At 43.6% G+C, this 71,706-nt stretch overlaps 3 protein-coding genes across 4 annotated transcripts; 1 reads left to right on the top strand and 2 right to left on the bottom strand.

Annotated features, from left to right (window-relative positions):
* Nucleotides 1–18,274: 18,274 nt before the first annotated feature.
* On the bottom strand, nt 18,275–24,237 carry INHBB (inhibin subunit beta B). The gene is made up of 2 exons (XM_036386955.2): nt 23,732–24,237; nt 18,275–21,069 (listed from the first exon to the last, which is right to left on the bottom strand). Exons 1-2 carry the CDS (start codon nt 24,132–24,134, stop codon nt 20,294–20,296), a joined length of 1,179 nt encoding a protein of 392 aa, XP_036242848.1. The 5' UTR covers nt 24,135–24,237; the 3' UTR covers nt 18,275–20,293.
* Nucleotides 24,238–24,528: 291 nt separating this feature from the next.
* LOC129046735 (circumsporozoite protein-like) lies at nt 24,529–26,880 on the top strand. 2 transcript variants are annotated; one of them, XM_054515459.1, is made up of 3 exons: nt 24,529–24,630; nt 25,002–25,145; nt 25,580–26,880. In XM_054515459.1, the coding sequence occupies exon 3, from the start codon at nt 26,264–26,266 to the stop codon at nt 26,855–26,857; it is 594 nt and encodes a 197-aa protein (XP_054371434.1). In that variant the 5' UTR covers nt 24,529–24,630; nt 25,002–25,145; nt 25,580–26,263; the 3' UTR covers nt 26,858–26,880. The 2 variants fall into 2 exon arrangements, with proteins under 2 accessions (XP_054371434.1, XP_054371433.1); XM_054515458.1 differs by having other exon boundaries at nt 24,544–25,145.
* Nucleotides 26,881–41,128: 14,248 nt separating this feature from the next.
* On the bottom strand, nt 41,129–67,885 carry RALB (RAS like proto-oncogene B). Its single transcript, XM_036386628.2, has 5 exons — nt 67,723–67,885; nt 51,930–52,086; nt 50,626–50,834; nt 47,712–47,889; nt 41,129–45,581 (listed from the first exon to the last, which is right to left on the bottom strand). The coding sequence occupies exons 2-5, from the start codon at nt 52,041–52,043 to the stop codon at nt 45,462–45,464; spliced, it is 621 nt and encodes a 206-aa protein (XP_036242521.1). The 5' UTR covers nt 52,044–52,086; nt 67,723–67,885; the 3' UTR covers nt 41,129–45,461.
* Between the last annotated feature and the right edge of the window lie 3,821 nt (nt 67,886–71,706).

The raw sequence follows: 71,706 nt of genomic DNA, 5'->3' as shown, positions 1-71,706 counted from the left end.
GTAATCCCCACCTAGAGAACAACATGAAAATATCAGCTTTTCTCAAAATGTGTAGCAGGAGTTGTTGACCAGATGATAAAGATTTTAATATTCATAAAACTAGAATGTCAAAGAAGAACATCTTGTATGAGAATTAATGTTTCCAAGTCATAATCGTCATTCTCCAAATGCATGCAATGCTGCTAGGAAAAGTCTTGCTCTCTCTCCTTCTGAAATGTGGAAGTTTAGGCACCCACTAAAGACTGGGAATTACCTGTTAGAATTGTTCACCCTTTTTTTTTTATTCTTGTCTATGTTGGCCAGCAAGCCAAACCAGTTTTGATTTCCCTATCTTTTATTTGTACATTGTTCAATGAGGCATGGGCCGATTCTGCATTAAATATATATAGATATACTTTGTCACCATCACAGAGTGCACTGGCCAAAACCATAGCATTCTGCTGATTAAGGCTGTGCAAATACAGCATCCCCTAAAGCAAGAAGAATGGGCACCTGTGCTCATGGGAACACAGGGAGCAGCCAAAGTCTGACAACTCAGCAGCTCTGATGACCCTGCAGAGGATTATCAGCTCTTCCCTTTGCCGTCGAAAGTTCTGAGCCTCCACAGCCTGCACGGGAGGGGGAAAAAGCATTTCACACATGCAGGTGATGTTTCTAGCCATGGTTTTCCACACTGTGGGGAGAGGAAAGGAAAGAATGACAGGGAAATTTATCAATTTGTAGACTAACAGTCTCTGAGGGGAGGTGACAGAGGATGGATCCAAACTCTTCTTGGAGCCAAGCAATAGGACAAGGGGCAGTGGGTGGAAACTGATGCACACAGGAAGTTCCACCTGAATAAAAGGAAGAGCTTTTTTACTGCACAGCGACCGAGCACTGGAACAGGTTGCCCAGAGAGGCTTTGGAGTTCCCCTCACTGGAGATATTCTGGAACTGTCTGGACCCAGTCCTGTGCCATGTGTTCTGGGATGGTCCAGGTGACCCACTGAGCTCCCTTCCACCCTCCCCCATTCTGTGAAACCTCAGTTCCCCAACACTACAATATAAATACTTCACCCTGACCTTCTGCTCTCCAAGGGCTACAGAGAGCCCTCTCTTGGCTCCCCTCATCTGCAGTTCTTACAGAAGGATATTGCATGACAAAGACCAAAACATTACCATCCTGTGCTGCTGTGCTCTGCATCTTCCCCTCTTGCTCTGATTTTCATACCATAAGCAGTGGGCTTGTGGTGTATGTGCTGAATTAGAAGAGCAGAAATCAGAGTTCAGTTTCCACTCTAACATGCATATTTTGTTTATAACTAAAAGCTGCACTAATTTAAGTTGAAATTATTTTTTTAAACTCTGGCAAGAGGTTTTGTACAGATTCGTATTTCTATTTAGGCTAAGCTTTTTCAGGTGCAGATCAAGCTTGGGATAAAAACTTGAAATAAACCCTATTTACACTGCAGTAGATTGCATTTGCAGATTTCACATCTGAATCTATTTGATTCATATTGAATCTATTTAATCTGCATTTTTATGCCTTCTTTCTGTGCCTCTAAGTGTTAAGCTCTGTCCTATTCATACAAACAATTTCACATATCCACGCTAAAACAAGAAATGCAGGTTGAGGATTTACAACTCTTTCCCAAATTCTACCATAAAACAAATAGTTAAAATCATCATCAAATACATTGATATTGAAATTACTACTTTTTCCAACAACACATTTCAAAATACTTCACAGTCCTTACAAAAGCTGTGTGTAAAATCTGGGGGAGAAAAAAAAAAGCAAGATACAAAATATTTGTTTTAATTTAGTCACAAGCTGTGCTTTCTACTTTAACTCAATTTCTTTTGTCTGGTTATACCTCCATTGCATTCCTTTCCTTAGGTGCTGGCCACCTGCACCACATGTTCTCCAAAGGCCTCCTGTTCACATTATTGTGACTTGGATTTTCATTTTTGTCCCCGTACTTGCTCTCTTGCTTTGCCATTTTTTCAAGCTTTGCTCCTCCAAGGCAAATGAACCTTACTTCCTGCACTTTCATTGCTTTTCCATTAGTTTTTGATACTTCTTCAACCTTGCCTCCATGAATTTCTTTCCATGCCATTGCATCTTTTCCCCTCAAAAAAAGCAAGCAAAGATGCAGTATGGTTTCATCATCTTGCAACACTCTCCTACACTCTGCTAGGTCTAAAAGGTAGAAGTTTGAGGCTTGGAGTACCTTCCCTAGGGAAACATGAGTTTAAGTCTTTCCATCCTCAGCCTTGAGCATTCATCATCACCTGCACAACAGCAGATCTGTGTTTTCTTCTGAAAGCCTTGTCCTCCCACCTCTTTAACAACCTCAAATTCATTATCCCCTTCTTTCCACCCTGCCTCTCCATAGTACCAGTTTTTAAGCAGCTTTGCCTGGGCCTTCAGTGTCTCTCTTCATGTGCCACAGGGTGATGGCACAACAGGTACACCCAGACCTACCAAGGCAACCTCTCCAGCAGCCTCTGCCTGGTTCAACAGAGAAGTGTCAGCCTCTGGCTGGCTTGTCTTTGTGTGTAAAGAACCTTAGCATGGGTGGGAATATGCGTCTAGCCTTCTCTGAAGGGATTCTTGCAAACTCCCATTTTCAGCCATCCCTTCTGTCTGATCCATTGGCCTTTAGCTAGGCCTTACTTCATCATTCTAACTCCTCCTACTCACACGAAGTAGTGCTTGCAGGTTCTTCCCAAGGAATCTGGCATACAGCCTGCCCTGAGCCTCTGCACAAGCGTAGCATGTCAGTCAGACAAACATGCCATTGTGTGTGTGTCACTGCTTTATGCAGCTTTCATCCACTGGGGTTCTACAGGGTTCTGCTGCGAAGATCAATTGATCATTAACCACATTTTGTTCATAAGCTCTTTGGGGAGGCACCATATTTTGTTGTCTGTCTGTGTAATGCCAGGAGCATTAAGGTCCCTTCACACCACAGCAATGTCGATAATATATACTCCCAACTGTGCTAGGTGCTATACATAAATAGTGACACCTCATAGATTGGCACTACCATTTTTTTCTTTGTTGTCTGCTAGTCTAGGTAACAGATGATCACAAGACAGAAGAAAAAATGACCCTGCATTTCATAGTTTCATGTCCTAAACACAGTTAAAATCAAGGAGAAAGGACAAGGCACTACTAAAGGAGGTAATCTGAATCACAATAGAAAGTACAGTCATGATATCAGCAAATTAATATCTACAGTAATTTTAAATATTTCCCAATAAAACAAAGAACTAGTTAACCTATAGACTCTAGGCATCAAGATATGGTAAGACCCAAGATACAGGGTCAAAATAAATGCTTTTCATTAGGGCATATAGGAGCAACAGTAGCAGTTATGCAATATGAAAAAAATTGACCTTCAGTCTAGCATCACTGGGAGATCACTCATCAGGGTTGGAGTATCTACTCCTACCTAGTTTCTCTTCTTGGGCCTCTCCACAATGGACTAAGAAAATAATGTAGATACATCTCTTTGCCTTATTACAGGACAGTGGTTCAGCTGCTTTGGGTTTTGCTGTGGAATAAACATTAATGAAGTGTGCAACCTGAGGTGCCATCTGAGCAGCACACAGGGGTACCCACAAATTAATATTACCTTCTTAGCAATACCATAATGTTTAGGGGTCAAACACAATCAAACCTCAGCCCTATTTCAGGTTCCTCTAGCACAGCCCATGCAGACCAGGCTGCAGGGAGGCTCAGAGCTGTGCTCACTGCTGCACACACAGCCTGAGAGAGACCAAGAGCACTCCCAGTGTGCCCAGCATCACCTGCTGGAGGAACTGGCCAGCCGTGTCTGAAGCACAGCCAAATGGCATGTAATAGCTGTTCCCAAGCTCCTCCCAAGCATGAGATCAACTTTTTAGTCTTACCCAATGAATAGATGTTTGCCAGAGGTTAAAATAAACATTTGCTGGGGTTTCTGTTAGCATCAGATCAGGAGAATTGTCAGGGGCTACTGGCAAGTGTGGAAGCCCCTCTGCAGGGATACCTTTCTTCCCATCTAATCCTCATTTCAGGGTATTCTTCTTAGGGCCCTTCCTATTTTTGCACTGCTTTATTCTTTCATGGTGCCTCTCACCCAAAAGCATTACACAGCAGATACCAAAACCCCCCTCAATTCCATAGTTCCTGTACCTCGGGGCAGAGGTTAAAAGCAAACTCTCCTGGTACCCAGCCTTTCTTAGCTGGCTGCATGGCACCTCCCAAGCTGTGCAGCAGACACAGACCTGGGATTAACTGTGTCACCAGAGCTACCACAGGTTTATTACACCAGCCCCCCCCTATCTGGGCAGCAGGTACATGACAGGTCTCACACACCAGCAAATCCAGCTGCCCATCTCCAGCAGCCTGAGGCAGAGGGTGTGACAGCACACTTCTGCCTTGGGAGCATCCCCATGAGAAAGGCACCCGAGAAAATGCAATTCTCTATTTGATATCCTGATCACAGAAACAAAGCTTTCCTTCTTCTGCACACCACACTGGCCTTTCACTGTATGAGGGGGGAAAAAAAACCAACTTATCTGAACTGAAGCAAATGCCAATTCCAGGATGCTGCTTTCCTCAAAATACCCTCATAACACACCTCTTTTAGGCAGGCAAAGATGTTTCACAAACATACAGAGGTCTTCTTCTAAACATATTACATCATTAAAGAGGAATTACTCCAGCAGAGGGAAAACCAATGTAAAACAAGCAGAAGTGGAATAAGAATCACACCCTTCATTTTATTCTGTGTAGCTTTTTCCCCCCTTACATAAGCTTCAACACTCCAAGTTCAAGGCAAATGCTTGCAATATTTCTACATTATCCTCAGTAATGTGACAAGAGCAATTACAGAGTCCAGGGAAGCTAAGTAACACTGCTAAAACAGTGGGTGGTCTGAAGGCTTGAATAGCTCCTGTGCACTAACACTGCAGTGGAGTCCCCCAGACCTCCACTTTGTACCCTGGGCAATTCAACCATGCTCAGCAACACTGGCCTTTTTGTCCAGGACATTCTGGCACCAGCATTGCTTAGCTGACTCGAGACATACCCAAGTTCTTTCAGGTGGTCTGCAAAGTTAACTCACCCTTAAAAAGTTTGTCCTTGGTACCCACCACACCTCCTTCATTCTCCATTTCTGTTGAAAGCTCTAGGCAGAAGCAGGCTGAACATTTTGCAAGGAAAATCTGCTCAGAGACAGCTATTCCAGGTGCACAGGCCTTTGCTGAGTACAGCATTATTTGGGGTGTTCTCTAAAAAAAATTAAAATCTACTTTTACCGTAAAAGAGCCATTTGCCATGTGCAATGTGCTGAAATACTTTGCCACAGCAAAGTCTGGTCTAAACATGTTGTTGGCCAATAAAAGGGGGGAAACATGCTGCCAGTAAACATTTGCGTGGTATGTCTTTGAAGGCTTCAAGGCAGACTAAGTGGAATAATTGTGAAGATGTATTATTTATAATACAACAAATCTTCCCCACAAGATATAGGTCTCCATTAACCTAGTACCCAACTGCTTTTAAGTGCATTTTTTAATGTGTTTACCCTGCTAAGGGAGTTATGTTTTATTATCTCCATTTTGCATTTGGGGAATTGAGGTACTGGGAGATTAATAGATTTGCTCGAGGTTACATAGCAAATCTCCAGCAAAGCACAAATGCAGACCAAGTGTCCCAAATTGTTCTTCTCCACTGGATGTATCCATCGATATGCCAGGACACATTAAAACATCAAAGGTCTCTTGTGAGGTGACTTTTTCCATTGTAATAAAAAAGACCGATGTCATGCAAGCAAGCAACATTGTATTGGAGTCAACAGAAGTTCATCTATTTACAGAAAAACTGAAGCAAGGTCTGGAGCTGTTGTTGGAATATTCTCATTTTTCTAGCTATCCACTGCATTCAACTCAAATTCACAAATACTTTTCACTGCTGAAACCTACTGCATCTGAAAAACTACCTATTCACTCCTCAAGGTTCACTGATAGCCTTTACATTTCACATACTACCATTTAAAGTCAGACACTGCTTCTTGTCTCCCTCAAGCCAAGTGGAGCTGCAAAGGGGTTCAGCTTTTTCAAATCTGCTCACACAGTGAAGATACTGAATGCAGATATGGGACCCTTGCTGTGGTACAATGGTGTTATGGATTGTTAGGTTTGATTTTCATCTTCACTTATGGGAGGAAGTGGTGGAAGACAGAACCTTAATCTTCTACAGTACCTTACACCAGCAAGCCTTTGGGGGAATGGTCTTATGGGGTTCAGTAAAAGACCACCTTTCTCCCTACATCCTCTCCACTATGTCAGCCTCCCTGAAGATGAAACCTGTGCTGGTCTCCAGCCGTGGTAGAGTTTGTGGAACTGGGAATCTCACAGAATCACAGAGTGTTCTGACTTGGATCCTGCAGCCCCCTCTCTCCTTCTCCCCAAACACCAGCTTAATACCCTCTCCCAATCCTCCTTGGGAAGAAAAGACCCCAATGAGTGTAACAACAACGTTTTATCTTTCAAGCGGATGATATCTTCATTAATTTCAAAGCTCCTGTTTAAATATAAATCTAAATAGAATTTGAATGAATAACAGGGCTGCTAACAATGCAAGCAGAATACTTTGTGCCACATGTGCCCTTGTCAGCACACAGATGTCATAAAGCATCCTGGTCCTACCATAAAAAGGTAAAAGAACCAAGGGCTTTGCCTAAAATATCTTGGCTAGGGAAGGCAGTTATAGGAGCTTAATCACTTCTAAGACTTAAAAAAAATCCCTTTGGTGCAGCAAAGTGAGTTGCACAAAAAGAGTTCTACAGAGAACATGTGAGACTGATGACCTGTTTCTCATCAGCATGGAGAGTGGGCCCACTTTAGCTCACAAAATAGCAGCAGAGCCCAGTAAGTTTTCTCCACAAGACATCACATCTAAGTCAGCCTCATGACTGGAGTAAATGAGATTGAGCCCTCACTGCAAAGCTGCCACCAAAAAGCCTGCAAGCCAGTTTCATTTAGTGAATGGGCAGTACCTTCTCCCAGCAGGGACACATTTTATTTTCTAGTTAGGATCAGGGACACACACAGGTAAACAGCAGTAATGCACCTCCAGGCTGCTCCATGCCTCAGCTCACTTTAAATAAAGCTACCCCAGGGAGGCGAGGTGGTTTTGAGGTGAAATACAAAATTGAGGAACTGGGATATCTTTATCCTTCTTCATGAAGGTAAGCGCGACATGCAGAACATGATACTCTGCCTCCAGCACAGTCTGGGCTGCTCAAGACACGTTTGACATCCCCTGACAAAGATTTAAAGATTATTCAGTATCAAATGTTCACCACTGTTTTGAACAGCTAAACAATGAATTTTCCCAGTGCCTCTCCTGCTAATGATGAGCGAATAAAGAATCCCCTAGGGAATTTCCCTTCATCTGCTCACGAGTGCCACTTCGCTAGTCACATTTATCTGACAAATCTTACAGATGGCTTGGCACGAGCTCGCAACAAGCACACCATCTTTGGAGCTGGGATTGGCCGCCCGAGCCACGCGACGCTTTCTGTGGCAAACTGGGCGAGCCCACGGCAGAGCCCCATACCAGCTACTGGAGAAACATCCCGAGGAAATTTACAGCTTCACCCAGCACTGCTCCAGCAGAAGACACTGATGATGGCGTTTTCGACGCTGCAGCTGCCCCGTGAGGAGTGGAAGCTCTTGGCACAGAAGAATTTATTCTCTGACCCAGACAGAAAGATATCCTGGAAAATGACTCCCATTGAGCCCTTTTCCTGCTGTTTTTGTGCTGAGTGCCTTTCTGTTAAAGATGAATTTTCCCTGTTAAAATAATGGGGAAGAGAATATAAAGACCCATCTGCAGACCACATTTTCAGAGAGGTTTTTGTTTGTTTTCCAACATTGTCTGTGAAACATTGGTTGAGTCTTTCGAGCTCTTTCCAGATGTGTACTCTCCTCGTGCTATGTACCCAACTCTAATTCTAGTTGGAAAGCTGTTTGACTCAGGCAAATGAATAGCAGGATTTTAAAACAGATACAAATAGTAAAACTAGGGCTTTGTACAATCCCATAGGTACTATAGATGGGACTGTCCAAACACAGATCCTTCTAATCCACCAAGAAAATGCCCTTAAGACCTGTTCAGAGTCAGACTTAAACCCATAAAATCCAGGAAATTCAGAGATAAGCCTGGATATCTGGACTGATATTCTGTCCTCAGTTCACCTTACTGGGTAAATGTTAATGAATGCATTTGTTTATTCCCTACAGTTCTATGCAGGGAATATCAACAATCTGATATTATGGGAGGAGGTGAAATTTTTTCTTCCGTATGTGTGTGTAGGAGTTGCTCAATATAATTTATTCTCTTTCACAATAAAACTATATAGCTCCTCGATCCTTTCAGAACTACACAGGGTCTGTCTTGTAAAGTTTTGGAGAAGAAGCCTCAAAGGAAAATCAGTTATTACAGGAAACAGGACTGATTTTCAGTACTCCACAATCTTGCCATTCCATTCACACTAAGCAGGTATTCCAGCATAAAACATCATCCAGGTGCATTTCACAGAGGTTCTGAACACAGACTTTCACAGACATGATGGGACCAAGTTTACCAATGACAAATTGAGAACTGGAGCACACAACACCTCTAAGAGCACTGACCCACATGTGCCTGCTGCAACAACCTGCAGGGCAGAACTGTCACATCAAGTACAAACAGAAGAATGGCCATACCGGTCCATCTTGCCCAGCATCAAGTCTCCTATAGCTGCCTCCTGGAGCAAGCCAGAAAGCAGCAGAAGCCAGGGAACCACTTATGCTATTTCCCTCACATTTCTGCTAGCCTCCAGCTATTTTCAGATCAAGGTATTTCCTAAGCCAGATGTGGTTTCTAGCTACTTAGTAATCCTCTGTGCATTTCTTTACACAAACTTGTCCAGTCATCCTTTGAACTCTAATAAGCTTTTAGCCTCCACAACCACCTTTGGCAGTGAATTCCTTGTGTCCACTACCACTTGCATAGAGAACATCTCTTTTTGTTTGCTTTGAGCCTGGCTGCTTCTAGTTTCATTTAATGACTTTAATTGATACACTGCCACAGAACAAACAATCCCTACCCACCTGACTTGAAGGATTCACTCCTACCCCACCAACATCTCATCTTCAAGCTGACGAGTTTCAGCCTAATCAAATTTTCCTCACATGGAAGGTTGTGGCAAATACAACTGAAGTATAAGCCAACTGTTTTACTTTGCTTCTGAGCTCCCAATGCTCCCTTTTTACTTCATACTCAGGAAACACTGTCTTTCCCATGTTAGAAGGAAGTAGGTGGCAGGTTTGTCATTACTTTTATACATAATCTGCAAAGTGGCAGAGAAGTAGACCAAAATCTCCAGGGCCTATTCTGACACTGGGGAATGCAGAGCATTGAGCCTTATTCCCAGTGACTTCACCAAGTATTGGACAAAGTTCACTTAGGATTTTTTTAAATTGTATGTAGCAGTCACTTTGTCAGTGATGGGTACCATGACCAATACATAATTCAGGTCCTGCTACAGGATGTTTGAGTTCTAGGGTTGCTCTGAGCAACACAAGTCCCAAAGTCTTGATATTCTCAATCCAGAAACTACAACTGCGAATTCAGCTTCCAGCAGAAACATTGAATGAAACTCACTGTCGCATTACCCACCAAAAGAGCATTGTACATCTTCACTACTATCAGCTGTTCTTCTCTCCCAGTCTCCAAAAGACAAAAAATATGAGCGTTTAGCCCAAGAAAAGATTTCTGCAGGATAAGAAGGCAGATGTGGCAGAGACTTTGTGAAGTCTGCTAAAGGTTTTGCTACTGCCAGCCAATTTGATGTAAAACATATGCAGATACTATTGTGATGGGCAGCCCTAGAAGCCCCTAAGATAAAACTCCCATTTATAACAAAATTCATCCCTGGTAAAAATGGCACTATTCCATTGAAATCAATAAGGTTGCACCTGTGAATGCCAGCTGGTTCATGGTTCTCAAATGATGTAAAGTGCTTCAGGAGGAAAGATGCTATATTTAGGTGCCATATTATTGCTATGTAGACATTTTCATAACCCCTAATTATGGGGCTTTTTTTGCAAGCTCTGTAGTATTAACTGGATTGGATAAATATATAATTAGAGAGTGTTTCAACATGCACACTCTTGATGCTAGAAGCTTTATCAGCTCTTTCTTTTCTTCATGATCTGTTTTGCTTTTCTTTTAAAGCTGTTTCTATCAATTATGGCAAGATTTACTCAGAGCCCCAATAAAGGGTCACTGCAGACATCCCAGCAGAATAGAACTACATTTATGTTCCAGAAAGACACCTCTGACTTGTCATTGTATGACAACATCGCCAGAAGCCAAGCCAATCAGAAGAATAAACCAACCAAAACAACAACAGAACAACAGCAACAAAGAACTTTTCAGAAGTTCCCTGACCCCAAACTGTTTATAGGCTAAGCATTTCTACTCCAACAGCTCCAACAGAAGAGCTGCTGCCCAAATATTTGCTGGATCTCACTCCACTCTTTTGCCAGTAGACAGAAAGGAAGGACCCAAGGAGGTTCTTCACATTCTGCACAGTGCCAGGGATGCACAAACAGCTTCAAAGATCTATAGATGGGATGTAGATACTGTCTAAAAAAGTCACCACCCTAACAAATTAGTAACTTGCCCAACTGGAAAGAGGTAAGCTACCTTTTTTACAGCATCTGCTTTGTCAAATTAAAAGATACCATTAAAATCCAACTAGTCCCATGGGAGCAAAAAAACCAAAACCAACAAAAAAGCAGCACCTGCATTTTACTTTCTAGGTGCTGAAGAAACCTGCATTACCATTTATTGCAAACCAAAAAGAGGCCTAAACAAATACACTTCTTAGTTTTCTGATCAGGTATGGCCAATAAAGTGTCAGATTCTTTTAGATGTGTTTATGAAAATTTTCCTCTTGCACCAGCTTAGATCCAGTGAGAATTTGAAAAGCTAAATTACAAGAATAAACACTTCAAAACAGATGTTAATAATAGAAAGAATTAAGAACATTGCTGGAGTGACACAACACGGATGCTGTATTATTAAACAAATGGCTCACAATGGTGTTATGACATGAGTCATAATGCCTGATGCTGTGAACATACTGCAGAAAAGAACAATAGCTATCACCAGCTACAGAAGTGCACAGAGCACCAGAAGCCTGACTGCTGACTGATCTAAAGCAAGGGATTTGTCCTCAAGCCAACAGGATAAACTCACACCTGGTGCAAATGGGTGCAACTGAACAGAAGCTCATGGAGTAATAGCACCTTCAGCTGAGGCTCTGATATTGCACCAAAAGTACTACAGGCTTTGCTCTGTACAGTCTTGCAGTCTGCTTTTGACTGTAATTGACTGGGGAATTCCAATTTGGTAGAATTTTGAACCTGCTTTCCACAGGTGTGAATAACTGAATCTAGCCCTACATTAACATCAACAGATTTTTAAACCCAGCAAATCACAGAGCACATCTGAATGTTGTTTTAACATTCAATATCACCTCAAGAACGTCTACCAGAGGCAGCAAACTGGTGACCATCAGCACAACGATTGATTTGCCATTCCTTTTGTTGCTTTATCTGCTAACTATGGATTACAACTGGTGATGCTGAAAAAAAAAAGAGGTTACTCTAAGAGCTGGCACATCCACAGGCTTAACAGACAAAGGATGGAATCAAATCCTGGAGTGCACTTACAGCATGTGCTCCCCATAATTAAAAGTCTATTTGTGGCATGCAAAGTAGAAAAAGCTTTCATTTAGGGTAGAACTTAAACACAGCATTACTTTCCCTGCTTGATGCAGTAACCCCATTCAAGGGGATACAGTCTGGAAGCAATGTTCTCCAAGATGCACATGTCTAAATTGTCAAAAGGAGGGGAGGAGAAAATGAGAACAAAGTGGAACCCACCCATAAAATGAAATATAGGCCTTGATTCATTGTCACGCACTGGTAACATAGTGATTCAACCACTGTGGTGCACAGCTAAGAGGAACAGAGCTGGTTTAAATCCTGCATCTCTGTGCCTATCATGTACTTAATAAGAAACATTCAGCATAGAGACTTAGATGGGTTCCACTCCATCCAAGTGCCACCCAAAAGCTCCCAGTACAGGAAGCATGGCCAAATACAAGGCTTGTTGTCAGGGCACTGGGGTATTCCAGCCCCTGCTCAGCTTTTACACTGGGGACCCCTGACAGCTGTCCTAAAGGCAGCCTCAAGGTTGCTCCAAACTGTGCTAAAGACCAAACCAGTTTCTGAACAATTTCAAAACATGAGTTGAGCAAAAGTGGTTTGCTGCACTCTCTTGGATGTGGAGCAGGCTGGAGCAGAGCCACATCTGAGAACAGAGTGCCTCTCTCCAGCCAGCACAAGGGCACCTACATACCACACACTGAATGTTAACCAAGGATGGGGCACACAAGAGACAAGAAATCTACTCAAAATAGTCAGTAGCTACACTGCATTACTCCAATCTCTCATCAGGATCCCCCAAAATAAATTTTATTACAGGGGCATTAGCATGGCAGAAGACAACTTGCTTAGATAAAGCTTTTTGTTTCTTGTTCTGTGTGTTTACAGGTGAAATGGTGCTCACCCATGCAAACACGCCACCCTGATCAAGCCAAACATACACAATGCATATAAGACATAAATAAATACTTATGAGTCACTGATAACCACCTCATAAATTATTCGGTCTTATGAAGTATCACTACTAAAGATAGTGCATACAATTGGATACAAAATACACATACACAGTCTCATTAACACAGATAACATTGTTTGTTTCCTTTCACAAGAGCCCATAGCCTTAATTTATAAGGTCCTGAAGAATATTTGACCACCTTAGGAGTCCCAACGGCTGAGGATCAGTTCCAAAACCTGACCCAAAACCAGGCCATATGAGACCAAATGAGATTACAGAGTATATAGTGAATAGGATATGGCACATGGGGGTCCAAAAGTCCAAGAGCCCAGTCTGCTTCAGCTCACAGGAGCCAGATGCAGTATTATTTATAACTCTTTGCAGTATTATTTATAACTCTTTATCCTCAAGGGGATACTACCTCCAGCATCCAACTCTCCTACCTGGCTCCTGCTGCACTGCCCAGGACCGGCTCCCCCATCAGTGAGTGAGGAGCTCAGCTGTGGCTGCAGGACAGCGCGGCTGCTGCAGCTCTTCCCCAGCTCCTCACAAACTCCTCTGTGGAAATGGGCCCGAGCCACTCCAGCCAACAAAGTGAAGAGGGGTGAGATCAGTCCAGCAGCCTCCACTCGGGCAAAACCTAAACGCCACTTTGGTACCACTTGACTGACACAGCCCAAACACTGCATGTTTGTTTTGCTGACACATAGGTTTAAGTTTGCTCCCCAGCCACATCTTCTTTCCCCTTGGATACAATAGCCATCTTCATAGCACTTATTATAACATATTGCAGCAATAATGTGTAATTATCCTCAAAAAACAAAGCAAAAGCTCAAGATAAAAATAACAGGCACTGAGCACACTTACCAGCTGGAGGAAGGCAGTGAGGCAGCACAAGCTGCAGCCCTAAAATGGCTGTGCTGTAGCCTGATTTCAAAGGCCAGACTGCTGAAGAGCACACATAGAGGTGAACCCTCTCCAAAAGCAGGTCCAAAATGAGAAAGAGCAGTAAACTCTGTGGAGATGTCCTTAGGTGGAGCAGTGCCTCCCATGGGGTCTGTGTACTGGCAGCAGGGTTCAATGATTGTATTTGGGCCAGGGCAGAACTCCAAATGCACAGCACCTGGGAGGGCTGATCTTTTCTGAGGAGTGGTCCATCAGGTGGTTATCAACCATAGCTCTCACCCTGGGTCTTCCTTGGCCTGACCTAGGGAAATCAAATTCGTTTCCTTCTTACCTGGTTTTCCTGTTTTGCTGGATGTGCTTACTTTGACTTTCATAAACTCATAGAATGGTTTGGTTATGAAGGGACTTTAAAGATCATTTTGTTCCAACCCCCCTGATATGGGGAGGGACATCTTCCCCTAGACCAGGTTGCTCAAGTCCCATCAACCTGGCCTTGAACACTTCCAGGGATGAGGCACCCACAACATCACTGGGCAACCCGTTCCAGTGCCTCACCACCCTCACAGTAAAGAATTTGTGCCTTACAGCTAATCTAAGCCTATCCTTATTCAGTTTACAGCCATCACTCCTTGGCTATCACTACATGTAAAAAGTTGCATCACTACTTGTAAAAAGTTGCCCTCCAGCTCTCTTGTAGACCCTTTTAGGCACTGTAAACCTTCTCTTCTGCAGCCTGAACAGCCCCAGTGCTCTCAGTCTGTCTTCTCAGGAGATGTGCTCCAGCCCTCTGATCATTTTTGTGACCCTCCTCAGGACTCTTCCAACAAGTCCATGTCCTTCTTATGCTGGGGGCCCCAGAACTGGATGCAGACTCCAGGAAGGGTCTCATCAGAGTGGAGTACAGGGGCAGAATAACCTCCCTCTGCCCCCAACAGATACAGCAGATTCCTCTACTTCCAAGCCTTCACAGCAAAGTAGCCTGAAAGCAAATTATAGAAGGGGAGGGAAGCAAAACAGTTTCAATGACCAAAAAGTGGGAGTCTATGAATTGAATAAAATACTAGTTTAAAATTCTCAACAGCAGCTCACAAGTATAAAAAAACTGTATACATATCTCAGGGCTCTGATGGCTTTGGGATCTCCCATGTCATATGGTGTGTGTGTGTGTGTAAAAGCTTGACATCTCTGCTTTGTACAGGGAGAGCTGGTTAGAGCTGCACACATTCCAGGAGGGCCTCTGTTGAATAGAATTGGCCAAATCAGATTAAAAATGCAATATCTATGGTGAAGGCTGCAAGCTGCCTGCTCAGAGATTCCACTGATGTGAACCAGAAGTTCCTTGCATGTGGTCAGGCCCTAAATTTGATACTGGAATTTAAAAACAAATTAAGATTCCCATGTAATATTGACTGCTTCTTTTTTTCTTTTTTTTCCCAGAGTAAAAGATTTTACAGCATGGAATGCTATATGCAGTGGTTACATGAGTCCAAGTAATTGTACCAATTATATAATTTGATATAATTGCACTAATTACATAAACACATAATAATGAAATATAAGTTATTCCAAGAGCTAAACTGGAAGAACATTAAAGAACCTAAATCTGCTCTCACTTATTCTAGTACAAATCAGAAACAATTCCCTTGAAATCAATGAAGTTACCCAAATAAAATTGGCCCCTACTGTTACAAGCAGGCATGTAAAACCAGCTTTTAGTTCAAGGTTACTGACTGGGCAAGCAAATGAAAGCTACTGGGACATGTTTTACTGAGGCAGATTGCTAATTCCTGGCCAAATTCCAGTGTATGTAGGGAGATTCATGACAAAGTTAGATGTCTTTTACTCTTGTTCTGATCTGTCACCCAGCATGTGTGGGTTCTGCTAAAACTTTTAGCTGCTGATTCCAAAGGAAAAATTACTTCTTTTAGAAACACTGAGAACTGAGAATGAGCTGGGCCCAATCAGGAATTCCAGAAAACTGGATTCAGGTGTGTCTTCATTCAAATTGGTGCTAGCCTGAATTACATCTGCAGACTTTAGGGGAGTTACTGTAGACTGACATCAGCATTAACTGAAACAGACTCCCCTCTTAGACAGAAATTTGTATTTCTGATCCATTTTGCAAAATGTTCTCCCACCCTTCCCAGTAGAAACCACTCCATACAAAAATTATCCTTAGGAAGGATGTGTTCAGCAAGGGGTTTCCCTGTTCTCTGGTGGCAGGGCAAGTGCAGCAATTAATTTTCAGCTGCTGAGTTCATCTCTCACAAGTGACAAAGCAAAGAAGGTGAGAGCTGGCAGTTTTGGAGCAGGTGTCTATTATGTGTGGAAATACGTGATGTATGCAGAGTTAATCCCACAAGTGCTCTGTTGCATCACATTGTGACAGTCACCCTGTTCACACCATCCTCACTGACAGCAGTGGGAGGTCCAGGATGGGGTTTTGCCTGGGTCAGAATGTTTTAAAGGGTGAAGATTCTCCAGCTCAAGAGACTGGTTCTGTCACACTGATTTAGCATTTGCAGAATCGAGTTCAAAGCCTATCAAAGACAAGAGAGAGTCACCAAGTCACCTTTGGGTAGGGGGGGGTATGGATATGACCCAGCTGTTTTTTGAGGTAGAGTACCTAACCTGGCATAAAACAATGAAACTGGATACTCAGTTTTATAAGGATGGAAATGACAGATGGGAACACCCCAAAATTTTTGAAAAGCAGCCATCAGGCTTGGCCTTCTCATTTTTCATTTTGCCTGATTTCAAAAATGCAGGAGGTGGAAGCTGCACAAAGCAGAATTCCTGCACTCCCCTGTAAAAAGCTGGCAAGAGCAGTAGTTTTGTCACATCTCTGAAAAATCGAGGTCAAACTGTCTCAGATTGGTCCCACAAAATTAAAGACGATTTAATTTCATTTTAGCCTCAGAAATCTGTGTGACAGGTTGCTGTCAGCACCAGGATACAAGAACACTTCAGTGTCTGTAGAATGCCCAGAGCAGCAAGTGACTCCATGCTGCAGAAAACTCCAAGCATGTTCAGTTCACATTGATTTCTAGAGTCTCACACAAAATAAAAGGATCTGGGAGCCTGGACTATGATCCAGCTCCTCCCACTCCCAGATGATGCCCCTCACACTATCCTAATATTCATGCTCTGTCCCATAAACACTGTGACTCTAGCTACAAATCAGGGAGCAGAGAAGGCAGGGACAGGGGAGGAAAGCTGGGAAATACTTTTATACCTAAAGAAAAGGGGTGCTTTTTGATGGCCTGTGTGAAAGAGTTCAGGATCCCGAGCTCACTTGTGGGTGTGCAGCAGGATGCAGAGCACAGTTCCTGCCCCTCGCTCCTGGCCAGCCCAGGCTCGAGCCATCCTGGCTGGCAGCAGCTCCCTGCTCCCCAGGGCTGCAGGGCCAAACCCCTCTCTGAGACACCCTGGTCTCTCCTGAGCACAGGAGTCCCAGTGTCCCATGCAGGGTTTGGCTTTGACCCCAGGAACCAAACACTTTCAATTAAGAATGAAACCTAACTGGAGCCAGCCTCCAGGGCGTTGTATTTCAATGGGCAAGATTTCTTAATATATCCCATTTTTTAAAGGGCTGCCCAGTCTTATTTATAATGATGGTGTCATATTAGGGCAAACATGCCTTCAGAGTGAAGGGGGGGTATTGGCCACTGATTTCAAGGGGAATTTATTGAACTCATCAGTAGCCCAGTTGACCCATAGAATGAAAACCAGGGAGAAGGCTGCTGAGAGGTGGAGCAGCAAGTGGTTAGTGGCTTTGACAATCAATGTGCAGCTGTAGGTGGTAAGAAAGCTGTGAGATATTAAAAAAATTTGATCTAGAGGACAAAGTTAGACTCTTCCAGGTCTCCCGTTTAACCACAGTGCCTGGCTGTGAGGAGAGCTGGGCAGAGCTACACCTGAATGTGAATTGTAACTAGAACCCATCATTAGTTGCATGATCTTGCTTCTTCAACACTTTTCAGGTTTCAGGGTCAGATCCAACATTTACTAAGTCAACAGAGGTCCTTCTGTCAGCTTCAGCTGGCATTTGCTCAGGTCTCCAGGAGGAAGAATTTGTCTGTGAAAATCAGTTAAATCAATATCGGGATATATTTGCAGCTGAGTACTTGAGTATTTGTCAACATTTTTGAGGGCTAATTAGTAAAAGGGAAATAGTTTACTAAAAAGAAAAAAAAAAACAAAACAACTCTTTCTTAGTGTCAGCTAGTTTTGGGAAAAAAAATTAAACTTACTATTTGTCCTTTATTCCTGAAAGTGCTTTCCACATTTTTTTTTTTTTTTTACTTCTTCTTAAGCAGTCAGGGAGTGACCCAGAGAAGAAGTTACATTCTTACACAGCAGGTGAACCAGGAACTTGCTGTAAATGACCTGCAGGTATGCGGAATAGCCGCCGTTCCTGCGCCCAGAGCCCCTGTGCTGCTGCAGAGAGAAAGAAGCAGATGCTTACATGTATAGACAGCAATAAAACTGGAGTGTAACATTTTTAGGATCGCAGCTGAGCTCTCAGACAAGGCTTTCTGCAATGACTAATACGACTACGGTCTAATGCGACAGTTCACCGTCTGCAGCCTATTCAGCCCCGAAAGTAAGCGAGTTCCTCCAGATGTTACACACTGAAAAAAAAAAAAGCACATCCAGTTTTCAATCTTTTTTATTTATTTAAACTGTACACAAATGTAAAATACTTCAACAGCAAATCTAAGTGAAAATTGTTTGGTTTAAATTATTATGGAACAGAACCTAAAAGGAACTTTATTAAATAAACATAAAAATTGGATTTAAAGGATGCACATATTGTAATGTATTCTACAATAGTCACTTTTTTTCACTCTACATTCCATGTGCGTATGGTATAGAAAAGACACTGAATAGAACAAACAGAATCAATCCATTTTGTACCCTGAAACAATTGGTAGGCCTCGTGAGGGATTGCTCAGTATGACTACATGATATATGATGGCTTTGCCATCTCATAAAAATTATAACTAATATGTTGGCCTCTTTGGTTCCAAAATTTCTGTATAATACATTTAACTGTATTCATTTTTTGCTGCTATAAAAATAACATTTTTTTTCAAATGGCAGTTTTTGACTAATCATGCAACTAAATCAGTGCAAACATTAAAAGCAATCATTCGCTTTAAAAAAGAAGCAAAAGATTTAATTTCAAGTATAAAAAAATATAAAAAAGTCATATCATAAGTCCAGTTTTGTCTAGTATGGGTCAACACTTTAAATTGCATAGCTCATGCGGCACCTGTTTACCTAGATAGTGAGCAAAGATAAGTGCACTATCAAGTACCACTTTTCAAGGCATTGAAATTTGCAAGTGCTATTATACGTGCATTCAAGCAGTTTGCAAGTGCTATGCTGTATCATTATTTTCTGATCTTTATGGCCATCCTTGACACCTCCTGGTAAGGAAATTGAAAGCACTCTCCTCTCTCCTCCTTTCCAAGACTTGTGAAAATGTTCCTCGCCTGTTATTAAATGCACTGCATTTCCCAGAACGTCTCCACTCTGTCGCTGTCACTCCTCTTTAGGGTTCATTGGTTTAGCTGTGGTGGCCATTGCTTGTTTGCTCGTCCCCCACGTGACGTAGCCTTGCCGAGTCCCCCACTGAAGAACACAGATTGCAACTTTTGACTTTTTGTTCTTTGCACAGTGAGAGATGCCAACAGTCAACACAGTCCAGATATGGTATCGATTCCCTTTTCCAAGACACGGCGGGTGTAGCCAACCATGGGTTGCTAGTGGGCAGTAAAAGCATTGGATCACGCCAGCCCAGCTTGTGACTCTGCAACGGCCAGGTGTTAGAAATACAGCAGTTTCTTACATGTCTGTCCCCTTTTCTCTCAATCTCTCTCTCTCTCTCTCTCTCTCTCTCTCTCTCTCTCTCTCTCTCTCTCTCTCTCCCCCCCCGATGGAACCACAGGATTCCTTGCTGGAAGTGCTGTAGCAAGAAGTGGGTATCTGTGATGTTTATGTTTAGATAAATTTAAATTAAGAGGAAGTGATCGCCTCCCAAGGCAGGTGTCCTGCAGCTTCCTGTTAGACCTAAGAGGTGACAGTCGACTTTTTTTTTTCCTTTTTTGTTTTTTTTAATTTTCTAAGTTTGGTCATTTTTGACACCTGCGTGCAAGAATACGTTGTGTTCTCACAGTCTGTGCTTTTGCCTGAGCAAAGGGAGCTCATTTCGGTCTGGCTTTGCCGGCAGGCGGGGAAACAGCTGCTCAGCCGCTCACTCGTACTGGCAGGCATTTAGGTCCATCGTCACTGGTCACTGACTTTCTGTGCTCATGTCCCTTTTCTGAGCTGCCTCGTGTGTGTGTGTCTGTGTGTGTCTGTGTGTCTGAGCGCGTGTTTGTGTGCGTGCCCACATTTCGTGTGTGTGTGTGTCTTTAAGATATTTCATAGCATTAACTTATAAGTGATAGAATATATAAGTGTCCATGATCCACAAACTGCCACTGTCCTGACACCAAAGTGAAATGATTATTTTTTTCTTTTTTTTTTTTTTGTCAAACTTTTCCACAGTGACTTTCCAACACTGATGCCTGGATACACAGTGAAACTTCCTCCAACACCATCTTGTACGGGAATGTTTCTCTCTCTCTCCCTCTCTCTCTCTCCCCCCCCAAAACACACCTTAAATCAAGCACAACCACATTCTTCCACAATCATATTGGGAACGTCCCTTTTCACAATGTTGTATTCATCATCAAAGTACAGCATTGACATTGTGCTAAGTTTGGTTGGAATGCAACAGGAGTTCACGGTGCCCGGGTTCAGCCCCCGCATTCGGTACTGATTCACGACAGCGGTGTGAAAGGAGGAAGCCGACCCCGGGACACCGGCCAAGTAGGCCGGGCAGCTCCCTTCACAGTAATTCCCATAGTAACCTGATGGAGCTATGATCCAGTCATTCCACCCAATGAGTCTAAAGTCAATGTAAAACTGTTGCCTGCAACATAGATTGGTCCTGCCATCGCACTCCAGGCCTCTTTTCCGGATCCTGTGTTTGTTATCAGCGAGGCGGGCTTGCACCACTAAAAAAGGCCGGTGGGATTCCTCCCCGGGGTCCACATAAATTGGCAGCACTGAATACTCTTCACAGCCCTCACATTGAACATCCAAGTTCAGTCTCCTTTCTCCTCTCTCAAACAGAGCCTGGATCGCCTCTGTCATGGGAAAAGTGTGCCAACCACTTCTTTTGAGATCAACTTTCTTTTCAACCACATTCCACTTGTTGCTAGTGTCCGGGTCTTGGAAATAGACTTTGACTCTTACTTTTCGCCTGCTGCCTTTCTCTAAGACATATGGAAGCAGCTTCAAGTAAAGCCACAGGCTGGCTTGAACGACAAACAAGTTCTGGTTCCCTTCATTTGAGATGAAGAAATAGAGGCGGACTCTAGATGAGGCCAGATCGTCTGCAAGATAAGGAGAGATCAGCAAGATTAAGTCAAAAAGGAAATGTTAGCTTGTGTGCCATTCTGGATTCAGGGACAACACTAGAGCACAGATCGAGCAAACAGTGACGGGGCTGTGCCAGTCAGAAGGCATGCACTGCATCAGATATCCCCAATTTGCAATTAGAATTAATTGAAAAGGGGACTTCCCACAGAAGCCTTCAACATCGGGCTGTAGTCGGATGTGTCAGATCCACAGTACAGACATCAGTAAGGGTTTTACAGAATATATGTTTTTTCCAGAAAGCAAGAATTAAAGATGCTACAGCAGCACTTTGAAAAAGACGGGCACTAGCTCTAGAACTCTGTTATCTCATCAGTTTAAGAATAGTTTTAACTTTCAGCTACCTGCCAATTCTCAAGGGGAAAGCTCTTTCAATAACCACTAAAACGCCAATGCCAAACCAGGGATTTTGTTTCGATTTGCACATATTCTCGTTGCGGTTTAAAGGAGACGATTCACGAGATAGAACGGAAAATATTTCAGTAATGTGCCTGCTTGTCCAACAGATCAAGCTAACCCCCACTTAGTCTGGTAGAATATCAGCTATTATTAATCATTTCAATCTCTGCCTTTTCTCCCCAGAACGATGAGCTCCCATACGAGGCAAGGCAATGGAGCGGTTGTTCCCGCTGTAACGCCGTTATTGGCTGTTCTCAATACGCTTTTCAGCAACACCAGAATTAAAGGAGAGAAATTGTCACAGAAAACCAAATGTCACCAAATGTCTGACATAACCCCTTATTTGTAAACAGAAGAGCCTGCTGCATGAAACATTTCAGAAATACCAGCGGCCTTCCTGCAATTTTGTAATGAAAGTCCGAACTAAATTTGGCGTAGGTGATAAATGTGCCGGCCTTTATGGCAGAGACCGTAATTCTGGTCCCTGAATCAAAGCATCCCAATTGCTATTTAAAATTATTGCTGGAAAGGCATTTTCTCATCTGCCCTTATCAGTTTTGCTTCCGTCTGTACAGAGCTAAATGTAGATTTTTTTTCTGCCTTTTCCTTCCCTAAGAATCTTTAGCATTTTTGTCAATCTCTGAATGGGATTTTTTGCGTAGTCGGTGTCTTCATTTGTTACCCTAGATGCCTTTCAAATGTGCCTCCAGAGCCCATTCAGTACCTTGTAATAGTTCAGTGACAAAAATTTTCACTGTGTTTGTCTACGTTTTACATAAAGTCAATTTTGGAAGTGTTACAAAAGACAGCGATTGACTGAATACCAAATGGAAGTACAAGCCCACCCCCGATCTCCTAACGACATCCTATTAAAAAATAATTACCCCCAAAATGTACAGAAAGAAAGCCTTTCTCATGTTAGTAAGTACACAACTTTTTCGTAAACTGTGGTGACAGTGACAGAAAAAGAACAGTACGGTGCTGCTGCACCGATCCACATCACTTGTGTTGTGTGAGATTGTGTGCGCTCATAAATTTTGTATGTGAATATAACAAGCATATGTATAATGCAACAGATCCCATAGATACTGTAAATGTATATGCCTTTGGTAAGTGGGAGGGTAGATAAAGAAGATGAGTGGGCAGCATACAGGATAGAAAGAGATTTATTTTGTGGACAAATGATATATAGATGCCACAAGAAGATAGAGAGAGGAAAATGAAACAAGCGATAGAGTGATGAAGGAAAGGAGAGATGGGCAGATAGACAGGTAATTCACAGAGTGATGGTGTTCCAGCCAGATGTGCAAAGTTCACAGGGACAGTGGTTAAACTACTGGAAAGCTGTGCTGAAGGGATTCGGTGACATGTAACTGCAATGGCTGGACAGGACTGAGATGGCTGGTACCGTGGGGATGGAGGGCAGCTAGTAAACGGACTGACAGACAGACAGGAGACAGACACACTTGGTAGGACACTGCATGCAATGGACAAACAGACAAGGCCAATACTGCAAATGAAAGCTAAATAAATGGGAAACAAACGAAAAGAGGGGATGGGCAAATGCAAGCCTCAACAGACAGATGCAGGCAGTGAACCAGATGAACGTGCAGGGCAGACAGACAAGGCAAGGGATGCAAGAGATGGAGCGGGACAGGCAGAGGAGGGACAGTGGGACACGCAGGGACAGAGACAAGCCCCGGTGCAGCTGCAAGGACAGCCGGAGGGGAGCCGGGAGCATAGAGGCCGCGGAGGGATGGAGGGACAAGAGAGGGGAGTTGCAAGGCACAACCCGGGGAGAATCCCGGGCACAGGGGCACAAGCAGGGAGGACGGGAAAGCGCGGTCAGGGCCGGAGCGAGACAGTGCGGGGCAGAGGGGAGAGCGAATGAGGCGGAGGACAAGCGGGTGAGCTGGGCGGCCAGGTGCCCGTACCAGGCAGAAGGACAGGCGGGAGGAGAGGCAGGGTGCGCAGGGGGCCAGGCAAGGGCAGCCGGGGAACTGCTACGGGTCAGGCAGGCGGAAAGAGAAGGTGGGCAGGAGGACAGGCAGGGCGAGAGGGAAGACCGACAGAGGTCAAGCAGGGGGACTGACAGGGGTCGGGCGGGGGGAATGACAGACGGGGCGAGGCAGGACAGGCGGGGAGCGCGGCAGGGCAGGGGCCGCGGCGGGTCGGGCAGGGGGTGCGGGCGGCGGGGGCGCGCGGCCGGGCGGCGCCCACCTGTCTCGGCGAAGCTGATGATCTCGGAGACCGGGTCGTGGGCCGGGGGCCCGGCGCTCGCCTGCCCGTCCAGGCTGGGGATCTCCACGCGGCCGTCCTCCCGCACCTTGCCGGCGTGCAGCTTGCGCAGCGCCGTGACCATGGCCGCCTTGGGCACGGCGTGCGTGATGTTGGGCCGGTCCCGCATCTGCAGCCGGCTCAGGATGTGCCTCTTCACCGCCTCCAGGAAATCCCCGTCCACCTTGCCCGGCTCCTCGGGCCGCCGGAAGCCGCAGGAGGTGCATGTGTCCTGCGGGGAGCCGCCGGCGGGGGCCGGCGGGGTCGGGGTGGCCGCGGCGCCCAGCAGGAGCAGCCCGCAGGCCAGCAGCGCGGCCAGCACCCCCCGGCGAGCCGCCCCGTCCATGGCGGAGGAGCGGGGGGCCGAGCTGGGGGCCGCCCCGGAGCGCCGCAGGGAGCCCGTCTGCAGGCAGCGCCGCTCCGAGCGCTCCGCGGCGCGGAGGGGGCGGTGGCAGCCAAGCTGGGGGGCCGCAACCGCTCCGCGCAGGGGGGGAGCCGCGGCGGAGGGAGGGGGCGCCCGGGGAAGCGGCGTGTGCCGCCGGGGAGGCGGAGGGGGGAGGCTGCACGCGCAGGCACCGAGGGCGAAGTTGGCGGCGGGGGGGGGGGAGCAGGCTTGGCGTGCACGGAGAGAGCCCGGCTCCACGGGGGAGGGGGACGGCAGCAGGTGAGGGGGTGGCTGCGGAGCCCGGGGAGGAGGGAGGGGGAGCGGGGAGCGAGCCGGAGGTGCGAGGGGATCCGGGGAGCAGGGGAGAGGCGGCGCCGCTCTGCCCCGGTGCCCCGCGTCGCTTCAGAGGGGCATCCCCGGGCGCAGTCGCTCGTGGTCCATTCGCTCGTTTCGCCAGGTCCGGGCGGGCCGCGGAGAGGAGCTCTCTAGTCCAGCGTCATTGAGGGGGGTCAGGGAGATAAACGAAGCAGATTTATATACAATCCAATTTATAGCCTGGAGGGGGGGGGGGGGGAGAGAGAAATACCACTTGTACCCCCCCCGCTCACTCCGCCCCCGCGTGGGTAGAGGTCCCCTCCGCGCCGCTCGGTTGTCCCCCTTCAGCGCCCGCTGCTTCTCAACGTGCCATCAAAGTTGACCCGGAGCATAGCTGGGGAGGGAGCCGGGGGCGGCGGGGAGAGGGTGCGCGGCTGGCAGCTCCACTGTTGCGAGTCTTCTCCCCTCACCGTCCCGCTTATTATTAGCGAGATGCTTTTATTTTCAAAGCAGCGCGGAGGGTCCGGAGTCCGGCGCGGATGCGGTGGCGGCGCCCGGGGACCCCCGCCGCGGGCAGGGCACCGCACGCTGCGCGACGCGGAGCGGAGAAGCGGCGCGATCCCGGCGATCCCAGGAGAAGCTGCACGGATCCACTCGGTCAGACCAGCTCTTCGGCTCGCTCCCTCGCTTGCTCTTTTAAACAATATCTCCCTTGTTGGTGGTTTGGGTTTTATTATTATTATTGCTATTATTATTTTAAGTGTGATTTTTGTTGTTGTTGCTGCTGCTGCTGCTGCTCCAGTTAATCTGTCTCCCTCTGCGTCTTTTTGATCTTTCGCTCGCCTTGTGCTGGCTTGAACGCTGTGTTTTGTTTTGTTTGGGGTTTTTTTGTTTTGTTTGGCTTTTTGGTTTTTGTTTTTGTTTTTTGTTTTTCTTTTTTTACGCGTCTGATGTTCCCTCTCGGATCCGCAGTGAAAGGTCTCGGGGAAGCTGCTTGCTCCTCGCTTATCTTCTCTGATCTCCTCCTGCTAATTTTCCCCCCCTGCAAAATCACGACATTGTGGCACTTTCTACTGAAACTTTTTATACAGGAGTTAAAACCACGTGGGAACTCCAACCTATAACAGACGCCATGGGCTCCTCACTATTTAGGAGCTTAAGTTAAGTCTTTTGCCCCCTGGGCTATTACAGTAACTTCCTGATGTGGAAATATTAACTATGCTGTTTCTTTAACTCCCCCCGTCCCCTCCCTCTCTCCCTCCCGGTTCCTGCAAACACACCCACCACACCGGCTCGCGTCCCTGTCCCATCGTCCGGCAGGACGGACGGACGGACGGACCCCGAGCGGCTGCAGCTCTGGCCCCCTCCCGTCCCGGCCGGGAGATGGATGCCCCCTTCTTCCCCTCCCCCGGTGCTCCTTGGCTTTTAAGCACTTGAAAGTCATTAGAAAGTTTACCATCGGTTGGCTTTGCGACGGGGGGGGGTTCTGTTTGTTTGTTTGAATGAGCCAGGTAGCCGGGGCGGGTGCCGGGCACTGTGTGTGTTTTCCGTGGGGCAGCAGGGACGCGGAGCCTGTCGGAGGCAGCAGGGGGAGGGGGACCGGGGCGGCGGCCGAGGGGAGCCGGGAGGGGAAATAACGGGACCGCTGCACTCCCGCAGGGGAGCCGCCAGCAGCACCAGCCCTGCCCGCGCCCGGGGACCGGCTTTTCCTGCGCGCCTTCGCGGGAGAGCGCTTTGGGGATGGGGAGGAGCGGGCACCGGGGCAGAGGGGATGGATGGCCGTGACACCCCTCACGGCAGCGCTCAGGAGAGATCCCCACCGGCTCCCGCCAGAAGCCCTGCCCAGGGACCAGCGGCCAGGGACAGGGGCCAAGGGGGCGGGGGGAGAAGCCCGGCGCACATCGGCGGCCAGGGCAGCACCACCGAGGCGGCGGCACCACCGAGGCGGCACCGCGGCCGCTCCGCTCCGCGCCGGCCGGGCCGGGCCCAGCGGGGTCGCGCTCACCTGCGCGGGGCCCGCGCGCGCCGCCGCCGCCACAGGGCAAGCCTGGGCCGAGGGCGCCCCCTCTGGGCCGCGCGGGGAAGCGGCGGCGGGGCCGGGCGGGGTCACCGGGACAGCGGCACCGGGACAGCCGCATCCCGGGACAGCCGCATCCCGGGACAGCCGCATCCCGGGACAGCCCCCGGATGCACGGGAGCACCCGGCCGTGGGGGCGCTGGGGAGGTCTCCGCGGGCCGGGCTGGGAAGCCGGGTCCCGCAGAGGCGAGGGGCTGGGGCTGGGCAGCGGGCGGGCGGTGCGCGCTGGAGCCGGAGCTCAGCGCTGGGCAAAGGAGCACTTTGGGCTGAGCCTTCTGCCCGGCCCTTCTAATCGCATCTACTTTTTTTTTTTTTTTTTAATAAAAGAAAAAAATCTACCTTCAGGAATGAAGACAACTCTCAAGACCTTCATCTTTTTCACCGAGGCAGATGGTGCTTTTCAAGGGCAGATGCAGGACACACAAATTTCAAGCATGACAGCAAAGAAGTCCCTTCTGCTCGTTTCATTTTGTAGAAGAAGAAAATAATAAAACTTCTAATCGATCCCTGGACTGCACTCGAGTGAGAGCTGTTAGCTGTCACAAATACAAGCAACTCAGGAGTGTGAAGAGGGTCAAGTGGAGGATCAGCTCATTACTGTGATTTAAGAATGGAGGGGATGAATGCTATTCTCATCATAAATGTTTTCTTTCTTGTTCTATACTGCAAAAGGAAAGACATTCAATGCTGTGCTTCAAAGTCACATTGCAATCCCAATCTAGTTGTTCATGTTGGGTTTAATATAGACAAAGTCTAATTGCATATACAGCTTTGTAAATCCTCAGCATCACTGGAGCTACCCTGATGAGAGATCAGAATTAGGTACAGTATTTCCTCCCTGCCAGTAACAGGTTTTGAATGGAAAGCCTGGAATGTAAAAAAAGAAATAATGCTAAAAATCCAATCACTCTGACATCCTGTGAGCTAATAAGAGCACGTGAATGCAACAAGCTTAGTACTTCACAGTAATCAATTTGACAGCAAAGAGCTAACAAGAAAACAACAGGCAGAGCAGTGATGACTGGTTCATAGAGGTCACTGTCAAACAAGAAATAGGTGCAAACACAGTCCATCTCCCTTTGCAAAAAAGTATTTCGTTACCCCAGTGAAAATGAAATGCCAAAGAGGGAAAATATAATGGGTTTGGTGGGGATAACAAATCTGGCAAGGTATTTCTACAATAAAACAAGGTAGAGGTTTTCTTTTTTACATGTGGGGATTTTAAATCATCCCTGTTACTTGCTGTAGTGGCATGTTTTGGTTTTTGCATTTCCCCCTCTCAGCCAAAGCCATTTTGCATATTCAAATATTGGGAAGACTTATCTTCTCTCACAATTACTAACAAACTAATACAATAATAACCTCTATTGTTATTTAAAGTGTGTCCAACACAGCATTCTGGAGGCAGTTCTCACACAATGGACTTTCTCTGGCTTCCTCCTAGAGAAGAACTTAATCAAACCTCAGATGCTTTCAGGCAGAAGAGCCTTCAGGGAGAGCAAACAGGGTTAACAGAAAGAAATGTGCCATCTGATTTCTAATCTTGCTCACGGAGCATGGCCTATTGATTGAGCCATAAAGCTCTGTTAATTTTAAGATTTCCTCAGCTTTCAGTTCTTTCCCTTGGGCATAAACTTGTTGCTTACACATAGTGGCTGAGCTATCAGGGAGAGGGTAGCTTCACATTCTCCAACTCGGCTCTCTTCCCCTCCTCCCCTCCATTCTATTTGTTCTGAGCTCATCTGCGTGAGGATACATTTTCACACACACCTTCTCAAACCGGCTGCTATTCATCTGATTCAGGGTCATGCTTTTCCATACATTAAATGCAGGGGAAAACTGGGAAGGAAATGGCTGGGATTTGTGCTTGACGGGCAAGCACACGATTAGCCAGGGAGCCCTGCTGTGAGAAAGTACAGCGTCGGAGGGTATTTTCTGTAGAATCATCCAGTCTCATGACTGGAATCTGATGCCTATAAAAAGCTACTATATAATGAAAACAGGATAAACTGAGATCCTCAGGCAGTGTAAGTTGGCATGTTCCCGAGACATCCAACTGCTGCACAATCACGGAACAGGTCAGCTTGGAAGGGACCACCCGTGGGGTCATCTGATCCAACCTCCCTGCCCAAACAGGGTCCTCCTAGATACAACTCTTTCTTCCTTTATAACCTAGATATTTGCTTATGCAAATTTTTCTCAGGGACAAGGAAGCAGAAGTCACTCTTGGAGAGACCAGTCAGTGCAGCCCTGAGCTAGAAACTGAGCAGGAGGCGATGGCACAAGGCAGCTCCCTCAGTGCACTGTGTTTCCACCATGCCCTCAGTGGGACCATGAACAATTTACATTAGCAAAAGATCTAGCCCTTCACCTTTAGCTAAAGCACCTTTTATGCACTTAAACCATTAATAATATCTATTAGGTAACCTTGTTAATCCCTTTGAGGTAGGATTTTCTCTACTGTACTGATGGCTGAACTGAATAAAAGCTTCACATATGAGAGGCCTGGTTTGCACTAGAAATGCTTCTCCTTTGATAACCAGCAAATACAAGTTTTACTAGCACAAGCATCTTTTTCTGCAAGCGTTTCCCAAATAAAATAGGCTATACTGGCAAAAGCACTTTTTTTTTGCTCATATAGCTGCATCTATATGGGGGATTTTTGCACGTAGTGAAACGCAATCTGTTTTAAATGGCACTTCAGAAGAGCATTGCTATCCCACAGAAGTTTCAAGGCTAGACCTTGAAGTATATACTTCTGCCTCATATCTGAAAGAGCTTTTTACAAAGTGGCCATTGTCATCTTGCAGGAAATACAGAGAAACTGAGACACACAGATACAGGGTAGGCTGGGAGTGCTGTGCTCTATCTGGAATTTGTGTTCATTACATTCTTTAGCTTCAGATGAAATTATGTATCCGTAATCAGACTCATTCCTCACTACGCAAATTACTTCTTGAACAACTGTGACAAAGACAGTGGATGTTTCAAAAGCAGCATAATTCTGTATGAAAGAAAAGTCCTATTGAAAATCAGGTAGGTAAATGCCATTCTGAATGACCTAGACATTTTCTGAACTATCAAAGGTAGACTTAACTCATTAAAAAATAAAAACACTAAGAGATTAATCTGGCTTCTTTGCTCCTGCCCATGCTTCTTTAATTGAAAACTGTTTGTTAACAGAGATTTATTCTCTAAAAGAAAGGGTCCTATTCTGAACAGCACTTGGAAGAAGAGGGGTTTAGCAGACAGAAACAAAAGACCTGACCAAACTGGGGACTCTTCGTCTAAAGCAGGTACAACGAGAATCTGAGTCACAGAGAAATACAGTAGAGCCCTCAACAGGTTTTGAAGAGCACCTATTGAATGCCAGATTTCAGCACAAGTGTCAGGCAGGATGGGGGACATGGGGGAGACAGCAGGACAGGGTGGCAGGGATATACTCACAGCCTCAGCCTCCTGCTCCCAGTGCACCTGCTTCAGCACAGCTGCAGTCCTGCTCCCCTCACCTCAGCTACCTGGCTGTGCTTCATGGGCAATGTGTTGGCTGGTTGATCCTCTTCAATGACCCCTCCATGCTCTGGGAGGGTCTGCAGCCGAGCCCCAGGTTCACTGTGGGGAATGAGCGTGGCTGAGTCTCGTGCCTGTGGTGCAGTGCAGGCAGGTCCCTGCCTCAGGCAGGTCTCTGCACACAGCAATGTCCCTTTGCCAGAAAGGCTGACTTCAGGGATCTGCTCCAGTCCCCAGAGTAAAGGGACCACACGCCATCGGGTGGATATCCCCTGTGATATTCAAGAGCTATCCTCTGCTTGTTGATGGCCCAGAGTGTTCTTGCTTTCCTCGCACAGTCTGTCCTCTGCAGTCCAAAGCCGTAGCCTTATAACCAGGCAGTGACTTCCTCTGAAGTTGCTTGTATTGACCTAAATAGGTTGGGGCGGGTGAGGACACACAGAGAACATGAAAAAGCTGTGCTGGTTGCCCAACAAAGAAGTGTCTACTTTGTGGTGAGCACTTTTAACATATAAGCACTTTTAACATGCTGTAAAGAACATGATTTTCATGTTTGTTTAAGTTCACACCAAAAGGCTTGCAAAGTAGCAAAGTGGGTAAAAATAAAATCTGCATTTAAGTGGTAAACAAAATAGTTAAAACCTGACTTTTTGTAATTTGAACGCTACTTACTGAGGCAGGCGCATTTAGAAGTCCATGGGTGCTTTTCTTTTGTCATCCACCCATGATTGATGTATCTGATAGATCCAGAAAATGAACTTTAGCATGGAGCAATGCTAAAATCAGCTGTCCTGAGAAAAGCAGTGGTTATCAGGCAGTGGTGACAAAATGGAAATGTTTCCCTCAAATTTTAAATGAAGCTCAGAAGCAAAAAATGGCTGATAGCTTTGCAATGAACGCCCTAAGAGAAATGGAGTACCCGAGTCATTCACAGTGGATAATCAGTAGTACTCCATGAATACCTGAACATAAACTTTTTTTTTCCCCACAAGCAAGTAGCAAGTAGAGGAAGTCTCTACACCTACTTCCTGTGGACAGGCTGCAGCCAGAAGTCCTGGGCTTAGGCCTGAGCTTCCCTCTCTTTACCCCATTTTCACTAGCTGTTAGTTAGGATGACAGCATTCAGTCCTCTGGAAGTTGCTTTGAAATGAAGAAAAGAGGCATACAAGAATTCATCTTTTCCATGGAGCTTGACACAAACAGCATGGCCTTGGTGCTGTGTGTCAAAAGTAATTTTCAATCTGTTCATAGTTAAATTGCACAGTTTTGTTTCCATGAATCTTATTATATTAAATGAAAACTGTTGTGCAGTTCGACTGTTTGCAAAAGAATGTCAGAGTGAGATTTGAAAGATGACTGTGATATATGGTTTACTCTCTGCTAGGGCCAGGATCAAGGCACTCCTGTAAGAGCAGCAAAGTGCCCCAGTTGAAGCAAGGAGGGGCAGAGCAGTAGCACTGTCACAGTTAGTGGAGCTCTACAGATTCAGCCCAGCTGAGAGCTGCCCCATGCGACTCACGCTCATCTGCCCAGTGCTATTTAGCCTCTGCAGGCCTCTAGCTAGAACGTTCAGACTGCCTCACGTTTGCTGTATGAACACTGGCTCCAAGGAAGGTCCTCTGCTACCACACTAAATCACAGGAGAAGGTTATTAACAAAAATTTCTGAATCACCTTCTGCCCTGCTTAGCATCTATCAGTCATAAGTCAGTGCCTGAGTATGCTGCAGGATTAAAACAAAATGGGTTGCAAACGCTGTATGACTTGGGTGCTAACCTCTGCCATTTCTTCCAAAACATGTGAAAAAGCACTTACACTGTGACAGCTTTTTCACTCTCCAGGCTACAAGCAGGTCTTCTTGTTCTGCTGTTTCCCTGCCATGATCTTCCCAAAAGTGGGGGAGCTTATTAACAAAGAATAACCCTCAAAATTCTCCACAGCCCTTTGCCATTTCTGAGTAATAATCTTGCCCCCTCAGTGTTTACAGCTGTGGTTGAGATCCTTACCAAGAACACTATTAAGAATAAATTATAATATGTGGAAATATTACTGTGGAATATACTGATACCATTATACCAGGATAAGAAAATAAACCACCACTTCAGAGATGGCAAGAGCAGAAGCACAGAGATCATGTTAAGCAGACATTGGATCTAACAAACCTACACAGGTACTGAAGTCTTAGCAGGGTGCAGAGCTGTAACAGGAAAGTGTGGTGTTCTAGGGTTTTTTGCTTAAAAGATGAGAGAGAGGGCCTAGGGGAGGGGAATGCATGAAATAGAAAAGGATGAACTTTTTTTTTTTTTTTGGCTACTCCACATGGGGTTTTCCTCTGTTTAAATGCTGAAGGACAGAAAGATTTTAAATTAAAATCTTAATAAATATAGCCCTGAGGCTAGTAACATTATTACATCCAAGATGATTACAGCAACCAAGCCACAAAATACATATATATATATTTATCTGAAGCATAATAAGCCTCAGTATTTAGTTAGAAGAAGGCTAGGCAGCTAACTGACTTCCAAATTAGTGAATTTTCCATTCCACTCTACCTAAAGTATAAACCAACATGGCACCTGGTTTGCAGAGTTTGTTTCATTTCTATACAAGATAACATTTTTACTACTTACATTTTAGATATACGTATATATATTTCAGATCATGTGTATGAGAGTTGGGAGGAAGAAACCCAAGTTTGTAATAGGAGATATGGATAATTATTCAGCTTTGTTGTGAAAAAGGGACCTAGGTCTCCCAGATTGCCTGAGTGAGGCATGTTTTCCTTGAGACATTTGCCTTTTTCAGTCAATCCTAGTCTCAATATAAGGTTCTGCACTCTACATGTTTGTGTAGAGAATTGGGTTTTTTTTTAATTATGGAAATTTTTTAATAAAGGATACAGGGAAAATATGGGATACAAAGAAAAGGATACAAGCTGATAAAGATGATTAAATCATAGAGCAACTGCGGAGTGGGTCATGAAGTGTTATAATCCCCAACTCCCCTCTGCTTTCTGCCTCAATGTGTTAATGCATCACACTTTAGTACAGTGACACTTTCAGCCCTAGGTGGAAATTCACACATGATGAAGAGGTGGAGGAGGATTTCCAGATGGTCAGACCTCAGGGAGTGCGAAAAGGTGGGGGGAGGAAGGGAGAAACTGCTGAAAGGAATCGGACTTTGGTCACATCAGTAATTTCCAGCTGAAAATGGAATATTAAAAAAACCACCCAAACCCCAAAAAACAATCACTAAGGATCCCATACCGGGCCAGGTGCATTCAGGTTTGGACATTATGTGTGATAAATCCTCACCAATACTGGTTGTGAAAGATCCCTAGGAAATATTGGTTTATTTGTGTGCAACAGAAAGGTGTGAGCTTCATTTCTTTGGCCAAATTTTATAGTTGGTACTAAAGCACCGTGACACAGACCCAATTAGTTGTTTTATTCTCTACATTTCCTCTTTACTGGAGGTTATTGTAAACTGGTACTTGCTCTGAATTGTGCACAAATTTTCACTCCATCAGATGCTGCACTTGGCTGCTGCACCCTTTGGGACCCTCTTCTGCAGGGCCACCTCTACAAGAACAGTGAAGGGCACTGAGAGAAAATGCAAGGCCTGCATCCAGTTGGTCCCAACACACCCCAAAACAGGCCCCACTTTCCCTTTAGGGGAGCATAAGGCAGCAGCTGCTATCACACAGCTGGACTTCTCTAAGATGACCTCATTTACTATGGTCTTTCGGGGAGAATGGGAAGGTAGTCATGGGCCAGAGTTCAAGGGGTCTGGTCCTTCAGGGTGAAAGGTGCTAGAGCTGCATAAAGAATTAGCAATAGATGGTATTTTGTACAGCCACAGCTTTTTCCAGATGTCAGGGTTAGAGAAAAATTTAAGATAACCAGTTATTTAGGCATCACAGTACCCCTATATTTTGTGTGCATGTGTGTTAAAGATATTCATAATGACATAAAAGCTGAGCATTAGGTATGATGGCTTGGACTGCTTTCTAAGGGCTCTTGTTTCATTCAGCTTCAGGTGCTCCTCAGGTCATAGGCATTTCCCCCCCACAAAATGTGCACTCAAGCTGCCAATGGTGTGCAGTCACACTGGAAAGGTGCTTTTGTTTAATATCATCAGTATGATTGCATGCTATTTACTTGTATTTCTTGGACAGCAGCTAAGTAAATTGACCACAGCCAGGTGAACTACTGGAACAAATATCAAGAGAAATAAGGCTGTTGCACAGATTTCACTTTGGGGAAATGTTTGGTGGATGTCACTCCTGTCACTCCCAGTGCAAATCATGTTGTGCATGCAGGTCAGGACAAAGTTCAAGGAGACAGAAGACACTTATTCAACTTTTGCTAGAGCAACTTGAAATTTGTGAAATGTGTGGTTTTAGCCGCTGCTGAATTCATATCCCCATTAATTGACTTTCTATGTTAAAATCACTTGTGTCATAGCAAAACGCAAAGAAACCTTGAGCATCTGATGTGGCAGTGACTTCCATGATGATATATTTAAGATGTCCAGGTGCCTGTGGCTGGCCTTAGTGGCAAACCAAAGGCCTCCAAGCCTTGTAAAGCCTGCAGCATCCATCTCGGACTAAGTCCCTTACAATGACTAGATGAACATCTCTGACTTTGTTCCCTAAGGACTCAGTGCAGCAGGTGTTTTCAGTCTGCCCACCTTCCAGATCAGGTGTCCAAAAATGCAGCAATAAATACAATTTTTTTTTTCTTCTCTCTTTCTAAAAGAGCCCAAGGTGGGTGGAGGATATGGGCGTAGGCTATTTTTATTCATACCTTAATTTAGTCAGTAGTCCAACAGTTCATGAAGAAGAGCTGGGCTCAGTCTTCTTTTCTGCCTGACAGGAATCCCAGGGAGCATGAGAGGCAGCTCAGGTGTTCTCGGAAGGAGCAGGCCATGGGGTGGTGCTGGGACAGGAGCACTCCTCAAGCCTCCAGCTGAGTCAGTGCATGACCAAAGGGAGCAGGAACCCACAACTCTGTAAACAGACAGTTCAGAGAGCCACAAGCGCAGGCCTCCCTTCTTCTCACCCTGCTAGCCAAAACATTTGGAACTAGCTAATTCACATGAGACCAGCTTTAAGAGGATGGAGGCAGTCCCCTCCCTGGCACCAAGCATACCCTGGTAAGCGCACTCTGCTGGGAGAGGAGACATACACATTCCCCGGGGCAGAAGGGAATTGAGCCATGTGAAATTCCCCATGTTCAGCACTAGCCTTTTGAGTGCTGAGCACAGTGTATACAAAACACTGCTGTGCTGCCAACCACCCTGCCTTTCCCTTGCATGAACGGACCCACGCTGTGTTCCTGGAAAAAAACCAAGAGAAGCCTAAATTGTGAAGCCCAAGGGATCCTCAGCCCCCAAGCAAGGTAAATTTAAGAGGCTGTGTTGCCCATGGCATGCTCAAGCAGAGGAGCAGCCTCTTGGTTTTGGTGGCTGCCATTTTGAGGTAGAGCATGGCTCAGGAAACATCACTTCAAAAGGCAAAGATTTGTGGCGGCTGCCAAGAACTGGCATTGCAACACTCCCCAGTGATGCCCAAGACCTTTTCTAAGCCTGCTTCCACCAAACTAAAACATCACTGTCGTTGCCATGCTAGCACTCCACAAAGCAAAAGCAGAGGCAGCTCCCCCAGAGTCCAAACCCCAGCACAATAAATTCTGTACAGGCCCAGGTCTGCCCACAAAAGAGGGACTACAGGAGAGCAGAGAGATTGTGAGGTACATGTGCCAAGTGACTCTCTTCCCTTTCAAAGTGACAAGGAACGAACTTGCAGGACTAAGCCTGTAGTAAAATTAGTCCTGCTGGAACTTATTTTCTGTCTAGGTAGCAAGGCTGAGCTTGTTTAACAGTAATGGTTAAAGGACAATAAAAGAATACAGGCGTAAGTCATTTAGACAAGGCAAACCATTAACTGTCTGTATTAAGACTTGAAAGTAACCAAGTGGTTGGTAGCTGTCAAGACAGTACTTAAAGCAGAAGTGGAAGAGCTGAATGAATAGAACAATAAATTGGTAGAGCATTTGCCCATAACATGGGACTGCTGCTGTGAATGATTACAGGCATGCACCAAGGCAGGAGTAAACAGCTCTCCAGCCCCACAATTGGGATGCTTTGTTATTTAGCAGAGACCACCTGGTGCACATCAGAGAAAACTTTATCTTCTCACTATGGACTTCCTGCCTTTAGAGGTTATACTCTGTTTTTGGGCTTTTGACACAAACACATGCAAAAGGCCTTCCCAGCAGGAAGTGCCCAAATCCTTTAGCTGGGAAGCCAAAATTAACAGTCTTGCTAAGACACCTTTCCTACCCTCACCCCTCGGTTACTTCCCAAAACAAGAGGAACCGCAAAGGAGCCTGTGATGACTGAAAGGGAGACTCTGCCAGCAGCAGAGTTTCCTCTGTGCATGCGTCACTTGCTGCAGCCTGTCTGGGTTGATGGTGCTGTCAGCAGGAAGGGGTTACCAGGAGAGGTGGGGCTGCAGAGCTTTTCACCTTTCACTTCCCTAGCTTTTCTGCAGCTAGGAACAGGCTACAAGTCCATTCCAATTTCTGCATTTAGGATATGCATTCATCAACTTTTTATATTTGAAGTCCTGGGAAAGGCTTCTTAGCAAAAGAGAAAGAAAACAAAGTAAAGCACACATCCCTTTGTCATACACTTGCATTTCAAAAACTCCAAACCTATTTAATACTTCTGACTTTACCCAATTTGTGTCTCATACGGAAGACTGTTTCCCTGGAATCTATATCCCCATTTCTTTCCAAAAAAGAAGAACAAAAGATAAGTTTTAACTTGGTGTTGATGCAATATTCACCCCACCCAGAACCAACTTTGAAAGCTCATGTAAAAAACATGAAGAGTAATTTTTACTTAGCTCTTGTTATGAACAATTCAGAGATAAGAAACAAGGCAAGACACGTCTCAGCTGCAAGTGTGAACATGATCTCAACACTGCAACATTTTCCTTGCCTGGCTAGAGATGGGTTGGCAGCATGAGGTATATGAAGGTAGGTTACAGGTGACAAGAATGTAAAAGCCTGTTATTAAACTAGGTGTAAGCAGTCTTGGAACTTTATTAGGGCCAGGGAATTCAGCCCTGGACATTGCACCTGCTTGATTATTCACTATTAAACAAATGGCTGTAAACTTAGTTTCAAGTTGGAGAGGATTCAGACACAGCTCTTTCTGCCCTCTGACTGGGCAGCGGATGGAAAGCAGTTTGTGTCATGGACAAAATCCATGTGCTCACCTCTTTCAGGAGAAGAGCTAAGTCTTCATCACAAGTTTTCACCAGGTGCAGCACACAAGTCATTTGCTGTCCTCCAACTGCAACTATAGAAGGGGAGTGAACTGCAGTGTGTTAAAGGTACATTTGGGCACTGACCTATTTTTGTTCATCTGCCATGGGAGAGACATGTGGAAACATTGTGGTTTGATGGATTTGATTAAAAATATGCTAATGAATAAAGAAAATTAAGTGCATCCCTTGGGCTCCTGGCAAGCTGCCAAGACAGACACTGGGACCACCAACAGGGGATCCTTATGTTCCGGCTTTTGCAATCCTTCAGATTCCTACTGGAAAGGATGGTGACCCAGCAGAAATGGGGCTCAAAGTTGAGTGGTTTGCGTGTCCTGCCTCCAGTTCTCTCCAAATGCCACAATATTTTAAAATTTATGCCCCAGGTGCTGGAATCAGCAAGCATAAGAACATCTTTGTTTTCATTGAAAAAAGTACTTCTGCCATCATTGTTGAAGAAAGCAAGCTTGCAAACATGAAGCAAGGGTACTCAAAATGCTTGGAAACAAAAAGACTGTGAAAGAGAACTCCAAGTTCATTTTCTAAAGTATCTCATTATTTCTAAACCAAATGCAGTTTTGGAGGCCTGACTTATGGTTTTTCAAGCTCCTGAGGCAAAGCTGCAAATGTGGCCTTTATTCCCACGCAGGAGAAGCTCTGCCTGCCTTCCTCCCTCTGTACTGTTCAGGGAGGGAAAGGGGGAAAAAAGGCAAATCAAAACAATTCAAGCAGGCACGGTGTTACCCTCTGCTCCACGAGTGTTTAGTGCACTACTGTCATCATTCAAGCAGATTTACTCAAGGTACCACATTAGAAAGTTCTAACCTGACTGCAGAAGTAGGTGAATCACATATTCTGCTGCTGTTCTTCAGGTAGGAAGCAGCTTTCATTAGCAAAGTCTGAAGTAACCAGCTCTCCTAGTGCTCATAATCCTTCTGTGAGTAGTTGTTCTTCCCATAGTGTGATTCATTCTGTTGTCCTGCAGTTTTCAGAGCTGGAATGAGACAGCCAACCATAGCTGGGGATGCAAGTACCCCAGTATTTGCAGTACAGTGGCACTGCTCAGCACCTAATTGGGGTGCAGTCACCAGGAGTGAAAGGAAAAGAATGGCTCATATTTTATTAAGCTGCCTGAACCTAAGCAGACTGAGGAAACCCTCCAAACCCCCTCACGCAGGCTACAGAGAAATGAAAGCAGAGACCCCTTAGTGAAAGAGGCTCTTCCACACCAATGACCAGGGCAAAAACTAGAAAATTAAAACCAAACACCTAGTCCATCCTCCAGGCATTTTTTCAGCAACCTAAAAGATTTGGGGTTTCATAGCACCAACTTCCAAGCAAGAAACAGTTTTAATTTCTGATTCCTGAAGCCTGTCATTCTGGGAAAAGACACTTCTGTCAGGGAGGTCTGTGTCTGACCAGGACCATGCCTCTCTGGTTCTCAACAGCCTTTTTAAAACTGAAGAGCCAAATTTCTAGGAGTAAAACTGCAGGGTATCTTGGGCAATGTTACCATGATGGTTTTCATTTAGAAGCAAGGAAGAATTTGGCTATTTTTTCAGATAATTACTCCTTCCCACAGTCCACAGTTGTTTTCCTTGTTTACAAGTATAGAATTGTAATGCCATCATTTTGTGGGGAGAGTAATCATGTTACAGAGCACTCTTACAGACCACAGGTTGAAACACTCATCCAAACAGCAGGTTCAGTTTGTTGTATGTGTTTTCCTTTCTAGAATAAAAACACAGCACTATTAAACAGTAGGGAGTAACTTTCCTTGTCTCTCGATGCTACATGTGTGCACAAGTTTGTCCTTGAATTCTGGTATTTGGCCTATGGAGCTAACATGCATAAAGCCTCCGATACCCAAATGCGAGGCTTTAAAAACAAACTCCATAAACTCTGATTATATCAAAAACATGATTCTGCCTCAAAGCCAAGTAACAAAGCTCATTGAAGGGAACTTACTGTAAACTCTGCAGATTAATCAACTCTATCAGGAAGGCAAGTACAGAGCATGTGATCCCAGTCTCACCTCAACTTTTTAGTTCCAACCCCCTTTGGAGTTACAATGCTTAAGGGCATTTGCTGCTATACCCCTACTAGATCCTATTCCCATAACAGACACTGAGTAGTTTGGGGGAGGAAAGACCATGGGCCAGGAAAAAAAAAATAGGATATTCTCTGCCCTGCCCCCAAATTAAGGCTTTATATTTCAAAGAAAGCCCAGCATCTTTAGTCACCCATAGAAACAAAACATTTAGTGAAGTACTGCACAGTCTCAGGGAACAATAAGTATTCTTTCAGGCATGCAAATCAGTGCTCAGCAAGCAGAACAAACTTACACTTGCAAGGCAAACTGGTTTAATGCCAGAAAAAACGTAAATCCACCATCCTCATGAGAAATTGGGTGTTCTGCTGCACAGAAGAATGTTTAGGCAAGATTTAACATTAGCATTTGCATGCAAAAGGAAAATTTAATTTTAGAACAAAGTCTCATACCGCATGAGAGAATAATATAGCCAAGCAACGAAACCAGAAGAATCTAGCTAGTGTGGATTTCTACATGTAATTCAGGTGGCAGATAAATAGCAGCAACTTGTCTGCTCGTCTGAGCATGCTGAACAGCCCCTCTCCACAGCAGAGCTTCTAACTCCTAAATCCACAAGATGGAGCCAGCAGTTCTCAGGAAGAGGTGCCTGTGCCATCCCAGGAATTGTCAGCACTCAGCTCACAGAACCACACTAAAATGTTCTGGTTGGGGCAGAATACAGGCAAACACAAAGGCAGGAGCCAAGCTATGCACGAGTCATCATCCTCCTGTTTTATCCTGCTGCAACTAAAGGCAAGCCTGCTCCTCACAAGCATCTGCAGACTACCTGAAGGTGCCAATCTGGGCTTTGGGTATAGCAGTGTAACACAACTGTGCTCAGAACCCTCTCCTGCCTCCTACGCGACACTTTCCATGCTACCCTTTCTCTGCCACGGAATATTTTAAAAGTTACTTCACTGGGAAGGAGAGCAACATAAACCACTGTGGCAGTCAGAAACACAGAGCAAACACCAGGCAAGCACCATGTAAACAAGATTATGTAAATTGCTGTAGTCTTTGGCCAGAAGTCATTCAGCTAGAGAATATTCCACTTCCAACTTATACAGACAGACAGAAACTGCCTGAAAGTTTACTTTGAATCCCATTGTTCTGCCACTCCAAATTAAGTGGCATTAGAGAGCAGTGAGTCTGTCCTGAGCCATCCGGCTTCAGAAGCATCTCAGCTTCTCTCCTGCAGTTCATTCACCACAAACCTACACTGAGAATGAGTCTGGCACACTCAAAAAACTAAGGACTACTTTTTCCACACAGTGTTGCTTATTCTGTTATTCAAAGGCTCAAGACTGTCTGAAGAAAAGACAAAGCAACTCTGTCGTTCATATAGTTGATACAAGCTGTCTGAGCCAATTAAGTTCTGGAAAATCAACCGTGAATGAACCAAACTATGTCAATTCAGTCCTGAAAAACATGCATACCATTTCCAGAAAGCCAAGGATGAGTGTCTCAGTCACCTCTTCCTTCCCTCCCATAGCCTGCAATATAATCCTGTTACATATTGGATAGAAAGGTTAGTTACCAACACTGAAAATCAGTGGCTGGCTCATTCAAGAATTTGGGGATTAGGTATGCTTTTAGAATGCTGTAAAAACCAATAACAAACAAATATGAAGCTCATTTTTTGCTTTTTATTATCAATAGTAATACAAATCAGTTGTATTAGCATGATAATGAAAAGTGACCAGTTTTACAGACATTAAAAATGTTTGTGCAAGTTAGAGACAAAGCTCCGAAGCTATGTAAGGAAAAAATAAGAATTTACATTGTATAGTATAGTATAGCATACATAGTTTAGAGGCAGTTTCATTAAGTCTTGCAATCACAATCACTTCCTCTACACTAAACTTCTCACTTGGTGTTAGAGATAACACCTTCCCATCCCAAGAGGAACACCTGCCATTTCCATGAAGTGTGGAGATTACAGTGAAAAATCATAGCTTTTTTATTTGTTCCTCTTCCCTCCTTCTCCCAACTCTAAAGTCAACAGGAGGTGAACACTGCAACATATGCTTATAGCAATTAAGGAAAGCTTCTGTCTACATAAGCTCTGAGCTGAACTGATAACAGTATCCTCTTTTTGAGCAAGAACTGATAGACCTGTCAGGCCTAAGAACTGGGTTAATGCTTTGAAAAGCTTTAAAAAGAGCTCTGGGTGAGCATTTAGTTAGATGCATATCCCCCCTACATACCTCTTACTGCATTCCAGATTGTAGTTTTGTACCTTGGACCTGAAGTATTCTTGAGTATTATACTTAAACCAGATAGGACTCAACTGGAACTTCAGATGGTTATCAACATCTTACTGAAGTTTAATGCCCAGTAAATGTATGCACACATCTTTCTCCTCATCAAGCCAAGTGTTCCCCTAGAAATTGCAGTAGAGGTGTATCAGTCTGTGTAAGAACACATAGGGCACAAGTCATTGAAAACACACTTCACGCTGCATCTGTACTCCCACCTGGAAAGATGGTCCTCTACAAGAGTCAAGTCTGCCTTTGCAGTCCTGGAGTCCTGTATTTTTTTCATATAATGACTTAGCCCTTGTTATAACAGGGGCCTGTTTGCTCTGCTCAAAGCAGAAGGAAAACTGGAGCACTTGAAGCTAAGCCACATATGGAAGATTGCACGTAGCAGTAAACAGTTCCCTGACTTCACGTTAAACCATTGCGCAAGAATAATACTTGAATGCTTAAGTGCAAGTGCATAGTCAAGTCTTGCATGACCTCCAGCTGCAAATATCCAGTTACCTGCCTACAGCCATGCTCCAGAATGATTTAAGAGCACATTATACCAACAAAGAGAAGCCGTGGTTTTTAATTACCCAACGTGCAAAGGCTGATAGAATACGTCAGCTTCAATCCAGCCTTCAGTCTCCTCAGCTACACAGCAGGGCCAGCAGGCAGCCACGAACCCCCTGCTGCCCAAGTCATCCCTTATTTGATGTACCTGGCCCCCAGTTACTCAAAGCTCCATTCACACTGTTCACAGGATGCTGTGCCATGTTATATTCACTCAACTCAACCCACCTGATGGTGATATCCATTGATGTCCAGTGAAGCACACCTGGAAGCCATTCAAGAACCCCCAAATCATACTGCCCCTATTCAGAAAGGGCATATTCAGGCACTTCCACCATGAGGTGGAGACAGAAAGATTACAGTCCAGGGGACCAGCTTTACTGCCTTTCTGGTACAAGTCAGAAAGCTTGCTGCCCACTGTTCCAAGGTAGCTGCTTTGTTCATTGTGTTTTCAGCTGTAACTGGCAAGTTAAACTGAGTTTGTTGCAAGTACAGAAGAGGAAAACTGAAAAGCTGCTTTATTTAGTCTCCAGGCCTAGTCTTTCTGGAGCAGGTGACAAGAGCAGAACACTGAAGAGATGCAGCAGGAAGCCATAAAACAGCAAGCACCTTCTTCCAAGAAAGTCCACCTCAGTGGCATAGCTTTATCAGTTGGAGAAAAAAATTAACCTGAGTGAAAACAGCACATGGACTGTAAGAACACCAGTGAGAGACTTGCTGTTCTGAGAAGAAATTCATCTGTCCTATCAAATACTGTCAGGTACTTTAAGACTATGGAGATCAAAGGTCAAGGCATTGAAGTCTTTTGAGCCAACACAGCTGAGCTGCTCATTGTAAGCTTTGCTGAATTCATTATTCATACAGTAAGGTCAGTTTATTCAGTTTTGTTATACACATTTTACAACCTGCCTCGGAGGGGCTTGACCTAGATAAGCTTGTAATATCAACTCAACTGTTGTTCATCCTTTAGGTTAATTAAGGACTTAAACCTTTAAGTCTCAACTAAAACCAAACCTAACTGAGTTGCCTTCCTCCAGAAGAGGACATTCATTTGCTGCATGGAAAATATAGAGTCAGAAATGGACTTTTATCCATGGAAGTTCAATAGGAAACTTTGTTAGATGTGTTACAGCTCCCAGTGTCCTATTCAGTGCTTAGGCTTTAGACACAGGTGACACAGCTCGAGTGGCAAGTTCTGTAAGCCAGCAGGCTTCCAGCTTCTGCTTCAAAACACTACTGGGCATTACAAAGCCAACTTCACAATTAATTATACTGTTCACAGAGAAGCATTTCCAGAGCTGGTTAACCTTTCTGTCTGCCCATACAAGATAAGAGTAACGAAGAAGGAATTTAATTTGACAAGAATGAAGATTACAGCACCTTTTATTTAGTACAGTTTCCCCAGTCCAATGAGTTGCCTGACAAGATGAACTAGTGATGGAAGACAATGAGTTTGTGATAAGTCCCTGTGAAACCTCAGGTCAACAGAGGTTCTGATATAGATCACATCTTACTTTTTTTCAATGTTCAGAGACAGAATGCACAAAAGCAATCTAGTACACGTGAAAAAATATTTTTCAACCTCAAATTACAACACTAAGTACTGAACAGTATCCCCTACTCCATCTCAGGAAGAAACACCATTAGTTAATTTAGTGCTGCAATGAGCTTCATTGAACAACTTTTCACCAAGCAACTGTGTTTTAAGCATCCAGTTACCAGCAAGATACAGTTACTCTTCAAGTTTCTCTATTCCGTGGAGGCAGAAGATAGCCATAATTCATTGAGAAACTCCACAACCAGAAGAGAGTTCTTTTCCACAGTGACAGAAGAGATTTTTGGCAACTGCACTTCATTTAAACTGCACCAGAAAGTTCATTTCATTCAGCTGACAACAGAACCTGCTAAGTACTGACTCTTCCACTTCTAGACTGTTTTTGTTGAACAGACATGACCACCACTGCATAACTGACAGCAAAACTCATCATGTGCTAGGCTGCTGTGCATCAGAAACAGTACATAGAAAATTAACAGTGAATAACAGATGTGGCAACTGCTTAACTTCATTTGCTTTTTGACACCATACAGCTCACTAGCCAGCTAATCATTGAGAGGTAACATATATGCCTCACCTATTCCAGGTCATGATTGTGTGATGGGACCCACCCTTATTCAGCATTTTCATCTACAGCAAGACAGGAGACAGATGCAGATGTTTTCACTTTCCAACATTATCATCACAAGTGTTCCAACATAAACATAACTGATTATTAAATCAACACCTATTTCCACTATTCCAGTACAAGGTAAGGGAAGGATGACAGATGTGGAGTGTAATTGAGTCAAGACAATACATGGAAGAAACCCAGGACAGCATTTCAGGGAGATGGTGATAATACTATTCCTTTTGAAAAAAGGCTTACAGTCATTTTCTCACCCCATACCACTAATTTAAGGATGAGAAGACAGACCCCAGCAGGGAATGCATCTAGCCTGTATTTAAATACCAATTTTTGCATTTCCTAAATAAGTCTGAATTGAGTCCATAGGCTTGATTCATGAATGCTGTATTGACTAAACAGAACACAGAAGAAAGTTTGTTTTGAGTTGACTCTCAACTGTCAGTTGCTATTTCTTACATGGACCATGGGAGGAAGTCAGCAGATTTCAGTGTAAGAAATATCAGTGACAACTAAGAGAAGATGGAGACTCAAACCCTTTACTAGGTGTCATCTAGCCTTTCTGCAGTTTGCACCATCAAGGAGGGCAGCAACAGCAGGAAAAAGTGTTTGAACCTGAACAGCTGTGCTGGTTAAGGCCAATAGAGGTTCAAGAGAAACACACAGAAACATTAGAAGGAAGTTAATACAAAAGTACATTGTGTAACCAAGCAGAAGGATTGTAGTTCTGAAACTATTTCTAGTTTTGAAAGTTGGAAGATGGAGCCCATTTCAGTTTAAGGAGGCAAAGGTTTTGTTGGATACTGGAAATGGTTGCAAAGTTGTTTTCACATTTTGAAGGTGTGATATGCAAAGCAAAAGATAAGGGAGTCAATACAGACTTCCTTTCATGAATCCAGCCCTATATCCTTAGTGGTATTTTATCCGTGCCACCTGTAGATAGATATTTACAGTTCCAAAGCATCACAGTAAGCAACATCTTTCTTTAAAGCTTTTCTTGTTCTTGCCACTTTTCTTGCCATTCTTGTCTTTGTTTTCTGACATTTTCTTTGCTCTTATTTCTCTCATTAAATCAAAGAATACCTAGGAGGGAAAAATAAAGAAAGATTAAACAACATCAGCCACCAGAAAGCAGATAAAAACTACCGTATTCAGCAGCAAATAAAGATGTAGAACCACACTGTACTCAACACAGCACAAATAAGTCTAGACAAAGATTCCTGTGACAAACTCAACATCAGAATTATGTAGTGTGTCAAGCAGTAACAAACAGCTGCACAATTTTACCTGGCTATCAAAAAATTCAACAGCCCTGTTCTCTAAGGGATTTTTAAATATGATTCTTGCACAAAAGCAGCATTCAGAGCTCATAAGAACATTTGTCTGTGCCCTAGAAACATTTAAACATTTCCACTGCTGTTAACTATGGAAAGCAGTGAGTCCAGTCTTTTCCATGCAGTTACTATTCTGCTTCGTCTATAATTACACAGGTGCAGCATTCAAGTGACAGGGCACAAAAAATTCTCAAAACTATGTTCTAAGAAAAATTCAGAGAAAGCCATGCTTCCTTTCATGTCTCTCTAATTTTTTCATCCAAAACTTAGGCAATTTCACCCCTGTATTCCTGATGTCTAGGTACATACCACTTAAGATGCAAGAGCAGTTTTGCTGTACAGTCATTGGGTATTTATTTTTAGAATTATTTAAAAATAATTTTATTTTATTATTTAGAATAATTTTTATGATTACAGAATAAGAGCTTAGCATCACCCTGTAGAACTAAAGTGTGTTTTTTTCCAAACAGGGAACTCTCAAGCCTTTGATACTTGGAAACAAGACCATGCTACTGATCAAAGTAGATTAGTTTGTAATTCAAAACCCTCTTAAGCTTTTTTTATTCTGCCACAGTGCTAACACAATCACCACAAAGAGAAATATCTTGTTGTACAATGTACCTAACAGTGCTTATAAAGAGGACAACCAGTATGCCACATGAACTAGCCAGTGAAGACCTGTTACAGCAAATCTAGATCACCATGCTAGTACACTCCAGACACACAGCTCCACTGCTGTTAATCCCAACTGATCAGAAGATTAGTCTAAATATAAAATAGGCTAGCCATTCATTAGTAATACGAGATGCTTATAGGAAAAAGCAAGTCTAAATTTCATGCTTCACTACATCACCCAGTTTATGCAACTGACGGTGACTTCACCAAACTGAATTATGCCATGTTCTTTAAATGAAGAAGTCTCAATTCAGGAGTTTCATATACTGCAGTTTTAATGAGAGGAGGAGTTCCTGCCAGTTACTTGTGCACCAACAACATTTCCACTAGTGAACTAATATAGAAGAACAGGAAGCTGTCTAAAAGAATATAGCTAGCTGCAAGTGTTCTTTAACCAAAGAGAAAACTGCTTAAAATTTGTAAATTTTAAACAGTTGCATATTAGTAAGACACTTTTGGAGCCCTTAGGGTGCAAACAGTAATTTCATATAATCTTCTGTGAATTGGTGAAGTAAAAAGACACCCTTTTCTTCAAGAACTCCTCACTACAAACAAAATAAAGGGGATGACTGAAATTGATTTGTCCTCTATACAGGACAAACACTTTATAGTCATAATTCATTTCTCTTCTAGAATAAATATCCCACCACCACTGTTTATGCAAGAAAACATCAGCAGAATAACATGAGAATAACTGTCCTATACCAACAAGGACAAGTCAAAACAGGACAGGGACACAGCAAAAAGTTGTTCTCACAATTCATAGTAATCTTGGCAGAAAAGAAGAATAAAATTTTTAAGATTAACCACATTACACGTAGCTTTATAGGGAAGGGGGAACAATTTCTAATTGTCCATAGCTTGTTATTTATTGGTGTTATAAGAAGGACACATCTTACAAACAAAATCACATACTTAGAGAATCCTTAGAACCATTTACCCAAAGGACTATTGAAAAACTATTGGTTCAGGTACAAACAGTTAAAACAAGACAATAGCATTAACTTGTTTGAGATCTCAGGTTCCCTTAAGCTAGGTATGTGCCTAAATGCACACATTACAGTAAGTTCATTGTTTTTTTGGGTTTTTTTTAATAAACTAGGCTTTCAGAAACCAAACTGTGGACTTGCTTTTGTCCCAGCAAGAGTCAGCTACTAAACGAGTAGCGATGATCTAATTGAGCAGCAGATGTCATTTCTCTTACCTTATCTACATTTGCCCGAGTCTTGGCAGAGGTTTCTACGTACTGCACCCCCCATTCTTCTGCCTTACTTCGAGCCTCTTCTACAGGCACTTGTCTGCGTTCCTCCAGGTCAGATTTGTTCCCCACTACCAGCAAAGGGATTTTATCCTCTTCAGCCTTCACACGCAGGATCTGTTCCCTAAGGCATGAGGTATTCAAAATAAAAATATCTGTGTTAGTAGTAGCAACAAAACTATCACACTTATGTGGAGTGGATCAAGTGGTCTGCACATTATTAGTGCTTACAACTGGGTATTTCCCAACATTTGGACACACACTTGAAAATGACTCCAAGATTAGCATAGTAATGCTCTGGGCTTTACACTACTGAAAGCCTCACACTTCCAGGAAGGCAGTTTTACCATTTACTTAGTGAGTAATCAGGCTCTAGGAAAGAAGAAGACTATGGCAGAAGAGCAACTGGCAGCAGGAGTTCACATTCGAATGAGGAAAAGAGTACAAGTGCCACGTTTGCCAAGTTCCACCTTGGCATTCAGTCACCATCTTTAATTCACAGTCTGCATCATATCTCTATCTCGGTCTGGGCAACATCAAGTCTGCCAAGGCAGTAGGCTGCAAACAGCCCAGTTAGCTGGCAGAGATCATTCCTAATGGCTACGTAAAATTTACCCAAAGGAGAGAGTTACAACACAATTCTGAACTAAAATGCTAGCAACCTTCCTCCTTCACAGACTCCAAGAAGATATTCCACTGCTAGCATTAACCATGCTACGAGGATGTATCAGTGTCCAGGAAAGGAGATGGAGTGATGTTACATACCAGTCTCAGTCTGTTCGTTACTGGGGTAAAACACAAGGTGAAACCAGACTGACACATGCTGCTGTCCATCTAGGATGCTGGAAGAACTCTACCACTCTAAACTATTTTTGAGTAGTTATGAAGAAGAGCTAAACGAGGCATGAGCACAGTGCTACACCCTCTCATCTCACCGAGTCACCACACTACTTCAGATGCCTGCATTTTCCATCTACAAAATAACAGTGTATGGAGAGTACATGAGACTCTAAAATAGCATTAACACTGAAGCAGACAATCTGCTGTTGCATTTAACTGCATCTTCACACATTTTCAGATTAAAGAGGCACTGAAAGCAAACACTGAATGCATAGCATCAGCAGGAGAGCTAGGGTTTAAAGACAAGCCTATCGTTTGTTCAGTATTCAACTTTTTCACAGGCGTTAGGATTCTGGAGCCTTTTGATCTGCAGTAAATAATACCACTCTGCAGGTTGGCATGGGCTGCTGGTGACTCATACTACCCATTCCACACTCCTTCCTGGACCAAGGAGCTGGTTCATGCATGTGAGCCTAAACATTACATTTAACTAGTTTCACTATTTATTTTACTTCTCAACCATTGAAAAGTAGGAGAGTCTGCATCACAAAGCTCTTAGGCCCTTCTTGCCCATCTTCAGGGCTAGCATTGCTTTTTCATTGTTTTGCTGTGCTGGAATCTTGAACCAACACACCGTTAACCTAGTTACAGAAGTCTGACAAAAAAACCAAACTGCCAAGATAAATACTCCTACTCTCTTTCATTCAAAGCCTTAAACTTTGGGTTTAACATTATATTTCACTTAGGCACATAAGCCAAACCCAATTGCTTCCACTTGTCTCATTTTCTTTGTGTTCTTTGAGTGTTACCTGACCTTTTCCTCCATCTTACATTAGGAAGAGTCCTAGTACTCAGTTTTGCAGTCCTGTAGCAGTTGAACAGTTGGCTCCTTTCAGAGCTCCAGTTAGAGTAAACTGAGCTCTGCTTGTGTGTCCCGTGACTGTCAGCCTTCTGAAGAAGAACAAAGTCACAGAAGTATTATGTGAGGAAGGACCAGTATTTTTATACCTCATGAAAGATTTTGTGGTCAGGTAGTACTGTTGAAAAAGTATGATATGTTAAGTTCTGAGTGCAAGGGGAGTTTGCCTTAGTTTTAAGAAAAACCTAGAAATAAGTGTCCTCAGCTACAGCACTTCCATTACCAGTTAGTATCTGTTAACCTTGTACCACTGAAGCAAAGGGAACATAAGGCAGACTGATAAAGAGCTTTTATTCTGACAAGCATAAGGAACTCCTAAACTTTTCCTATGCTTTGGGAAGTTTTCCTTCAAGTTATACAGCTATTCCAGGCAATCTCGGGTTTACCTTCTACTGAGGCAACAGGTATTATCAAAAAGAGTTAGAACACTTGCCCTGAAGAATGTGGCTACATGGATTCTAAAACCAGAGAAGTGGTTTAAATCCTTTTCTATTTACCCCCCACACTACACAAGCAGTTTCTGTGGTCAATCTGGTGCCAATTTTTACATCAGTACTGCTAATCCCAAGAAGAAAAATGGAAGTGCTTACTACTACCCCGTGTCTTTCTAGGAATACGTCTGCCTACAATAGCAATGCTTGGCTGCCAACCCTTGTTTGGCACCAATCCATACCTGAGAGTGGAGGCTAATCCTTCCCTTCCTTAGAGCACCTGCTTCTAGCAGTAAGCAATACTGTGTCTGAAACCTGGCCAAATACAGACTTATTTCCAGAAGTACTGTTCTAAGATAATTAAACTTCACATCCATGAAGACTGAAAATTGGCTGGAATATGCCTGTTTTAAGAGTCCAAGAATTTGTTACTTGCCTGAAGTTGCTGCTGGCATAGTGTACTCGTAAGCTGCAGGCATGAAGATGACTAAAGCCAGAGGCTGAATACTGTGGTTTAGGTTATCAGTTACTGAGAGCAAAATGGTCAGGTGTCACTTGTATTGATCAAATGGTAACAGACAAAGAATAGAGAGCTGTAGCTTTTAGGCAGGGTTGTAAGAGCAACACAGGAACTGGGTAACTTCCCCTACCTAGGAGAGAAGCTACTCACCGAAACTCTGCTGTTGCTGTGAAGGATTCGTGCTCTGTTATTGAAAAGACAAGAAGAAACCCTTCCCCGCTGCGGAAATAGTTATCTCTGATAGCTGCATAATCCTCCTGTCCTGCTGTGTCCAGAATGTCTATCTGAACTTCTTCACCATCCAGAACTACTTTCTTTCTGTAGCTGTCAGCCTTGGTAGGTTCATAGTCTTCTACAAACTGACAAGAAAGGGATCAGTGTTTAGAATTACTGTCAAACAGGCTCAGTATTTGTCTATCTTCCTTCTTTCACTTCCATGACATTTAAATTCCCCAAAACCTTCTCATAATTCAGTCAGCCACTAAGTTCCACCACTTTTTTTCAGTATTACTATTAAAAGCAAATTATTTAAGCCCTTAACACATCAAAGAGCCAATTTGCCTAGTCAAGTTTTGCCACACAGAACACTGTCAGCAATTTCAGTACACTTTAAGAACAGAGTTGCAGTATAAGTTAAGCAATGTGCTGGCATTATCTAGATCTCCCACTTTAAGAAAATGCATTTGAATACACTTCAGGAACAGGTATTTTAACAGGTGTAGATGAGAGCATTCAGCTGCTGAATGTGAAAGCCTGTTCCATAATTACACAGGCACATACTTTGGTCCATTCAGAATTGATCAGATCCACAAAGCCACTGCCAGTTCAACTTAGTTCAACAGCACACATCCAGCAGAGAAGTAGAGAGGTAAAGAGCCTCTCAGCCTCAGAACACAACAATTAAGCCCAATTAAGCTGGCTGGCTTTCATTAACGACTACATCATGTTCAGATATTACACTACTATAGCATGTGTGGGCAACCTATAGATAAATACTAACTTTTGACCTACAGGATCATGTATTCCTTCACATACTAGTGCGGGCTGCCTAATCTAGCTTCCTGTAAACCAGTATGGAAGAATTCATGCTATGAACATGCCTACTTCATCACCTGGCTCAGAATGAGCTAGAATGTTTACTTCTGACTTCAGCCCTAACTGACCTAAATTACAAAATTAAAGTTCAACTCCAAGTAGTAACAGCTTCTGTACACAAGCACCCATACATTATGCATGAATTCTGAAGACATTTCTTTCACAAATAAGCATCAATTTTGTCACCTTTAGCCAGAGATGTTCCCAGAGGACACATCTCCCAGCTTCCTACATCCTGCTCCTGCCAGTTGGGTCATCAGGTCTTTTGCTCATCACATTTAGTTCCCCTGTCCCACAGAAAAAAGCTTAGCAAGCCCTATGAATTTGTGCTTTAGAGAAGTTGAACTGAAGTTACTTACCTCATCATACATAAACTGAAGTGTGAGGGCAGATTTACCCACACCTCCACTGCCAACCATAATTACTTTATGGAGGGCCAAGGAACTCTGGTTCTTGCTCTTGCTGGCAGCCATTGTCCTGCTTGCCACAGACGAAGTGCCAGGCAACCAATCAGATCTGCAGAGAGAAGCAGCACAGTCACCCTTCCATGACATTGGTGATATCAGGGTAGCATGCAGGTAAAGTGTCTCACAAGTGCTGAAAGACCAGATTAAAACCCTGTCCTGCAAGCCTAAAGAATGGGCCACTCCAATGCACTGGCATGTAAACCATGCCTAAAGTATGAGTAGGACAAGGTATTAAAACAAATGCCTTCTATTTGTGACAACAGTATGATGAATAAAAGTGCCAAAGGTCTCTAACAAGCTACTCTTAATTTGTAAACCCAGCCTATGAGACTAGTGTCTACAGCAGATTCTAAAGAAAAACCCACTCTTTCTCAAAAGATATGAAATTAAGTGGTTTTTATTGCTCTTGTTATAAGGCATTACACCTTTCTAAAATATTTCTTTAATGTTGATACAGCTACCTTAGATCTGCTCATAGACAGAAATCTGGCTTTTGATCTTCTCCCTACACAGGCTAAGAGAACAGCAGAGATACACAGTAAATTGGCAGGAACAAGTTGCAAGAGCTTCTAGCAGAAAGTCTCATGACATGGCATTACCATTTATTTTACACTCTTCCTGCCTTTTGATGCTGCAAATCTAATTTGCTTAGAAAAAAAATTCCTGCTTTACTGCAAAAAAAAAATCTCAATTCCTATTCTCCTCCTGATATTGCTAAGCCATAAAGGAGTAAGCGTCAATAAACAAGCCCTAGCTAACAAGCCTCTGTTTGTGTGTTATGTGAGCCTAGTAATTAAATACTGGAGGCTCCTTAAAAATAATACTGCCTCTTCTTTTTGGTTGGTTGGGTTTTTTTAAGAGTAGTTGGACACAGTAGTTGTACCCGAAGCACAAGCAGCAGCTGCCATGCTGATTAGCACAGAGCAGCATCTCTAAGGACAGCACACTGAAGATAAAAGCAGAAATAAGTGAAACAAAGATGTGTCACCAGTCAGGATTCCCACAAAGAATATTAACCCCAAATAGTAATATTTCAGACACATGATGTGTATATGGTAGATGGCAGGATAGAGATTCTTGTGCCCTTGGAGTACCACAAAGGACCCCAGCTGTTCATATCCTGGCACAGAGCTGTAAGGAGACCAGCAGACCATTCAGAAAACACTGCTACAGGAAGTGGCTGTACCAGCCTTGATTTACAGCAGCACACTTTATTCCAGAAGCACAGAAGCAATGGACCTTCCAGGAGTCTCAAATTTACCTAGACACAATTACTCTAGAAAAACACTGCAACTGCCACATCAGCAAGTGGTACTGAATGGAAACACGAGGCCAACAGTAGAAGTTACTCAGTAGTATACTGGAAAAAGCTTCAGGACAACCAGCTGGCCTAAACAAAATTAACAAGAGACTAACGGATCATCAGCCTACAAACATGCCATAGGATTATTTAGCTTGGAAAGGGACCTTTGAACACTGCCCAGTCCAAACCTCTCCCTGAAAGCAGTCTGCTCCAAGCAATCCAGTTTATGTGCCCTGTGTTCTGAGATGACAATTCCATGACCAGTCTGGACAATTGCTCTTAGAGTACACTGATAGTGACTATTTTTTTCCCCTTGTCATGACTTGATATTCTGAAGAGCAACAAATCAAACTAAGCTCTCATTGACTCATGCATACAAGAACAAACATGCCAACAATCAAGAAGTGCCCTCAGGACAGCATTTTCAAACATCTGAGCAGCAGTACTTTTCCATGCAGAGTTTTTTTACTCACACCTGTTTGCTGCATACATTTAGTACAGCAATGCAAATTAATCATCTTTAAGTGCTCATTCTGGGATAAACATGGGTAAGTGAAGACAGATATTTTCCTCTGGTAATCTTCTCTATTATGTTATACATCAGCTCCCTCATCCACTCCTTAGTACAGAAATGGGGTGTGACAATTCCTATTTCTGCATAGGTTCTCCCTGTACAGCACAAACATATATTTGCTGGGGACAGTGAATTCAGCCATTGCCACAAAGAGACAAGAGAGGAAGAGAACATTTCCCTGCCAAGGGAATGTGTAAAACCACAACAGGTAGCACCTGAACTCCAGAAGTAGTTGCTTTGCCTATTGTCCACATGGTCTACAAATGGTAAATCAGAATTCAGCTTGCTTGGACATAAATACCCAAGAAACAAGAGCTACAGATTGGCCACACAATGAGATAGTTCAGGGACTTTTAAGTGTTCTAGAAATAACACAGCCTGCTCTTAAATTGTAGAGAATGCTGTTTTGTCCTAGCTCAAGAGTTGCCTGGCTTTCACAGTAGTAGATAAGCTGCTTTCTGGAGTGTGACCCTTAGCTACTTTTCATATAGTTGTGACTGATTTTAACCTGTGTGTATTCTTTTATCAGACATCCTAACATTGTACTATCTAATACAAAGTTTTCAAATTAGACATTTTTCTGCCATCACAAACAGGAATATGTAATAGGCAGCAGCAGCACTAAGTCCACTGTGCTATGCAACAGCAATAAAGGCATAATTTACTAATAGCAAGGGAAAAGACTTTTCTTTCTGTCAATACAAATACCACATCTTTACATGGTCATGGTAAATTAATAGTTGTATTTTAGGAAAAATACCAACAAGCTTGAGTTCATCATAAAGGTAAGTGGAGACAATATTTCAATCCTTCCTTCTCTGTTCCACCCCAACAATGGCTTGTAGAAACTGCAAGTCAGCCTTACACTATTACCTGATTCATAATCAAAGTATAATATTAAACAAAATCCACCCAATAGCATAAAAATTTAGTTTGATTGCACCTAAAGCTCTTCATGGCCAAAGCACTTGATCTTCCCTGCAGAGCTGTTCCAGGTGCCACTCCAATATTTGGGAGGATCAGGACTACAGGGACCCTGTGAATGCAGCAGTATGCTCCCAACACAGACCCTGTGCAGTGTGCACTAGTGAGTCCCAGAAGCTGCACACAAAGCAGCTCCTCTCTGGTGGCATCAGAGGGGGCCATGCTCCAGAACAGCCAGGCAGTGAGGAGGCAAGAACAGAGGACAAGGCAAGGCTGAAGCAGTGTGACACAGGATTAACACAGTCAGTATCAGTGCAGAAGTACCAGTGCTTACAGAACAGGCTGACAGCACATCACTGCTTCAGAAAGGGGCATGGTGAGACTATAATGGGAATATTCTAATGAAACAACAAGAGAAAGCATTGTAGCCAACTGTTTGTTTATTTTTATCTCCACTTCTGCAGCCCAAGAAACAGTTTACACAACATGGTTCAAAGCTCACATCTAACAGTTCCTTGAGGTTAAAAAAAGTAAAAAAACCCCAAAATCTATTAACATAAGTGGAAGCTCTCTCCTCTGATATCTCTGAGTAGGCAAGGATGAATTTTCTTCCTATTCTGTACATTAGGCATCCTTGAGGCAGTCAAGACACTGACATTAACTCATCTGTTCACAGAAAAACAAGTCTTGGGAAATTCAACCACTTCTCAAAAAAAGGAGCAGTGTCTAGAAGAACCTGTGACAACTGCAGTTGCTTTTACTCAGGTCCCTTCCATTCAAGGAGCACAGATTTAAGGCAAAGGGTCTTATTGCATATGCTGAAGAGCACACTCTGAGTAGGTGTCCAGACAAGACACCTAATGCTGTGGTAAAATGCCTCCTCTCCCCTACTGCTCTTTACTTGGTTTTTGGGCACAGTTCACTTTCCAGCAAGATTCACCTTCCTCTGACAGGACAAGAAGTAATCCATTGGGCAGTCAGTCAATCTATTTAATTTCCATCTGTCACTTTACCCTCAGGTTTAATGACGCCATGTTGAACTTCATATGCTAAGTGTCATAAGCTGTTAAAAAAAAACCAAAAAAAACCCCAAAAAACCAAAAAGCAAACCCCAAAAAAAACCCCAAAAAACACAACCAGCCAACCAAAATACCCACCACACCCCAAACCTTCTCAAAGTTTATTTGGGGAAGCGAGGTAGGGAGGTGGCTCCTTCTGGTTACCATTCACCCTGCTTTGAAATAAACTGCTACACAGATGCCACGTCTAGCAAGGCATAAACTTTACAAACAAAGAATAAACTTTTTCTAGCAGTCTTTCTTCTTCAAGAAAATAGAAGTAATTACCTGTTTCATTTGTTTTCAAATATAAGGATTAAGCCACTGACTTGATAATGCTGCATTTATTCTACAATAGGTAACACACAGCCTTATGCACAATAGGAGCTTTGTGATGCTGGTGAAAGATGCTCTTCAGATCAAGAAAGGAAGGTTACACCAGCCACAGGCTGCCCACATGAAGCACAGAATCTAAAATCCAAACCATAGGAGTTACTAATCAGCTGTTTTGATTTAGACTTCTGAAGATCTCCACTTGGCCAGGACTAATCAAACCATGCCACCTTCAATGTAAGATATCTAACCCTAAACTCACCAGCTATTTCAGCCTTCCCTTATCTGTTTAGATTACAATTCCTGCAGGTTAACTAAAGCCCCCTGCACAATGTTGTGTCATTCTTGAAACTGAGCACTTCAAGGCAATTGTTTATAAACACCTGAGTAAACTGCTTTTTCTCCACCCTCTCCTCAACCTAAACAGCAAAACTGCTCAGAACACAGTTTACAAACAGGACTGGTTTACCTAATACCAAGATTCAAAGACTATGACTGAATAACTACATGTATTTCAAATCAGACCACACTTTCAGATCCCTGTTTATTTCACATGCATTAAGATGACCACAGCTGCAGAACACTTAAAGAAAAACACTCTTGTCACTTCACAAGAAACTTTGCTTCAGTTCATCCAAGTACATGAGGAAAAAAAAAGAAAGAGAAGCTTCACTAAGTCTACCTGCTTTCCAATAAATATTCTGCTGCTGTAATAAAAGAATCTGAGACCCTCCAAAGGCTTTAATTGGAATTGCTGCTAGTTCTTCCATTCAGTTTAAGATTTAAAACTGAAATAAAGCTCTAAGCTCAAAATTGCTGAGATCAGCCCTTGTTCTCTTGCTGCGCAGCTGATATCTTTGGACATTTCTTTTCATTGCTATCCTGCCACTGAAAGCAGCCATTCTTTGGATTTTTAAACAGGATTCTAGAAACCCTTAGCCCAATAGCTTGACAGAAGAGCTTTGTTAAACCCTTCAGATACCTACTTTTAAAGGAAAATCTGGGTATTCAACCTATTATAAAGACTTAAATATGATGTCATCAAAAGCCAGCACAGAAAGAGTAAGGTTTTGCAACGGTATTTTAGTGATCCTCATTTATCAGAATATGAATTAGAGGCTTTGAAGTGTTTGGTTCTGTGATATGCCCGTAAGAATGCAGTCACAGAAATTCCCTGGATCACAAAACTAATTAACAATCTCACTGAGCTATGAACTGTAAGAGCTCCTCAGCCATTCTGAGGTTACCTAGAAAATATTTAAGTACTGAAATTCCATTAGATTTCAATGGACTGTAAATGCTCCAACTGGTAATTCAACTAAAAAAACCCATTTGAGATTAAGTGGCATATTTAATGCCACTGAAAATTTTAGGACATGCAGGCTGAAAAATTACAAATGCTACTCTGTCCTCTTTTGCTGTGCTAATATCTTCCTCTTGGCATATATTCAGTTAATGGTTTCCAAGCTAAACAGAGATCATGATGTGCTTGGTAGAAATTCCTGCTTGGGATATCCTCATATCCTTCCCTATGTAATGCTGGACATTTCTACCTTCTCAGTTGCGCTTATAGATTTTTCTGAGCCATGTTTAATTGAATCAAAGAATTCATTCAGCTTGAGATGCCTCCCAGAGCACACTGGGGTACTTTTGCAGTTCCCATCTATATCACCCAATGCTGCCATCACTATCCCCTGTCCCTCAGGCCCCTCTTTCTTGACCCTGGCTGTTCCAGCCCATCTCCTCCTGCAGCAGAGCCATTCAGCACAGCCCACTGGGCCTGCCACTCACATCTGCAAGGCCACACATGCCTCAGTGCTGATGTGAAGGGATTTTGTACAGCTAAGGCCAAAGAAGGTTTAGCAGCCAAGCAGTTGCTTATACTGCTGCAGAAACAGGGCAATGCCCTGGCCCTGATCACAATTCACTCCCCAGACAAGGGGCAGCCACCACCCTGCTCAGTGGCCAGGCTGAGCGCTGGAGTGAAACCCAAACCCCAGATTTGCTTTTGGTAATCAGGCTTTTTCTCTTCCCAAGATCTACTAGTAGACTTGCAGTTGCCACAATAAGGGCACTGGAAAGGAAACTCAAAACAGATTTTGAAAACTTAATACTTTATAATATCAGGATGAGAAGTAAGAATTTAAAGCAAGGAACTACTTTACTCTGTACACGTGAAGGGATCTAACCTCTTTATATAGGCTATATTCTTATTCAAAGTGGCAACAACTATGTCCTTAAATCTTACAGGCAAAAACTAAGAATAAATACATTTATTTGATACACTGAAAGCTACATGACACCAGTTTCAGACAATTATTATTAGTTACTAATCCTGCCTAAATCACCCAGAAATGTGTGTACACTTACAGATATTGGCTGTCACAAATATGCTCAGGCAGGAGCTACATATACACTGCTAACAGGACACACGAAGCAAGACGAGGACTAGCAAGTTCACTTTGTTACAGCAGTTAAAGGTTAAACCAGAACCTGAAGCCAGGTCATTTTTGCTCTCCATCTCCTACAAGGTTGGGGAAATGATAAGCACAGATTGCAGAGCCATTTCAATTCAGAATTGTTTTTCATCAAAATAATCAGACTGGAGTATTAGCTTCCATAATAAGAAAGACTGCAGACTGTGAGATGAACTTGTACTGCAGGAGAGTCCCTAAGACTTGCTCATCTGGAAAATATCACAGGGAGTATAAAACCAGTATTTTTAATATAGTTGTGATCAGGAGCCCTCTCTGCATGCATGAAGAGGACACAGATATCACACTAAAATATTCCAACAGTATCAATAGCATCAGACATCCAGCCACTGGATACCAGCCAACTAGGATTAAGAATCCCTACTAGCGACCCTGGTCTCCATACTGGCTTACTTTTCACTGTTCCACACATTTGCATGCAAAGCCATCTCCAGCTCTTCACTTAGACTAAAAAAGTTTAATAAGATCAAGTGATTTTGAGAAGAGTGGACTTAGTATACAAAATATTTTTTGGCACCTACAGTTATTATGTAGAACAGGAAGAACAAGAGACACCCAGGTGCACTGCTCCTTTAACTGATCATTGTCCTTGCAACCTACAAAGTCTAGCATGCTGCTCTTTCCAACAGGTTATAGCTAGACTTGGATAATTTCATCTTTCAAGGCTCTGTTTAGATCTGGACCACCACAACAGTGAACCATTTTAAGCACACAATACCTGTATATACTCACATTCCCCACAATCCCCTCCGTCCTTGCCAAGCACAGCTTAACTCTTACAAGTTTTCAGAGATGCATCCATGCAGCTTGGAAAGCAAATCTGACAGCATTTAACTTACTAGATGAAATTCTTAAATATATACCCTCTCACATCATTCAATACAGGACCATTCTAGATTACTCATTACAAATAGACAGATATTACCTTACACATCAGCAGTAATCTCAAGCCAATAACCTTGCTAAGAATAATCTTGATGTCTAAGAAAAACTGGAACTAAATCCTGTCCAAGTCTGTAGCAAGGTTGCAACCTTCAAAGATTTAGTCACAGGAAAGAATCAGTCTGATCCATTGCTCAGAAAAGCAGCACTTTAAAGCAACCCTTTAAAACTCAGATCTTAGGCTGAAGTTAAATATAAGCAAACATATCCCTGTTCCTAAGGAACTTAAGTATCTGAATTTGTTTGTTCGGGGTTTTTTTGGGGGGATTTTTTTGTTGTTGTTATTTGCTTGGTTTTGATTGACTGTTTATTTTTAGAATTCCATCAGAGTGAAAGAAAAACAGCCAAGTAACTTGTTTGTGAGCAGTAGCTCAGAGAAGAAAAAGGACTTCCCTCCAATAGTGCTTTTAAGGCACCCTCTCCCAACCCCCCTGAAAAAAATCACATATATCTATACATAAATAAATAAAGTTTCAAATGTCATGCTATAAAGCAAATGTCCTTAATAGCCAGGTATCAACAGTATCAAGAGATTGTCATTGCATGTAGGCAGCACAGTTGTAATAACTGCCTCATTGTAGCACAGACAGCATGCAAACATCATAGTTACATAGAGTTTTATGGGGAAATAAGTAAGAAACCACTCTCCACATGATTTTCATTATTACTCAGTACAGAGCACCTAGTAGGGCGTATGTAGCACCAGACAGAATATAATCTTTATTTCAGCAAGATAGTGTTACCTGGAGTGAAAGTCATAAGACATGAGTGCCTTTACAGCTAAAACCACTTCTTCTGTAGGGAGATATCTAGCCAGACCTCTCCAAGTACTTTCAGAAAGCCTCCAAGTCTAATATTAAACACCCAGAAAACACATTGCAGACAGACTACAGCAGAGAGGGATCTACCATGTTGCTCTTACCCTGCAAGATCTTGCTAAAAAACCTGTCAGAATTCTTCTACAAGCACAAAGACTGAGTTAATACCATTAATCAGTATTACTATGCTAAGAGTTTGTGGTGATAACAGTCTAGTTGCCTAATTACTCAGGGTGAATTATGACAGCACTGTTCACACTAGTTAATTTGGCTCATACCAGAAAAGTGATACTCAGGCAACAGACTTGCTCAACAGCCTCACTCCCACTGACTTGCAAAGTGTATTTCAACTACACTTCCTTTGGAAGCTCACCCATGCAGAAACATGTCCATCTTAGATACACAGCATACACAAAGTCCACCAAACCACTAAGAGACAGTGGTGACATGTTTCAGATAGCTAATCTCATACCAATTTTTAACTGGATCTCCAAGAGCCTAACAAATACAACAGCCAAGTCAAACATGTCAGATCACACAATCAGTGTCTTAAGTGGAACTCTAGAGCCCAAAATAACCAAAATTTTACCTCAGTACGAGGTTACAACATGCTTCAGTTGCTTCAGTGAAAAAGCTGCAGCTATATATTCCACAAGAAAGTCATCACCACTGATTTCACAAACTCCAAGAAATGCCCATTCACCCAGAAGTGTGGTACAGAGTTGCAGCAGCTCTCACTACTGCTACCCAGTCCTGGGGCTGTCAGACCCAGCACACTGGTCCCACAAACGTGGCACCAGACACTGCAGACAGACCACAAGCTGCTACTGTTGCTTCCCCAAAGGATTCACCTCACTAGATCATGCTTCCCTAGTGAACTGGATGTCTGGGATAAGTCACAAGTCCAACATTATTCAGGTAATACCCGCAGAAGCAACTGTCTCTGCCCACACAATTACATTCCTTGCTAGCAAACTGAAGTTAGTATCTCATGCTCACATCTCCGTTTGGGGAAATGCAAGCCACTGCTGAGACCACATTTGATGCAGATAGGCAAGTAATAATCCCCCACCCTGAGCTCACTCTTAACCACTGAATCCCAGCTCCCTAGGAGCACTCAGGGATCACCTTCCTATGGCCTGTGAAGGTACTTCCACTATTTTAAGCACTTCACTGACTTCACTGCAGGGTTTATAGATGTATACAGTGAGTCACTAAGCTCCCTCAATCAGGCAACATCACTCAAGTGTCAAGCACTGAACCTTTTCCTCCATCTTTCAATCAATGCATTTACATCACACAAAACAACAATAGTGACATTTAGCATCCATAATTCAGCTGCTGTGTTAAGTCATCTTTAAAAAGATTTCTTTACTCCAGTTTCCCCAGTGAGGTAGAGAATACCATACATACCAAGGTATTCTGTACATGCAAGAAGCTGCCTTTCTACTGGACTAGGAGCAAATGTTTTCAATGACACACAGTTTTTCAGACTTCTGCATTCATATACTTTACATCAAAGCCAAAAGCAGTACTTCTATCTTCAAATGGGAACTGGATTATGACACCAGTACAGGGGTCTTACGCAATTTAAGTATTCTTAGAGTTAAGAAGACTAAAAAGCTGTGGAGACCTTTACTTATGGGAGAAGCACTATCCTTGGTCTCCTCATAGAGTGCTGTGCCTACCACTATAAAAAACATTTACAGCCAAATGTGTGCTCTTCAACACAGCCTCCAGAGTGCTGTAGAATTAAGAGTGGCACAATATAACATGCTTGGTAACTCTGGGTTTGGGTGGCAGACTATTAACTCAGAACCACTTGACTTCAACACAGAAAATTAGGACACATTTAGCTCAGGACACTTCCCTTTATGACCTAGCAAATGACAGGTCACATGAACATACAGAACTAGTGCAGAATATAAACATTTATTCTTGTGTGCTCCTGGAGACATTTCCTATCTCTGCAGAGCACTTAACCAGAATAAAAAACCTACTACTCTGATACACAGCCAGCTCATCCCAGAGCTCGTGCCTTTCCTGGGAAATCAGCACAACAGGGTGTGCTTCCATACATTAATGCATGTAGTACAGGGAATGAGCTGGAGATGTTGGGGTCTGTGCGTAGCTGCAGGGCCTAGAACATCCCTGGGACCACAGAGATGAGCTGGGATAGCTCTCATGGCTGCAGTGCTGCTGTGTGGATGGCCACAGGCTCTTCAGGACAGAGCAAGGCAGGAGAGTTGTCTTTCCCATCAGAAAAGCTGGAGTGCACAAGGCTCTGCCTAGGGATGATCATGAGCCAGCTTATGGGTCAGGAGTAGCAGTCAGCTGGAGCACTGGACTAGGCAGTCTCCACAAGTGTCTTCAGCCTCAGCAACTTTAAGTCAAGTCTGCGCCCAGCAACACAGTTGCTACAAATCTTATCTGTGGGAAGGCCCATTTTTCAACTTGCACAAGCAGTACAGCAGAGATAGAAAACTTAAAGCAAATCCATCATGACTAACACTTTATTAGAAACTTTATCTAATACTATAAAGATGCACAGTATCACCACCAACTGGTCTGCCTAATAATTTTTTTAATTAGTTTCCTTCCATTAAAACTTCAGAACAGATTCAACCAATAAAGCCTACTTTGACTTTAGTTTGCCTTATAAGACAAACTTTCAATTTCCAATGCCTGCAGAATTATTTAAAAAATTGATTCTTAAACTGTGTTTTAAAACATGATAAAGTGCAAAGAAAGACTGGAATGTGTGCTTGAAACTGGTGCTGTCTTTTGAAATACCATTTCTTTAAATTTCTTGGCTACTCCATTTTATGACATGGTAGATAAAAGCAGAAAGCTGCCATAAAAGTCAGTCAGTGAGACTTCTTGGTGAGTACACTAATGAGAATTCCTTACCTACCCAAAATGAGATCTCACAGTAAGCCAAGAACACTAAATAGCAGAAGAGTACCATCATGGAGAGGAGTTTCTTACTGCAGCAGCAGTTTTGTGGAAAGGCTGCATCACAGATCACTACGTACTTTATAATTAATTCATTTTAATCAGGGAGCAGCTTCCCCAGTTAGCAAAACCACCTCTTTTCTGGAAAGCAGAGGCAACTGGCATGCAACTTGATCTAAAACTACCTCACTTGTTAAATGTCTGCTTTAGACTGGTACCCAAGACAGCATCCTCTGGAGCAGGGTAGCCCTAACCTTATAAAACACCTACTAAACAAAAAAAACCAAAAGAAAACAAAACAGAAAACAAACAAACAAACAAAACCACCAAAAACAAACAAAACAAGCCACTTTAGTCCTTTAGTGTTTGTTCTGCAGAATGAATTCCAGGGTTCAGGTAGATAATTCCTACAAATAATATTTTAAAGCACTTTGTCATGTTAAGTATAAACCTGTAATACAGTACTCTATAACAATCTTGTCTATAAAGTGGGATTCTTTCCTCTGTTAAACCTGTGATTCAAACCACCAGCTTGGAAAAAAAAAAAGCCATCAATATTAAATCCAAGCTGGAAACATTCTTTAATATATCCATCTACCATGCCCAAAATAGGGGCTAGGTCTAAGTCTCCAGTACTCTTCTGAAAAATCATCTTTTACTGCAGGTAAAAATATACACAGAAAGAGCTAGAAACCAGAGAAATCACAGCATCTGCTTAACTCAGCATGTTCGCAGCTTTCCAGTTCTATGCTTTGCCTTCAGATTAGTTTTGACACATTCCAAATTTAAGAAGAACATATTAAAAACTCCAGTTTCGCTGCATTATTAGTGGCCTAAAACATTTCACACTAATCACTTCAACTGACAGCAACACTAATTCACAAAGTAACGGCTGACAGGATTAAGTCTTTAACAAATGCTTATAATCCCAGAACTGATTTTTTCGGTCTTCGACTTGTGATCCAGCAAAGAGTCCTAGTCAGGACTGCATTTCCATTAAGTCTCATATTCGTGTAATCAACCATTATTCCTTTGTCAACAGCTTCAGCAAGGAGGGCTTTGGGCTCAAGGTTCCACAGAGAACAGTTGAAGTTCTAAGCAAGCACTTTGTTACCATAAAGAATCGAGCAGCTACTTACACATCAGCCTAAATAACATCCTCACATTACAAGACTCCATGACTTTCATTTTGACAGGTCTTGAAAAACACATTTGCACATCTCAAGCACAAGAGACAAAACAGATCCTGTAATATTACTATTAAAGCAGTATTTGGGAGAACATGAAAAGATAAAGCACGAGTTATGCAGACTTATCTTGCTTAAATGACAAGACAACTTGATATTTCTGGGGCAGGCACAGAGGAAGTTGGTTAGTTCTGTTTAACGAGCTAAAAGAGCTACCAACAAAATGATTGCCCTACAGCAGCTATTAGCAAAGACTTTTAAAATACTTGTTCTGAACCTCTTATCAAGAAGCAAGCATCAACTGTATCATACAACAAAAGCCACAAAATTGACTATTACCATTAGGAGAGCAAAACAACCAAGACAGTTTGTTGACCTTGCTGCTCCAAGCAATAGCAGGCAACAAGCAATGGAATCTTATCACCGCTGCTTGACAGTGATGCAGAACAGTTAGCAGAGACATGGGACTCAAAGGTGGATGAAAAGAGAAAACCTAAAATCTCCAGGTTTTTATCAGTAGGAGAGTATTTCCAACTCAACACAGAATGAGTTTGAGAATATAAATTGCTATATAACCTGGTTGATAATTAGGATCAGCACATCTCCCAAGTGAGCCATGCAAAGTTACTTGAAGTCAGGCACCCAGGGAATGAAAAGCATCAAGCACCTACATTTCTCCACTTCTGTGGCCTCCCCAGCCACTGCCTTTCACTCAAACCCCTGGACACCACTACTGCTATCCCAAATTGCTTGCTACAGCAAGAGGCACAAGACACCTACTGATTGATACCAGTGTGCACTTGCACTCCCATGGGTGCTTAGTGCCTGCACAGCTGTCATGAGAAACAGGCTCCCTCAGTGCCCCTGCTAAGAGAGGCTATTAATTCACATGAATCCGTTGTGTAATAGAAAGCAATTCATTTAATCAGTCACATGGAGCTTGAATCTAGTTAGTAGGAAATGATTGAGTCACTGTGCAATTATCCACTTGCAAGGAAAGTGAACAGGTTTACAGGACAAGAACAAACTATGAACCAGATTCCCAAACCATGATGCTAGAGCTTGTTCCACTGTTTCATGTGGCCATTTCTGCTCCATTCACAGGACAATTTTGCTCCGTGTGAAGCTTGGACCCCAAAAGTTCCTAGAGAAGCAAGTAATTTTATCCAGCATTGGGTCAAACAACAGTAGGTGCAAAATCAATTAAGCAGTTGAAAAAACTTTGAATCCAAATGAGGCATTAGATGACAGAAACTATAAACCATCCAGGATTTCAGTGTACACTTCCAAGTGGTCCAGGCAGTGTCCCATCATTACTGACTTGATTTGATCAAAATGCCTCAACTGCTCTTCTACTGAGATTTCCAGTACCACTGCACTGACAATTAGAGACAAGTTTGAGAGTTTTAAAGGATAACCAAGAAAGGATATTGTCTGGTCAAATTAAGCTTTCAGTTAAGAGCTTTTGTAAAGCATTCCACCAAAATCTTTAGACTAGAAATTCCTCTGCAGTATATACTTAACACTAGCAAAAATAGGTCATTTTCACTTTCTTTCAGGCATGCAAAACAGAATCAAGTTGGCTTACTCCAAAAGAAGTGAAAATAAACAACTTACTACTAAAAGTCTAACACAGGAAACTTGTTTACAGGACTAGTCTGAGGGCTATTTTATTTTTAAATGAAGTATTTAATACAGGAAAGAAATGCAAAATATTTCACCATAGTAAGTTGGTATCATCTGATCATAAGCAAAAATCCAAGTAGTTGAAATTATTCTAGCAAGTCTGCTATGCATGAATAAGTGCAAAGATGCTATTGTCAAGGAAGATTGAGCTGGTACTATTAAATTCTCTATAACAAAAATTTTTGGCCTTCAAGCAAATCACTTCCAAGAACCACAAGTCTGGTTCTGATTTGTTAGTTCCCACTCTCACTTTAACAACTTTAATTGGGGGGTGGGAGGGGGAGGATCGGGGCATGGAGTATTTAAGACATTAAGAAAAAAAATACAGCTTTTCTTGAAAATCATGTACCTCTGAGGATGAGGACAGGCACCTCCCTGTACCTCAGAAGAGAAACAAGGATCTTGGAACCAGAGAAGTAATGTTAGAACAGTTAAAAAAAAGCAAAACCCAAAACTACTCAGACTGCAGACTTCAGCTTTGACAATGGCAAGGCTGCTCCTTGTGCAGGTGCAGCCTCCTTGTTCCCTTCCACCATGAAAACACCCAGGCACAGTCAAGACTGTCTCCTGCTCTCAGAACAGAATCGATTCAACAGGGCTCCAGCAGAATGACCAGGTTAGGCCTGCACCAGCTGTTCAGGAAACATGACTGGGCCGCTTTGTCTCACCTGCCTCCCTGCCCTTCTGCAGGTAAGGTCACACTCAGGCACCACCCTTCCTTCCTACAAGAGCTACACCGGTAAGGCTGCGGGGACGATAAAGACGGGCAGAGAGAGAACATACCCGATAAAACAACACTAGCCAGGAACTTCTGGCTCAACTAAGACCGCCAGCATCCCAAGCCCTCTGTTTATCTCCCGCAGACGAAACGTTATCACTTATCCGACGGCACCAAGAGCAGGCAGGGCAGCCTGCACTAACGCTCAAGGCCAGCTCCTCCTCGCCCTCTCCCTCCGCCACGTCCCACTTGTGGACAGGAGCCACGGCGGACCCCGGCTCCATCTCAGCCCGGCGCCACCGGGAGCCGCAGGAGCGGCCGAATCCACCAGCGGGGCCTCTCGCCTCCCGCTGCGGCTCCCGCGCAGGCCCGACGGTCACCGGCTGCCCCGCACTGCCCTCGCCCAGCCCGGTGCTCTCCCAGGGCCGAGGAACCCCCGGGCAGAAGCCGTGGGGCTCTCCTCGCCCGACACACCCGGGAGAGAGGGGCTGCCCCGCACCGCCGCTGACACCTTCCTTCCCTCCCTCTCCGCAGAGAGCCGAGACGGGGGAGCTCAGCCACGTCCCGAAGCTGCGGCCAGGAGCCGGAGACTCCCGCCTGCCTTCACCGAGGGCGCGGGGCCGGGACGGCGGAGGCCCCCACCGGCCCGGGTTTGGGGTGGGGGGGATCCCGAAGCCGCTGCTCGCTCTCACCTAGGGGCTAAGGCCCGGCTCCGCACGGCGGCTCCAGCCCGGCTCCCGTCTCGGCTGTGCCCCCCGTCCCCGCTGCTCCCGCAGCCACCGCGGCCCGGCTCTCATTGAGGGGGCAGCGCCGCCGCCCGCGCGCCCCCGCCGCGCACTTCCGCCCTCGCCGGCGCCGCTCCCGCCGGGCCCTGCTCCCCGCGAGCGCGCGCCCGCCCGCTGGTCACGTGGCGCTCATGAACCAATCAGCTTTGGGGCAGGGCCGGCGGGGGCCGTGAGGGGCGGGCCCAGCCGTGAGAGGGGCCGGTGCTGCGAACGGAGCGGCCGTGAGGGACTGTCCGACCCTCGGCCGCCTCCGTCTGTGCCGAGCCCCGCCGGCTCGGTTTGACCCAAAAGAGTCACAGTCATTTAGGTTGGAAAAGACCTTTGAGATCATCGAGTCCAGTCTATGACTAAACACCACTACGTCAATTAGACCATGTCACTGAGTACCACGTCCAGTCTTTTCCTTAAACACCTCCAGAGACGGTGAGTTCAGCACCTCCCTGGGCAGCCCATTCCAATATCCAATCATCCTTTCTGTGAAGCATTTCCTCCTGATGTCCCACCCAAACCTCACCTGGCCCACTTGAGGCTGTGTTCTCCTCATGCTGTCCCTGGCTGCCTGGGAGAAGAGCCCGACCCCCACACGGCTACAGCCCCCTATCAGGGAGTTGTAGAGAGCGAGAAAGTTCCCCTTGAGCCTCCTTTTCTCCAGGCTAAACCCCCCCCAGCCCCCAGCCGCTCCTCACAGGATCTGTGCTCCAGACCCTCCACCAGCTTCGCTGCCCTTCTCTGGATTCGCTCCAGCACCTCTCAATGTCTTCCCTGGACGAGACACAGGATTTGAGGTGCGGCCTCACCAGAGCCGAGTGCAGTGGTGAGAGAAGAAGTCTGTCTTAAATAAATCACATTTTTTAGTGCAAATTCTACCAACAGATGCAGAAATTAAGTCTGAAGTCAGAATGCAAAGGAGTGGAAGTGTCCCTGACTTGGCTCATACGGGTCGGGAGTGCTGAGTGCTTCATTAAATCATTGAGCTGCAATACTGTCACGTGTGTGCAGCACAGAGCAGTTTTCACTGCTCAGGAAAAGAAAGTAATGGCTATTGCTGTATTTACTGTGATTATTTCAAGTCTTTATCAGTTCTCAAATCCAAATTGTCTCTGGCCATCTCAATGTTACTAATCCCACAGGTGTGTGATTCACCACACAGGTGTGTTACTAATCACACAGGTGTGTGATTCATTCACAGGTGTGTTATCTTGCCAGCTACAAAAGAAAACATACCTTTTCTCATTGCTTTAATTTGCTTAATTTTTCTAGGCTTCAATGTTGACCTATTTGAATTCCACTCACTAAATTTAGGAGTGAATATGTTGGGTAAAATTATTCCTTCTGAAAAAATATGCTTTTCACGATAACACCCACTTTGGGAAACAATGGAAATTATGATTACACTGATCTCTGAGCTCCTCTGGGACAGAAGTAATATGTTAAGTAACTGTGTTAACTCCTGCTTTCACACTGGGCTTCTATGTGTTCTCCTGCAGAAGAGAAAGAATTAATTACATTCTAGCTCTATCCACTGATGGCTGGGTGAAATTGCATTTTCAAGTTGGAGAGCATAAAAAAGGCCTGTCACTTAAAATAAATGCAAAAAAAAATTCATCCTTAAAAGAGTGATAGGTGAAACAATGGCCTATTGCCAAAGCTAAATACCATGGAGGAGGAATTTGAAAGAGATTTACTAAAATCTCTAATTTCAGAGTCAGGAAAAAATGCCAGGAATTGGAAAAAAGGAGTTGCAGAGGCAGAAAAAAAAAGTAGTGTGGTTCTGAGAAACAGCTGAGTACTTCAGGACTGCATAAAAAGGAAGTATCTTCTGAATTTTTTCCTCTTTTCAATGAAACATTTTCTATGTTGTTTGTAAGTCAACAGGATTTACATCATTCTTACATCATCATCAGTTTGTCTTCCTAACTCAAACTGCAAACCACCAGATTTTAGTTAACTCCTTGTGTGGAAAAGTGAAATTATGAAATTAAGGTATTATGAAAGGTTCTGATTAGAGCAATTCTTTGCCTTTTAGATTGTATCAGAACTGCACCAATATTCATCCTGCACTAGAAGCTGGCAGACTGAGTGCTATTTGATACCATCCACACAATGAAAGAATAAACAGAGAAAAAAATACTGCCAAATGTGAAGGAATCCTGTTTTACAGCTAACACTTAAATTAGCCAGTTCGTGGTATTTCTAGGATTAAACAGGAATGGGTTTTAATATAGATTCTTGACATTTGTTTCTGGTCCTAAAAGCACATGAACAAACCCAAGAAGACCCAAGCAAAAATTCATTAGCACTGTTTACTGTTTATCCTGTAACTGTGTCTCCATGGACATCTTTCATGCCATGTGGGCATTGTGGATTCATTGCTCTGATGTGACAATTCACTGCAGACAAACATTTTCAGCAAATTGTACCTATGATTAAAAACTGCCAAGAACCTGGAAGCTGAGTCTTTCCAAACCGAATGCAATACAACTCTCCTGCACATACCACAATGCTGACACTTCCACTTTCCCCTTGCAAAAAAGAGGGTTAAGAAATTAACCACATCTACCCTGCTTCTGAAAATTGTTTAGGGGAAACCTACTTCTTTGTAGTAATCCACTCATGACAAAGAACATTTGTGTGATGCCACATTTTGAATTATTATGCATGTTGCCTGGTATAATCTCCATGGTTACGATATATTTTTTGCTTCAGCACTTTATGAAGAAAAATTCTATAGAACAATTTAGGGGAGAAAATTCCTTTTCATTGTCATTTATATTGCATTTATTTTATTCTATTTGCTTTCACTTTCTAAACACGTAAAATTTCAGTTGAGATGGAAAAATTTGTCTCTGGCTGTTGCTTTATCCTACCATAACATCTTTTAAACTGCAGATTCCTGGAGATGAGGACAGTATTTTTATGCATATATTTAGTTTCTAATCCACTAAGAATGTAAGAGGGCAGTGCATGTCACTGCCAGAGTCATAAACAAGAGTAAGTGTGGTGGGATGACCGAACAGTAAATATTTTTTCTTTGCAAAGATTAGGGCTCATGCTTCCCTTCTGAGCAGTTCTAAATAGAAATTAGCTGAAGTTAGTTCCAGAAACTGGTGATGGGAAAAATGTAAATCCCAGATATTTAGCTCTTTTCCTACACCATTTGCACACCTGGTTATTCTTTGATAGTGTTCATAGGGGAACCAGAGGAATGCTTGGGGAACAGAAACACCACCCCCTCACTGCGTTATCTAGAATGCTGTGATGTCCCAATTGTTCCCAAAATACCCAGCTTTTTGCATGTGCAGAGTTCAGCTGCCAGTGTTAGTCTAGGCTCAGATAACTTGTAAGAAGAGGTACATGTACATAATGTGCTCTCAAAGAGAGTTTGTTCTATATTAAAAATAAAGTAGTCAAAGATGATTTTCTATTTGGGCATGAATAGCCTAACAAGAAGTACATTTTACAGATTATTTGTATACTTAAGAGAATGCAGCTGACCTCACCATGATTTATGAACTTCAGCATTCAAAAAACATAAAGCAATAAACTAAAATATATCTGAAACAAGCAATGAAATATGACTCCGGTTTTGGTCTTGTATGAGATTATGGTGTTTTGACTGTACCATTCACTTTATTTTTGTTACAAACAGCCGGAAGTCACCACACTAAAATAAAGTTCACTGTCAAATAACCTTTCCATTTCAGATACAGCTGGGATTTGTCAGGATCATATCACAAGGTCATTTTTAAGGAGATTCTCACTGACATTTTGTGAGGTAAGGGATTTCACATTCCAGTTTTACAAGTGTTACACTTCTGATCATCATGATTATCAACACCATGACAGATTTAGGGCCTGATCTTGGAACTTTTACAGAAGGAGCTAAGTTTA

The sequence above is a fragment of the Molothrus ater genome, chromosome 7, assembly GCF_012460135.2.
Source record: "Molothrus ater isolate BHLD 08-10-18 breed brown headed cowbird chromosome 7, BPBGC_Mater_1.1, whole genome shotgun sequence".
Classification (NCBI taxonomy): Eukaryota; Metazoa; Chordata; class Aves; order Passeriformes; family Icteridae; genus Molothrus; species Molothrus ater.
Note: the sequence above shows the minus strand (reverse complement) of the source record. Positions and strands in the feature narration are given on the sequence as shown.

Coding starts and splice junctions, on each gene's coding strand:
- RALB (XM_036386628.2), bottom strand. CDS start 52,043: ATGGCTGCCAGCAAGAGCAAGAACCAGAGTTCCTTGGCCCTCCATAAA. Junction 50,835..51,929: donor TTCAGTTTATGTATGATGAG/GTAAGTAACTTC, acceptor CTTTCTTGTCAG/TTTGTAGAAGACTATGAACC. Junction 45,582..47,711: donor CTCGGGCAAATGTAGATAAG/GTAAGAGAAATG, acceptor TTTCCCTCCTAG/GTATTCTTTGATTTAATGAG.
- LOC129046735 (XM_054515459.1), top strand. CDS start 26,264: ATGGCCGTGACACCCCTCACGGCAGCGCTCAGGAGAGATCCCCACCGG.
- INHBB (XM_036386955.2), bottom strand. CDS start 24,134: ATGGACGGGGCGGCTCGCCGGGGGGTGCTGGCCGCGCTGCTGGCCTGC. Junction 21,070..23,731: donor CATCAGCTTCGCCGAGACAG/GTGGGCGCCGCC, acceptor CTTATCTTGCAG/ACGATCTGGCCTCATCTAGA.